Here is a 72,089-nt window from a genome sequence, read left to right as displayed (position 1 = left end):
GGTTCTCGACTGGACCAAATATTTTATGTGGGCTCAATAACCAAGGAAACACTCAAATACCCAAAATTAGTCAGATGCAAATGTAACAATTTTATTTTTGTACTATCATAGTATTAAAACAGCAGGTTGATGCAATCATGACCATGTATTTGAAATGAATGATAATCACCAATAAGTTAGATTAGACATGAATAATACATCTACGGACATTATAATATATTCAGCAAGTGGTTTCAAAGGTTGTTAAATACATACATTAAATCAGTTCATGTGATCACCTAACATGCATAATTTCATTGCACAGCAAACCTCAAAGCCATATAAATATTAATGTAGGTTTAGGAAGGATGGTTGGAAAACAAGCATATGTGGAGAAGTAGAAACTGTGAGCCATGCACTAATGGACTGTTTATGTCATCGTACAGAAAGAAATCTCATGTACTCAGAGCTGTCAGAAGATTAATTTCAAGTTATTTATTAAAAATCAGTTCTTTGTACTAAGGACGACGAGACAACAAAACTTGTTATTGACTTTTTGCACCGGACTAGACTATATATTAGGATATAATCTGCTAAATCTATTAATTCTTCAAATGAACTGAGGAAGGCAGCAATACGCCATTGTATACGCCAAATACCAAAAGAAGAAGAAGAAGGTGAGGAGAGCAGTTCACGTTATCTGACACACCCCTATGCAGTATTGTATAAATGTGAATATTAGATCATTGTCATATTTAATCACTTCAGAAACGGGATTTGTGCCTATAATGCCTTGAAAATAATAATTGAAATATCAATGTACCTAATTCATGCAATTAATTTATGAAAACACACCAGAATTATGATATTTTATACAATAATCGTGATATTCAAAGCATGAAATATTGACATCATGTTAATTTAGAGTGTGACAATATACTGGTATTGTTGATAACCACAATGTTTAAAATGAACAGGACTCTTATGATAACATGACGCGTAATTACTCCAGCGCCAGTACCTGGTTGACCTCTCCGGTGGCTGTATTGCACCTATACCTATCAAATAAGAAGACGACGCAGCGCACGCCCGCGCAGCTAATCTGAGAAGAATGTCGTCTGAGCGAGAGAGTGAAACACTCTGTCCACACCCAAAAAAATTAAGCTCACAACATCTCCTAAAGAAACCATCTCCTTAAAGGGGGTCGCGCACGAGAAGCGCACGTCTTTAAAATTCGAACGCAGTATTTTCTATGAGTGTACACACACTGGCAGAATGTTAATTACATTAATTCACAGAAATCAGCTGCTTGAATGAGAATTGCTGATGTTATCTGATTTTCAGGTGAGATTCTCAATTCATTCAGTTAACGGATGCTCTGAGGTAAAGTGTTCAGATCGCAGACTCAGCAACTATTGTATTTAATTGTACAATACAATCATGACATAGTACAGACAGGCATTATCTTCATTTCATAATGTTCTTAGACATAACAATATTGCTGGCCATAAACTGAGAAAGTGCGTGTCTGGTGTGCGATACCTCGAGTTGTCCTAGACGCGTCTACAACACGCGCTTTTGCACCTCCTGCTGGTGAGGTCGACTAACAGCAGATGAAAAGTATGCTCGGTAATCTACTGCTTTTCCTGCAGTTCCTGGACGTCAATGTTGAATTTACTGTCGAATTTGAACCACTGAATTTGTGGAAGCGAATTTGCAAAGCGAAATAAAATGGACCGAAAATTGCCTGTTGAATATTATAGGTTGTATTTTTAAACAGTTTAAATATTTTGGAAGTGAAATATGAAAGGTGAATATGGATTATTAAATTTTTAATAGTGAAAATGTGTTTGAAATATTTTTAATTGAAATATTCACTGCTTAAATATTCAACCATGTTGAATTTCAGCCCATAAAAATGCAAGCCCTAAAAATACAATGCATTAAAATGCAAGCATGGTTAATGCAATGCCTATTTTTTTCAAGTAGTGCAATTCAACAGGCTTTTTATTTCGAAAACATTTGACATTATTTTACTTCCATAATTTTTTCTGGCGTCTTCCTACTGAAATAAACATTTAGTGCAGCAGCAGCGAGCATGAGGAGAATATGTTGAGTTCATTCAGACCTGAGCGATTTTGTGTTTGTTTGTGTGATTGTCTCGATGTTTGTGTGAGAACTGTTAGAATGTCAAGTCGAGTTAAAGTGGTCATATAATGTAATTTTTGTACAAGCTAATATGATTATTTAGGGTCTAAATTAAAAGTTTGTAATATACTTTAATTAAAAATTCTCATTAGTATTGTAAGAAAACACTCATTTTACCTGGTCAAAAACAGCTCTGTTTTCAGCACGCCATTTCAGTGCATGTGTCTTTAAATGATAATGAGCTTTGCTCATGTGCAATAACACAATAACCATAATGCGTTGTTCATTATAAACGTGGGTTTATGAATTATATTGAGAACGTCGTACATAGAAAACATGCCGTAATGTACCCTGAGTGTAAACAGCCGCATTCATCGTGAAGCGTGCAGCAAGCGATTTGCAAAGATTAATATAAATATTAATATAAAGGTTAATAAAACGTTACACTCACTTCTTCTTCTGGAGGTTCAGCAGGAACACGAATCGTTGGTACGGATCCTATTTTCAGGAGCAGCTTCTTAGCAAAACCAGCTTTATATTGACCTCATTTGTAAAGCAGTCTGGTGTGAAATGATTCGCGCAAACATGAAAGCATTGATGTTGATCGTGGGGAATTTTTCCCTTCGAAAACAAACTCAGCCACTGCGTCTTCAGCGGTTCGGATTTAGGGACATCAAAATGACTGCTGTGTTCGTTATTACACCCAAGAACAGAACAACACAATCGCTTAGACGCCATTCTGCTCATAGACAGTTCTCCAGTATCAACAATAACCGCGCCAATGATTGCCAGCCCATTACGAAAGAAAAATATATTTACCAATATATTACATGAAATATATTATTTTTCCTTTCTATTTTCCAATATATTATATATTAGAATACATGGAATAATATATTTGTGATACATATATTATACAATATATGATATATTCATGTAATATATTGCAATATATTGCAAAATATACAAATGATTGCCGCTTTCAATATATTTCAATATATTGAACATGGATGTATAATATGTTTATATATCCCAAAATATATGCAATATTATATTTATAAATATACACCATAATGTATTTAGATTTATATGGGAAAATGTTTTGGTAATATATGTAAAGATATAGTGTCACATATATGTTTAATATATGGTAGAATATATTTAAAATATATGTAAAATTATATGGAAATATATACATGAAATATATGTACAGATGTGTGTTCAATATATTGTGGAATACATTTTAAATATATGTAATATTATATGAAAACATATGTACATATATATTGTAAAATATATACACAATATATGTGTACATATATGAGAACATGCCGAACAATGTATGTACATATATGGTGATATATACAGTATATGTACATGTAACATCTAAAATAGGAATACTTAATAAATATTCAACCTGCAATATATGTGCAAACCTTTATACAACATATTAACAGACTAATGGGTCATCTATCAAAAGCCACCTTTATTTTCTTTTAATCAGGCACAGATACTAAACCCAATTTGAGGTAGAGAGCTACACAGGCCTTGCATATGGTCAGACAAAGGAAATGTGATTGAACTCTACATTTCTTAACAGTAAAACAGTTTTAAAGAGTGCCACTGAACAGAAAATATACAAAACATAAATAATAATTTAAAGCAATTTCAATGACCAATGTCTATTTCAAACCTTCAGTTATAAAATATAAATAAAATATCTATAACAAAATGCAAAAATAATTATGAATAAATAAAATATACAAACATTCATGGAACTGTGGAAAAGCAAAGAAATAAATTGTCAAAAGAACAGTCCGTTATCCTGGTTAGGAGTCCATCTTGGTTCTTCGCTGATTTAAACGACTTATCGTTTTTTAAACGACCACGCTTTTGCACTTCACCTGGTGTCTTAGCTCGCAGATTCTACTGTTGATGGATTTTCTGAAATCAGCTTCCTTGGCCGTTGGAAACTGGTTTACAACAGCATCTGTGGAACAGAACAACGATTACTCTCCCGCTCCTCACTCCTCCTGCTGCCCCTCTGGTTCGCGAAAATCTCGACCCCCTCCCCCCGTCTGGCAGAGATGCAATCAAAACTGGAAAGCACCAGCTCTGAAAACTATTTACCTTGCAAAGTTTGAAGTTTCCTCGGGTCGAGAGCCTGCCGACGATCAGCAGAGGGATCCAGCTTGCTGACTCCTCCTTTCAGGTTGGGCTTGAGGAGGACATCCACACTGAAGAGCCCCATCAGTAGCACCCGTGCCATCCCATTGGGGGTGGTACAAGCTTTTGCAGTCTCCCAACAATGTGACGAGACAGTGACGGTTCCATCATTCCCTATTTTCACCTTTTGTAAACAAATAAACAAAATTAATAAAAAAATAAATAAGAGCATAAGCAAAGAAATAAACAAGGAAAATCACCACAAGCAATAGAATGCAACGAAGGGCAAAAACAAAGGTAATTGCCACAAGCAATAGAATGGCAAAAATGGTTTAAGTTTTGTTGTGTTGCTAGATTCTAATATGAAATCTTCTGATAAATCCCTTAAATTGGAACCTCTCCTAAATGATTTACATGTTTCAGGAACTGACAGTGTCTCAAAAGTAACTGATAAAATTGAAATATCTATGGACGATCTTTTAGTTGCACAACTACAGAAGGACCACGCCAGAAAACTTCATAAAGCTAAGAAAACAGAGAGGAGGAAGAAGAAGGACCCAACATCCACGGAACGAGCTGACATATCAAAGTCGACGAATAATGAGGATTCTCCGACAGATGGAGAAATTGCATAAAAGATTACTTAGTATTGTAAGGGGAGTTATGTTAGAGAATCAGTTTAAATGTCCAAATTGTGAAATATCCTGTTTACAGGAGAAGTTTGAATTGCTCGATGCAAACTTGCCCTGTGATAACGTTTTGTAGTTTAAGTGTCATTGCTTGCAAAAGAAGCTTGCAACGCTAGATGCATGTTGCAAGCTTGCTTTGCAACCACAGTGTTTGTGGTTTTCTTTGATCTCTCTGAGTGAGTTCAGTGGAACAACAGGTGTTAAGGCTATGCCCGCTTAGTTGACCTTTAACACAGTTCAAGAAGATGGAAAGATGCCTCCCCACAGTTAGAGATGAGGCGAGAAGCGAGCTGTGGTTTTAACACCTGCAGGCCAAGTAACGGTCAAAATGTATATTAAGCTTTTTAGCGTAGGTGGTGCGGATGAGATAACCTATACATAACCTATACACGCATGCTTATTGCATAACAGCTTTAAGGTCATGGAAAATTCCAGATCAATTGTTTTATTCTTCTAAGAATTGCTTCATTGTAAGGGACAGCCCTAAATGTTTAAGACGGCCCCCCATCAAACCATATAAAAGGTTTTGTTTCCAGTTGCTCGGGGCCGCAATTCGAGGTGAAGACCTATACGCATTTCTGTTATTTTTTCCTTTTTGAATTTATTGTCTTTGTATTGTTCTGAAACTTTTTCTTAAGTAAAACGAAACCAATTTTTTGGTGATTCGAAAAACTTTTAAATAAGTCTCAGAGTGATTTTTCCTGGAGATATCTTTACTTTGTTATAGTTTAGATATTAATACTAAGCAAAAGCCCAGTGAAACGGATCCCGGACTCAGCTGGATCGGACACCGCCGAGGACCCTGGAGCCAACTATAGCATCTTTAACCGGTAGGTAAGGGCAATCTCTGATTGTAGTAGGTTAATGGGAATGTTGTAGATGGACTCAGATGTTACAGCGGTATAGAAACACAACATGGCGCCCAATCGTGTGGGGCATTTTGCTAGTAGGGGAAATTAAAAGACAATTGTTCAGGAATAATAACAGGTATAGGTGCAAAGTCCACATACCACGGCCACTGTTGGTGTTCATAGTTCAGAGAAACTAAGATTGAACACAGTTCACTCGCAGAGTTCAAGGGAACTGAGTGAAAATCAGCGCGCGCAGGCTCATATGAAGACCTGTTATGACAGACAAAAAACTCGAAGCCCAAGAGAGAAGGGTGAGTTAGTCTAGAGAGATAAACCGGTTTTGAGTGAACCCAAACACTTGCAGAAAATAAGGGATTGAGTGAACCCAAACACTTGCAGAAAATAAGGGATTGAGTGAACCCAAACACTTGCAGAAAATAAGGGATTGAGTGAACCCAAACACTTGCAGAAAATAAGGGATTTGAGTGAACCCAAACACTTGCAGAAAATAAGGGACATATAGATTTGTGAAGAGTTGCATCACTTGTATGTAACACATGGGTGTCTAGGTTTTCAGTGCATGCTTTCAGCACGGCTCGAACGCTGCTCCCTTCGGGTTGTGTTGTTGGTGGGCATTGGTTTCTTAGCCACACATGTCACAAGGAAGTGCGGGCAGGCACTTCTGATAAATCTAAGAACAGCACCAGATTCGGTGTAAGTGAAGTAAAGCCAGTGAATCCAAACACTTGTAAAAAATAGGAAGTTTGAAGTGAATCCTAACACTTTAGAAAAAAAAATGGAGAACCGAATGGTGACTATAGATTTAGTTGCTAGTGACACTGTAGGGAAGTTGGAATGGTCTGACTCTACTAAGTGTAAATGTGGCTTTAGAAATATACCCTGGCAAGAGGTCAGAGAGGCTGCGCCAGTGGTAAATTTAAGGGTAAAGGAAGGAGCAGAGGCTCCAAACTTCATCTACTCCAATAAAGGAGGCAATGATGAAAACCCCAAAGTACGAGTCTTTAATTCAGTAGGGAAAGAGGTAAAAGGTATACCAACGAAAAGTTGGGCCACCCTAGCTGGAGATGGCTCTGAGGAAGAATCAGACAAAGGCTCGGTAGCTTTTAGTATAATCTCTCAAGAAGAGATGGGTACGAATTTTACCGAACCTGACGCACCACTCTATGAAGACCCTGAAAGCCCGTATGAAGAAGCCATAGCAGAGGTCGAAGGACCCCTCAGGTTATATTTTGCGAAGGGAGCAAATTTAGTTGTTCTAAAAGCAGGACCTTTACAGTTTGAAGAAGAGGCAGACGCTCTGGTTAATGCCTCTAACAAGCATCTCAGTCATGAGGATGGCGTTGCAGCAGCCTTTTTAAGACAGGCAGGACGAAAGTTTCAAGACGAGTCAGACAAGTTAATGCAACGTAGAAAAACCTCTCTCCATACTGGAGATATTCTCCTACAAAAAATAGGAGGACCGAATGGCAAACCAGTAATACATGCAATAGGGTATAAGAGAGGTAATGGCCATGACCTCGAAGAGGAATTACAAGCTTTAATAGCCCTAGACATTTTAATAGACAAAATCTGTGCCTGTGCTAGAGATTATAAGTATCGTGTGATAGCCATGCCGATAATATCCGGAGAAGAGTTCGGATTTAATGAAGTTAAATTAGGTGCATACCTTGTAACTGCACTGTTAAGAAAGGCGAGCCAGACTAGCTGGCCTAAAACATGGATGATCTGTCACCCTGACTCAGCAGTGCTAAAAAACGTAGCAAAACTGGTGAATCAAAATGAAGCAGCGGGCGAAGGGGGATCAGATCAAAGAACAGGACGGGGTCATATAGCGAACGAGCTTAGGGCGGAAGGCCCAGAATGCGGAAAAGACCCGGAATGGCCAGCATTAAGGCGAACAGTCACCTCCCGAGGTGCAAAAGACCCGGTTGAAAATCCCTTCCCCAAATTAAAGCTCGGTAAGAGCTATGAGACCTTCAGAATAGGTAAGGGATCGTACCGACCCACTCATGCGAAAAGTAGAAAGAAAGAAACTCTTTTAGAAAAAAGAGACATGTGGGATACTGAATATGCACCAGGCATTACCTGTGGCCAGGTTTGGTGTCTGCTCAATGGCGGTGACGCAGAGGAAATTCTTGCAGACACCCGATTAACTCAAAGGGCTAAAAGGGCCATATTAGCACAAAAAGATCTAACAAACAAGGCAGCCCTAGAGAGAATTATCAAAGGAAGTGTAGGTGATTCATGGTATGATCAGTATTACTCTGATGTGGGTACAGAGAGTGATAATGATAGTGAAGATGATTCACCTAGTGACTCAGATAGCGAGGAACCGACAGATAAAGAATCACAAGTACCAAATAGGGTTGAAAGTGCGAGGGCGGATACCCCCGCTCGAATGCCACAGGTTCCTCGACAGTTGCGGTTCAGAGATGAAACCATTGACACAGACGATCAGTATGATTTAGAAAGGGATTGTCCTGCTGAAGTGCATGAGTTAAATCAGCACTTGGAAGCTCTGCATCTGGGAACACCAGGACAGAGGCCTAAAATTACCAGTGGTTTAGGGCGGTCCTCCCAGTCACCAGAAGTTAATTCAGTAAGAACTAGAGCAACCTTGGAGGACCTTTTAAAGCGCGACCAGGAGATGCGCATGCTTAAAAAAGCAAAGCTAAAAAACACCACGGTAAAAGGAAAGGTTAGAGAGATAGTTCGTTATGGAGAACAGATGGGAATAACAGGTGAATCCATAGATTCACATATTTTGGCTGAATTTGGAATTCATGGGGGAAGAAAATTAGCTCAAAACGTTAGAAGGATTGATCCCGACAGATAAAGAGGAGATAGAGCAAAAGCAGTTCGAGGAAAAGTGGGCCGCTGTAGGAGCCCTGTCCGCATGCCAGTAAATGGCACAAAAGGGCGTTGAGGGGCTATTGCGACACATATTTAGGGGAGTGAAGAATAATGCTCTTACTGGAGCCAGAGAATTCCTCTTATATGGCCTTGAGACGGTACCAGAGGAGCTAGAAAAAGCCCTGATCAGATATGACCGTAGAACCGAACTAATTCAGGCAGAAAAAGGTAAACCAAGTAACAAGCAGCATCCATCAAAAACTCAGACCCGGAGGTCAGAGCGTGAAAGGAAGCCGTACAACCGGCACGAGCCAGAGAGAAGGCCCGCACTACCCCATGCTCCCAAAATCGATCAGAAAAGGAATCTAGGAGAAAATTATTATCGTAGAAGCATGAATCGGGAAGGTGACAGGTACAGAGATCGATCGAGACCCAACCTGAATAGGGGTGAGAACAGCAAAGAGAGGGGGACATATATCAGTCCCGAAACATGGGATAAACTTAGCCACGAAGAAAGGGCACGATTGAGAAAAGACAGAGAAAAGACCAAACCGGCTGCTAAGGTAGGCAGAGTTAAAGTTGAAAAAGCCTAAAGTAACACAGAAGTTAGAGATGAAAATTCTAGGAAACAAAAACCCAAGAAGAAGAAGAGAGCAGATCCTGAAGACTAGGAAGACTAGGAAGAAGCGGGCCCCCTACTAAAAACAGTAGAAAAAGATAAACGGCTATACAAAAGTTTACGATGATACCACATTCCGTGTAGATACAGGGGCCGATATTAGTGTAATTAAACCTTCAGAAAACCATGGAGAATTGATTTTGATGGTCGTGTAAGTGACAAACGCGTTTGGAAGAAAAAGAAAATAGACATAGTAATAGGAAGTGACAATTTGCTTTGCCCAGATGACCTAGTGAAAATAGGAAAGTTAGGGATTGTGGATCCAGATGAGGAAATCCAAAGAATTGTAAAAGATTCAGATTTGAAAGATAAAGGGGGGCTGGAAATACTTTTGAAAAAGTATTTGCCCTATTACTCAAAGAGCAAAAATGATTGTGGGAAAGTTCAATCGAATTATGAACATATAATTCACGGTGGAATCCCACCACCACAGAGGCAATATAAAATTAATAGCAAAGCTGAAAAAGAAATCGGCGAAACTATTAAAGAACTGACAGATAGACTAGCACGAGGAGTAAGTTAGAGGAGTTGTTAAATTCCAGTCCTCCAAAATCCAAAAAGCAACTACAATCACTGCTAGGGACGCTGAATTACATCAGAGAATTAATTCCCAAGTATTCTAGGGAGGCCAAAGTGCTATATCAGGGCACAAAGGAAGGAAAATGGCAGTGGACTGATGAGATGGAGTCAGCCAGATTAAAACTGATAAGAATGGCGTTAGACAGCGGAGAATTGGAACGACGTGATGAAACTGTTCCATTAATCGTTGAGGTGAAAGAGGCAGAAGACGAAGTCGCACTCAAATTATCGAATAGAGACGGAAAAGCACCTATAGCCTTCTTAACTCATACGCAAGAGCCTGCTATGATGAAGTATGAGGAGAATGGGCCAGAGAGAGTGCTAGCGGCAGTGACAAAGAGACTATCGCAGCTTAAAACAGTAGCAAAAGAACAACCTATTGAGATATAATCGCAAGCAGGAGAATTAACCAGGCTGAAAAAGAATCTAGTGATGAATCAGGCAAGAATTCATTCCCAAAGATGGGATCAATGGAACTTAATTCTAAGTGACAATCAGTTAGAATGGAAAATGATCAAACTAAAAAGGAAAGAAAAATGACCAAATACCATGACACCAGCACCTGCCAGAGTATTTCACAGATGGAAGCGAAAAGGCAGGAAGAGTAAAATGGGGATATTTGATTAAAAAAGGATGGTCAGTTAGTAACTTCCCAAAGCAGGGAAAATTCAAGGAACGGCCCAATTGGCTGAGGTCACTGCAGTGCAGGAAGCTCTTGAAAAGGCAGTAGAATTAGGACATAAGGAAGTTGTCCTAACATGTGACTCAGATGGTTTAAACAAAGAGATTGAAATTTGGAAAGCTAATAGTTTCCATAATGCGCGTAATAAGCCTATGCCACACGAAGAACAATGGGAAAATATTTATGAGCTTATGCAGAAAGTTACAGTACACTGCTATCATCAGGTCAGCTATATAAAAAAAAAAAAAAAAAAAAAAAAAAAAAAAACAGGAAAGTGAAGCCGCCCAAGGAAACAGAGAAATTGATAAATTCATAGGGACGGTTAAACTTCAGGAAGTCACAGAGCTATTTGAAAAAATGCACAATGAATTAAACCATCTTAGCTATAACATGATAACAAATGGAACTTAGATTGAGGAATCTAAACATCCCAAATTGGAGCATGAGGTATAGGGAAGTAAAAAAGGAATGAAAAAAATATGCAGGAAATTTATGACGGCTAAAGGAGCAAAGGACAGCGAACTTCCTAAAGAATACAGAGGTCAAGAGGTCTCTGTCGTCGTCGCTGGTCCTCTCCGACCAAAAACGAAGTTACGTAACTGTTACTTCCTCTTGGCAATCGACAATTTCTCTAAGAAAAAGATGATTTGGCCAATGCGTGCCGCGCTAGAGAAAAACGTAGTTGAATGTTTAAAAGAATGGATCAAATGGGAAGGAAAAATGGAATCCATTAGAGCAGATGGCGCGCACAACATTAGTGGGAAGCTAGTGGAAGATTTTTGCAAAGAAAACAAAATAATACTAACTAAGAGTATCCCTTATCGCCCAGAAACGAATTCGATTGCCGAGAGGGCTATTAGAGAAGTGAGAGAGTATTTTAGCGAGAATGAGGAACTCGGGGAATGGAATACAATAATTGATCAATGTCTTCTACATCTCAACAGATGTGATCACGTGACACCAAAAGAAAAGGAAGTAAAGTACAACCCGAGATTCAAACCTGGAGACCGTGTGATAATCTCTAGACGGAAAAAGGTAGGGAGATTCTACCAGGGTTTAGGAACGGTAGACACGGTGAAATCTGTAACTGGATCAAACACAGTAGAATTAGAAAATAACGGAATCCAATCAAATAAAGATCTAGTTAAGAAGTAGTAATGGAGGAAATAATTCGGGTCACCAGTAGGAGGGGTCTGATTAGAGTGGAGCATAGTCAACATGGTTCGAAAGCCATGTTATGGTTGGAACCGGAACTCCAACGGGTGTTGGGTTTCATGGGAAAAGAAGCCACGCCTGTGGAGATTCGAGTTCGCCCATACATGTGTGTGATCTGTGATAAAGCGGTGGCCATGCCCTCTCTTGCCCCAGATGAAAAGAAATCTATGGGTGCAGAGTGGCTGGTCAATGAGCATAGCCACATTGAGATAGGAGGCATCCTGATATGTAGGAATTGTTGGCCAAGGCATCCAAAACTCTGGATTGATTCGTACAGAGTGTCCGGGGGTACAGCGGAGAGATATAGCTGTACATGGATGGAGGGAACAGCTGGACTTGCGTGGTATGTGGCACTAGGGACAGGACACTAATGTCGTCCAGGTCCGTATGGGAAGTCATAAGAGTTATGAAACCCATAGGACTATTCCAAGAGGGAATAGTCACCAGGTTTTCCAGACACCCCTGGGTGGGGATGAGGAAGCATGAGAGAATAGCTTTTCTGGAATCCAGAATCCCTATTTTCCCCAGAGATGATAGGGAAATTAGAAACCAAGCGCTGCGAGAGAGGGAAGCGTTGGTTGGAGAAATACTGGATAAGGATCGTGAGAGCGATTTGTCTCTAGCCGATCTGGAATCCACGAGATGGAGCCTCATGCTGTGGCAGGTACCCATACTCGGCTGTTTTCCAGAAGTAGAGATGACAAGAGGCTCTTCGGGGAAACTAGCCTGGGTCTATGTCAAGCGAGGCCAGGAGTGGCGAGTAAGAACCTGGGGTTCCCTAGCCATGGAGTTAGCACAGGAAAGTGGATGGGAAGATAGCCCTACCTATAATAAGGATTATAGGGGAACCCTTTCTAGGTCTAGGACTTTAACTGGATCGGGGGAATTGAAGCTGAATTGCATGAGAAACAACCTGAAGTGAAAGTGATAAAGAAAGGTCTGTTTCGGCGGGCCAAAAGGCTCGTAGAGCCTAAGAACTAACCTCTAATTACAGGAAAATGAGGAAGGCGAAGTCGTTGGACGACCTGACTGAAGAGCTGGAGGGAGCAAGAGAAAATATCAGGAGGTTGAAACGGCAACGAAATCGCTGGAAATGGATAAGTACAATTTTATGGGTATTATTAGGATTGGGAATACTTATATTGGCCATAGTACGAGTAAGCTACATATTACAATGGGAAATATTAACCGGACAAGTAATATTAGCGCAAGTTCAAGTAGACAGAGAAAATGTCTCTGGATTTGATTTAACTGTATTCGCTACAAGGGAAAAGAATAAAAGTAAAATAGAGAATGATAAATATTTCTGGAAGTGGTTAAATGGTAACCTAAAGGACAAGGATCAGGACCATGAGGTGCTGTATTATTTGGTTAGAATACCAAAAGTTAAAATTAAGCGCACAGTAAAGATGAAACGCTGGCACAGTAAAGAAGTAGAGATCTATGAAACTAACAGTTACATTACAGATCATTACGGAAATGAGACGCTTAAATATTTCATTGGTTCAACGAGTAGAACTAGCTCTAATGAGGAGCTAGGGGGATGTTGGATATTTAAAATGAATAGAAAATTTAATCCGTGGAAAATAGGTCAATGTAAAAATAAAGGGACTGTTATAAGACGAGAGAGAAGAAGTATAGTGCTGAATAAGGGAAAATATGAACAAGCAGTGGAAAAGAATGTGATGGAATGGATTAAATCTAGTAGACTTTTAAATCCCATAGGGGAATTTGTCCTACTAAGTACAACTCACGGTCGCTATTTAAAATCGCAGTTGTCTCCCAGTATGGATAATCGACTCGGGATGGAGTTAGTAGAAGCTGAGAGACTTTCCGCAACAAAAATTTATCTAGAACTCAATGAGACCATTCCATGGATATGGCGAAAAAGACTGAAATTACCCAGGGTTAAATATAATTATAAGAAGGAACTATGGGAGGTAGATAACAAACGGAAAGATACCGAAGTATATTTGATCAAAATGGTAATTGATGAATCCTTAGAAACGGAAGAGGATATTAAGAATCATTACGAAGGAAAAATGAGGGCAATGGATAAATGTATCCGGCTAACGATTAGTAAGAGAGACCACAAAGCTAAGTATCGGTATAACAAAAATGGCTATAATGATTTTTCGTACTCTAGTTTCTGCGATAAAAGAGGGGAACTTATGGATTGTAATGACCTAATGAATGGTACCAATCCGATAACAGGAAATCGAACAAGTAATATTCTTAGCATAAAAAGGAAATTATTATTGAAAAGAGTGGGTATGACCAAGCGGAAAGAAGAGGATGGTAAGTATAGGATGAAATTAATCTTTCATGATGATGACATGATGGGCTTAATCGGAAAGGAGTGTGGTGAGTTGATCAAACAATGTTCGAGTGGACATGACTATATAACTATTAATCAGATGTTATCTGTATTATGTTACTGGCCTAATGGAATCATGCCATTACCATGGACTTTAGTTAGAGATAATCTGTCCGACATTTATGAGATGTCATATGGGCCAGGCGGAGTCATCAGAACCGTAGATAGAAAATTACAGTGGAAGGTATTCCATGTTCCTGCTAGAATAGACAAGAATATATTCATCCGATATGACTTGGAACGAGAAAGCCCACTAAAGTTAGCTAATTTAGAGGCAATTGCTCTGGATGACTTAGATCAATTAATATCCAGAAAAAGTTGGAAGAAGCTGTGGTGTAAGGGTATGGACAATAATTACTATCTAGGTATGGACTGGATGAAAAGAACTATTTGTAAACGTAGTATTGAAATTATTGGAGCAGATAGCTATCCCAGGTGGTACGACGAACCAAAGGTATTTTTTGAAACAGGAATACAAGGGGTAGTTAACGCAACGACAGCCGTAGTTAATTTCGTAACAAAAGACATATGGGAATGGATAATCAGCTTCTTAATTGATATGGGATGGTATGTTTTGTACTGTGCATTGGGGATTTTGGGGCTGATGTTAATTCTCATTATAGTGAAGTGTTCATGTAATGCTTTAGGAAGACGGATTTGTTCGAGAAGTGACAAGATGGATCAGTTAGCAGTCTTAGAAAAGTTGGTAAACTTGCAAGGCTCGCATTTGAAGAAAAAGAGGACCCTTTCTGAGAAATCGTTGCTGTAGCAACATGCAGAGGGGGTGGCCCGGAAACCTGTGACTGACAGGCGGAGTCACAAGAGTATATAGGTTAGACAGCTGTGTAGGTCAGACATAGAGGAAAGTTAAACTTCACTCTGCATTTCCTGAAGATAAGAAGTAGAAGGGGAACCAATTACTTATTTCATTAAGAAAAATTAAGAGCAAGAATTGTTCCAGTAAGACCAACAGAGATCTAAATTGATAAATCATTAACATGGCATCCAACGGGACAAAGAACGAGACTTCAATTGGGATCACCGACGAGGCTGAGAGTTTCCCAGGAACCTCTAGTAGCTCGTTTGCACAGGTCAGTGAATTTGCTATTTATTTTGTATGGATGCTTTTAAATGGTTACAACCAAAATCTCTGTTGGCAGCTGTTAATTTCTGCACTACAAATTGGAAGAATATTTATGATCGGCAAATTAAGCAAACTGATACTAGTTTGTGATATGTTGATTAATTCGGACGGATGGTCTAAATTATTGGAAATGCGAGGAGCCGTAGCTCTCAATCTATTGAGTGGGGGTAAACTGGCAATCGACATAACCATGAAAATAATTAAAAAACCTGAAATTGCCCTATGGTGCGAGATAGCAATGATCGCAGTAACAACAATGTATCTTACTGGATTATTGATATTTCGACATGGAAAAGAATCCCGGTTGTGGATCTTGGTAGGAGCATTAACCATGAGTATTTTTACTTTGGGAATTTTTATTCCCAGCGAAAATGTTTTGTTATTAGGAATTATAATTCTTTTTCATAGATGGAATAAAATGAAAAAGCCGATCAGACTTTGCAAAGACTGTTGGAACAATCTTAAATCTGTAGGTCCTAATTAAATGTATACCCAAATTTCAGGAGCTGACACGTCAGATTGAAATTTTGGAGAACAGACGACTTAGCGAAAACGAACATGACATTCAGAATACAACGGAGAGAAATCTCCGTGAAGATAATTGTGATGAGTGTGGGAGATCAATAAGACGAGTGTACTTTGAATTAATTAACGGTCAAAGATGGTGTGAATTTTGTATAAATGACCGAGACAAAATTGTACAGAATGGGTTCCATGGCGAAACAAGGAGTTGGGATTTTGTAACGAGTATGAGTGTTCGAGAAGGCCTTTGTTTAAGAGATGAGTTGAAATTACATGGCTTCTCAGAAATTATATTGGGAATGGATAGATTTAGACGATATGTGCTTCCCCCTTTGGTTGCAATTATGTATTCCTGGAAGACAGTGGGTATCGATCTCTGAAAACGATGGGAGATCTAAATGTACTTTCCAAATTGTAGAATTTCTGGATGGTAAAGAACTCACAATTTGGGATGGGGTTGCATTAAGACAAACAACAATGTCTGTGGGATCGGGTGCTTATGGATTGGCATTCATTGATAAATCGCGTGTATTCTATAGATGCCTCAGGTGCTGATCCAGGAGACCGGAGGCCAGTTGGCTGGAGAGACCTTCGAGCAGTTTCTAACCCGGGCGAAATCCCGACCGGAGACGGCAGAGAGGGTATGGTTCTCCAAGGCAGTAATGAGGCTATGTGTGAATCACGACGACACAAATGATAACTATATCCATGAGGCTCCCAGATACCAGGACCCTAAATTTAAATGGTCTAACAATCGTTTTTATGAAGTAACTTTGATTAGACGTAAGAGAAATTTATTTGATTTATATGTTGAACAGGAATACCAAAGTGTAAAAAGGGGTACTGTTGTGATGTTTAACTGTCCTCTTGACAGATTACCAAAAACAGCACAATTCACTAGAGGTCTTTACCATAAGATTTCAAGAGAGGGTGTTGTGTTGCTAGATTCTAATATGAAATCTTCTGATAAATCCCTTAAATTGGAACCTCTCCTAAATGATTTACATGTTTCAGGAACTGACAGTGTCTCAAAAGTAACTGATAAAATTGAAATATCTATGGACGATCTTTTAGTTGCACAACTACAGAAGGACCACGCCAGAAAACTTCATAAAGCTAAGAAAACAGAGAGGAGGAAGAAGAAGGACCCAACATCCACGGAACGAGCTGACATATCAAAGTCGACGAATAATGAGGATTCTCCGACAGATGGAGAAATTGCATAAAAGATTACTTAGTATTGTAAGGGGAGTTATGTTAGAGAATCAGTTTAAATGTCCAAATTGTGAAATATCCTGTTTACAGGAGAAGTTTGAATTGCTCGATGCAAACTTGCCCTGTGATAACGTTTTGTAGTTTAAGTGTCATTGCTTGCAAAAGAAGCTTGCAACGCTAGATGCATGTTGCAAGCTTGCTTTGCAACCACAGTGTTTGTGGTTTTCTTTGATCTCTCTGAGTGAGTTCAGTGGAACAACAGGTGTTAAGGCTATGCCCGCTTAGTTGACCTTTAACACAGTTCAAGAAGATGGAAAGATGCCTCCCCACAGTTAGAGATGAGGCGAGAAGCGAGCTGTGGTTTTAACACCTGCAGGCCAAGTAACGGTCAAAATGTATATTAAGCTTTTTAGCGTAGGTGGTGCGGATGAGATAACCTATACATAACCTATACACGCATGCTTATTGCATAACAGCTTTAAGGTCATGGAAAATTCCAGATCAATTGTTTTATTCTTCTAAGAATTGCTTCATTGTAAGGGACAGCCCTAAATGTTTAAGACGGCCCCCCATCAAACCATATAAAAGGTTTTGTTTCCAGTTGCTCGGGGCCGCAATTCGAGGTGAAGACCTATACGCATTTCTGTTATTTTTTCCTTTTTGAATTTATTGTCTTTGTATTGTTCTGAAACTTTTTCTTAAGTAAAACGAAACCAATTTTTTGGTGATTCGAAAAACTTTTAAATAAGTCTCAGAGTGATTTTTCCTGGAGATATCTTTACTTTGTTATAGTTTAGATATTAATACTAAGCAAAAGCCCAGTGAAACGGATCCCGGACTCAGCTGGATCGGACACCGCCGAGGACCCTGGAGCCAACTATAGCATCTTTAACCGGTAGGTAAGGGCAATCTCTGATTGTAGTAGGTTAATGGGAATGTTGTAGATGGACTCAGATGTTACAGCGGTATAGAAACACAACAGTTTTAATGTTTGTTCGAAATTTACTAATTAATAAATACTTACTTGTGAAGGTCTGCAAGGTGTGCAAAGTGACGTTTCACCTGGGCCGTCACTCTCAGCATCAGGGTCATCAACATCTTTGTTGGTGGTGTTGTTAATGGAAACAACCTTTCTCACATCCACCAACAACGCTGGAATTTCTAAGAAAAAGTGCTACAAGATTATACAGACAGCAACCATAGAAGCCAATATGTGCCTGAAAACCACATCTCCAGTTTTCTAATATTAACCCATTTAGAGCTGAACTTGTCCAAGAAGCTACAAATCAATTGACTTATTAACATAAACGCATAGAAACAGGAACAAGTGAAAGGACTGACACTGACCTCCATGAATGTACAGTATATCATTCTTGTTTGCACACATGGCTCATTAGACAGTAGCAATCAGTATAATGATACAGACTGTTGACTAGGGCTGTAATCTCCCAGTCGATTAGTCAATTCTGATTGGTCGATTTTTTGCCGCGTTCATTCATTTCATCAGCACTAATTGCTAATGGGGGTGTTTTCAGAGCACCCCTGTTTCACAGGTAAGAGTCTGTCTTCAGAACACCCCCCTTGTTTTCACTTCTTTTGGATTAGCCCAACCCACTGGAGAAGAGCGACAGATTGAAGAAAGTAGGCTACTAGAAGGTTTGCTGTACACCTTTATTACTTGATCTGGTTTGTTTAATAAACATTCTTTTTTTATTATAGTGGACGTGCCTTTTGTGTTTAAGCAGGGGCGTGTCTAGAGCATTTTCAGTGGGGGGGGCCATGCTGGGGCACTGCCTCCAAACGGGGTGGCCGCCAGTGACCAAAAAAAAAAAGAAGCTAAATTCTACAGTAGCCTATATTACGTAAATCCTACTGATTTTATTTTTTTAACTTGAATAAAGTTACTTGTAAACAAATGTAGTAATAAAGCACATTTTTTATTAATTTAGTTTTTTGTCATCCCTGCATCCATTAAGTTAAATTTAAGAGCCAGTGTTTATTATTTTTTGTGTTTTCATAAAACTAACAAGTTTATAAAATAAAAGCAATTTTAATAATGAGCCATTTTAAAAACCCAGAAGCAGAAACGATGTCAACTATTTTCTTTTAATTAGTTTGGCCATTACAATATACAGTAGTTTTATTCACAATCTCTTTCAAATAATAATAATAAAAAAATAAAATAAAAAAAATCCCCCCCACTGTAATAATTCAAATGGTTTGGCCAAAACATCAGTGTTTCATTCAGCATTTCTTTCAGACTCATTTACAAAAAAGCTGAGTAACTCAGAGTTAAAGGGATGGTTCACTTTGAAATTAAATTTTGGTATGTTTTAGCTTACGTATGTTTAAGGGCATTCAAGATGTAGGTGTCTTTTTTTTTTCCGCAGTAGTTTAAATTTTGATATTTTTAGGTCAAACCGTTCTTGTCTGTCAGTCATAATGCAGGTCTATGATCACTATCTCAAAGAGCATGCACAATGAAGTCCAAATTAAACAATTCCCCATCGTAAGTACACATTGATGGCCTAAGACATGAAACGAGCGGTTTGTGTGAGAAAAAGAGCAGTATTTATATCGTTTTTACCTCTACACAACCACGTCCAAGTGATCTGAGGGCGCGCGCGCTTCCTGGTGTGTGACGTGTGCGCGCGTTCTGGCTTAGTCTGCGCAAGCTCCGGAAAGAGCCGGATGTGTACAAGAGGTAAAAAACGATATAAATACTGTTCGTTTTCTCACACAAACCGCTCGTTTCGTGTCTTAGGCCATCATTGTGTACTTAAGATGGGTTACTTACTCACAACTTGCGACCGTTGTTTCTCTGGCGCTGCACTTCTTTGAATCGCGAACTTCAGTAGAGTCTATAAACTGATTGGCCGTAAAATGAACCAATCACAAGACATCTTATAGGGGGGGCACCTGGGGTGGCCAGTCGAATTTCAGGGGGGGCCGGTGCCCCCATAGATATCATATATAAACGCTAGATGTCTTATGGCGCAGTCACTTCCGGCATCATCGTTCGGCCATCTTGTGACAGTGCTCTGTGCATTAAGGTGAATGATCAGCACGCACACAAATCCTCTTATCTCGCTGAAATCTTGACGGATTTACAAACGGTTTGGTTTCTTACAAACGTTATTAACGTGGCTATAATTCCGAATGCTTGAAAATGTATGTTATAATTTTTCATATGTATGCAGTGTCATAACTACATCTCTGACGTTTATAACAAACCAAACCGTTTGAAAATCGGTAGAAAAATGAGCAAGTTATGGTTATTTAAAAGTACATGCACCATTGAAGTAGTGAGCGAGTACACTGTCGCAAGATGGCCGCCACGTGCGGACGTCGACCTCCATTGGCCAGCAGTGCGCACGAGACATCTAGCCTTTATATATGATATCTATGGGTGCCCCCCCTGGCCACCACGTAGACCCGCCCCTGTGTTTAAGAGTAAAAGCTTTAAGTTAATAGTCTATTCGTCTCTCAGCCACAAAGCTGAGCTCCTATGTTCAGCCTCTGGCTGAAATTATAGTGTCTGTCAGTTATTATAATACATATATGACAAAAACAATTGTCTAAATTATGTTGCATATTCCTCAAAAGTTCTTGTGATATCACTAGTTGACAACATAGTACTATTTTCGGAAATCATAGGCTCTGATATTGCGCAGGTGCACGTGATGCAGACGTCAGAGCCGACTCGTGTGTCAGACTCATTTCAGTGCAAAATAATGAAGGTCAAAAACGATTTAATATACTGCAAATAGCCTACTAGTTTTTTATGTTTATTTATAATTCATTTAAGCGGACAACAAGGCTACCAATTACTGCGCACAGTGCGCATCTAATTAATTTAACGTTTTTTTTTTTTCTTAACGTAATTTTTAGTCGATTTTTAGTTGCAAATTTCAGGCCTTCAGTCGACCAAGATTTTCTTTGGTTGATTACAGCCCTACTGTTGACCGATGGTTGTTACTTGTTACTTGAACAATCACATGGAACAAATTGCAACCTCATTTCCTGCTTATACCTGTGTAAGTGAGTGACAAATATGTTTCTTCAAGGGTCAATTCCTCAGATTTCCCACATTCTCAAAACCCACCTTTTTAGACTTGCTTTCCCCTCCTAATTTTAATTCTTCGTCATTTTAATTCCAGTGATATTTGTTCATTAAGTTCTTAGTATTTTAAATAGTTATTTCTTAATAAAGTTTGTTTCTTTCTTTCTTTTGTGAAGCGTCTTTGAGTATTTTGAAAAGCGCTATGTAAATCTGAGGAATTTTTTTTTTTTTTTTGATTCTTCAAACATGCTCTGAAAATGTATGCAGCCAACCTATCTGACCACATAGGTGGGCAGCGAATGCCTTCTAGATTTAGAAAGCGTATTTAGAATCACTTTCAGGTCTAAATGGATTAATACCATTTGATATAGAGTAATATTTGATGATTTAATACTCAATACTTGCCTTTAACTGCCATGTTCCGCAGTTTGGTGTTTTCTTTCTGTAAGGCCTTGATCTGGCTCTGTGGGTCTCTGGTAAGGTCATTGTTTTCCTGGCTTGACGATTCTGCTCTGAACTGACTGTCCTCTGAGAGTAGTTCCGCCTGTCTTTGTGCAGCAACCTTGGCTTTTTTCTATAGGGCAAAGATGTTCATTTGTAATATTTAATCATGGATAATCCAATACACAAATGATCCCTAATGTGATATCAATCTTTGCTGTTTAATTACCTGTTTTGGATTTCCATAGCCAGAGTTTTTGTTGCCAATACTGGTATCTTCATCACCAAAGTCTAGGCATTTTGCTTTTCTCACCCTCTTGCCCGGCATGTTATCTGGATAGAGTTCCCGCTCAGCAGCTCTGAGTGTAAAGAGTGCAGCCTCTTTTTCTACATTCATATAGAAGGATAGATTTTCTTAATGCCAATAATCAACACCATACAATGAATAATTATAAATACTACAGAATAAATAAAAAATAATTATGTGTCCCATTTTCAGACTTCTTTAAAGAAGTAGTGCCATGAATTGATTTGTTTTTTTAATTATGTATGTGTCTATGGATAGAATTGATTTTAGTCCTGTAAACCACTTGGCCAATGGACCTTGCAGTGATATACTATAGTGATCAACAAACTTAACACTTACTGTATTTAAAAAAAAAAAAAAATGTTCCTTTGTACATAATCTTGAAGGTAGGGTAAGTGATTTTCTTTTGTTAAAATAATTGTTAAATAGCTTTATAGAGTTCATTAGTGTCAGGATAATAACCAGGAGATCAGAGGTAAGTGATACAAATGAAGCTTTATTCATAGATGATCAGAGTGCAAGGTGAGTATTAATTCAAATCAAGTGCAGATTTCGTGATGAGTCGAAGTGAGGCAGATAGCAGGTAAGCAAGTTCACTTTAGATAAGCTGATGTCAAGTAATCACTTGTTCAATAACTTTGTCTCTTCTCTTTCAGATGCAGATAGCAGTAAGCAGATTCGGAGGACATACACTGGATTCTCAAAGGAGCATAGGATCTCTGACAGCATGGAGTCGGGCAAGGATTCTGAAGACGGAACAACAGGATACAGAGGTTAGTATGTCAGGTAAGTACACATTACATCTTGGAGTCTGGAAGTATCAGCGGCAGCAGAGACAACGGCATGTGAACTGTTCCTGTTGGAGACTTGACAAAGACTGATACCATTGTGAGGGTTTTATGGGTTGGTTGATGAGGTTTTCAAGCCCTGACGAAAGCCTTGTTGGCTGAAACGCGTAGGCATGTTTTTATTTTTATGAGACTAGCCATGGATTAATAAAGGCTTTTTAATCTTCATCCTCCTGAGTGCCTCAGATCTTTTTCTCAAGAAATATCTGGATCCCTTTACTGAAGAGCACCGGAGGTATTTACATATTTTTACACCCAAGAAGCACTCCCAGCATTTTCCTGCTGTTTGGTTGATGAGGTAATTGATGATGAACAGGTGTGTGGGATTCATATTCTGGAGAGAGTGATCTTTGCGTGGTGGACTGAAATGAGCTTGATTGATTTCTGACAATTAGAGTTCAGTAACAGGAGTTGTTTGTTTAGTAACAGGAGTCTCCATGTCTCTCTAGATCTTTATTAAACAGAAAATGCATTTTCAGTTTAGTTTCAGTTCCAATTTTGTCCAACCAGGAGAGAGAATTCACACAGGTTACAGATTAAACAATTTAAATTGGAAGTGATGACATAAAGAATTGAGCTGACAAAATTAGAACTGAAACATCATAAAATTAAAGCTAATATTGGGCTGACATTTGTCACCTACCTGAAAAAATATTTTCTGTTTATTAAAGAGCTGGAGAGACATGGAGACTCCTGTTACTGAACAAACACTCTTTAGCAATGATTACTATCAGAATATAGCCTTTTAACTTTTTTTTGTTTTAAATGGCTCATGCTGTAATTACTTTTTAGCAAGTTCGACCTCTAGAATTTAATTGTATGCCATTTTATCTGCAGGGTGCAGTTAGTGTGGAACTTTAACAACCTCAAGCTTTAATGAATATGCATCTCTCAGTGCAATAGTCAGATGTGACTCTGTTGTAATAGTTTAAGTGTAAAACAGCATGCACTTACTTTTCGTGTTAATACTTTGTGTGTTTCCACATCATAGATGGAGGGAAAGTTGCACTAAAACGAAGTATCAATTTAGTAAAACATTCTCAAACAGAAAGACTATTACTTAAATTCTTAATTTCATTTATTTCTATAAACACTGAATGTTGACAGCTCTCAAATAAATGTCTTCACCTAAAACACGTACAGTCCAACATACAAAATGTGAAACAGTGTCGTCTGCTGTCTGAACAAGATGACTAAATCTAGTGGAGTAATAAAACCATCATTTGCGATGGTGCTGTCATGGTTCAGAAGAAAACAGTCAAGGATTCAATTACGAGTTACAATGATGTTTATTAACACAAAGTAGTAGAAGGTAGAGCAGGTCAGAATGGAAGCAGGTGGGATCTCTCAGGCTCGGCAACGCAGGGACGCAATGGGCAGACAACGAAGCTGGAAACAGGCAGATAATCCTTCGGAAACACTCAAGTCCACAGCATGGGACGCAGGAGAATACGGTGAGTAGTAGGGCTGTGCGATATGGACAAAAAAAAAACCTATCACGATTTCTTGATTTTTTTTTCGATTTCGATTCTAATCACGATTTTGACACAAACAGACATGCTTTACAGTTTTAAAGCATTCTGTGTGAATTTGAAACATATTTCCAAAGGAAACCAATTAGAACTAGCACGTCTCTAGAACAGACATATGGCCAAAATAAATAAAGATATAGCTGGAATGCACAGATACTTTTGAGCAAGCTTGCTCAATCTTGGGAAGTTAATTTGATATAGTTTCCACCATTGAAGAGGATCTTCCTCACTGTCGATAGAGGGAGTAAGCAGGTAGCTGTTCATCTCAGAGGCAATGGCATCTTCAAGCTGCAGAGATGCTGGCATGGCTGAGACAGTCTTAAAAAAGCTTCCCAGAGACTTCTTTGTTTTTTTTGCTGATGAAGGTAGATCTGTGTCTACATTCTGTCTCTCTGTGGTGCTCTCAGAATTCACTGCATCCTATGAGAACAAACACAACAGACAACAGAAAAATATTAAACCATAATTATACATATTGACCCGTGACACTACCAGTCAATTTACCCATACACCAACTCACCTTGGCCTTGATGTTTGGAAGTTTGTCTACAGCAATGTAATTTGTCTTGAATCTTGGATCTAGGAATGACGCCATAGCCAGCAGTTCTTGGGTATCTTCATCATCATAATTTTTATTAATGTACTCAAGAACATTGGATTTTATTGCGTTGGTCAGGTCAGAATCCTCATCATTCACAGCCAGTATCTTTGTGTTGAACAGATGAAGAACTGGCTTCAGATATAAAACGCTGACATAGTCCTCGCCAGACAGGGCATCTGTAAACTCCTGCAGGGGTTTCAGTGCCTTGCTCACAGATTCAAGAACATCTGTGTCCTGCCATTGTGGAACCAGGTGTCTTGTTTTGCGATCAGCTAAAAGGACCTGAGACAGAGCCTTCTGTTGTTCCAAAACTCGTTCTATCATCCGTTGCCTTGAGCCCCACCTTGTTGGACACTCTGTTATGAGTGCATGCTTTGGAAGATGAAGTTCTTCTTGGACTTCAGTTAATGCCACCTTCTTCTTCCAACTATGAGAAAAATGCCCAACCAACTTTTTGAACAAACCTGTGGCTCTGGAAATGTGAGAGTCATCCTTAACTGCATTTTCTAAAATAAATAAATAAGACAAAGTGCATTTAAATAAAAAGCATTATCATTTAAATGAAAAACATCTTATACTGTACCAAACCTTTAAATAAGAGAAAACTAATAATGATTACAATACTGATTACATTACTAATGATGATTGCAATTCAGTGTTTTCCACAGACCTGCACTATATTTGTTGCGGCATATATTAGCAAATTATAATTTAATTTAATTTAATTAAAAACACTGCAATTATATAGGGCTGTGTAGAATATAATAGCAACTGAACACGCCGGAACATGTTCCGTCACCTCCGAATTTTGTTTTGTAGAAAACCTTTCTTTAAAGTGAATTTCGTTTTGTATAAATTGTATCTTAATTTTAACAAATTTTTCATCAACCAATTGCCTGGATTTAATAAGAAATTTAACAGACAACAATGGAAGCGCCCACGGGGTCACTTGCACTACACGTTAACTGGAGTGCATCTCATCCTAACTTAACCAAACTCAGTGTATGCCTCACACAGACATGAGAAATACATCAAATACACAAAGCTTGAAATGTCTTTAAACAAAAAAATTAAAAAAGAAAAAAGAAAAAGGCTACTCTCTGATTATGTAATCCACTGAATAGCACCACATACTCTAGTAGTCTGAACATGGATCCTATTTTAATAACTTAATTACAATTTTAAAAGCTGTTACAATGACTAAAGATTTCTAAAAATATATACATTTTATATATGAAAAACGAAAACAAGCAGGACAAATTATCAGATGATTTTCCATTAATACACTACATTTTCATATTTTAAACGAAACAGTATATCTAATGAAACTTACCGATTGCAAGAGGCAGTCTATGTCCAAAGCATTGTAATCTTCTCCATTTGTTTAGAGCGACAGCCTTCACAATGTTCCTCACAAAGTCCCCAGGAAGCCAGAGCATCTCTCAAACCCTGAGACAGATTCTCTCCAGTGTGGTCATCAAGGAAATATGACGTTTGCAAGCATCGGCTTTTCATTTAGAAATCGTCATTAATAAAGTGCACCGTTAAACTTAAATAAGGCTCCGATGTTCTGCTTGACCACATATCTGAAGTAGTTGTGTAGTATTTCACTTGTTTTAACTCCGATTCAACACTGGCCTTGAATTTGGAATACATCTCAGGGATGGCAACTCTTGAAAAATAACTTCGCGATGGCAGTTGATATCTCTTATCAAGGGTCTGAATCATTTTATGGAAGCCGGCTTTACTGACGATATTTGCGGGCATAATATCTTTGCATAAATGGTACGTGATACTGGGATGTTGGAGCCGGGAGCGCAAAAAAAATAGTGCTATGAAGCGATTTAGAAATCGTGCATGCTCAAATCGCGATTTTATTACTATTTCAATTAATCGCACAGCCCTAGTGAGTATTCCCAGGGAGAACCTCCACAACCATCTGACAAAGACAAGACGAAGTGACAAACAATATATAGGACATCCTCATTCAGAACAGCTGGCGCTGATCGGCTCATCAGCGGAGATAACGAGCCGTGCTGATGAGCCGTGTCCATTCACACAACACGCACACACATAGCGAGGGCGAGTCAATGAATCCATGAACCGAATTCGTTAACCGAATAAGTAGGCTCCCCATCTACAAGTCGCGACGGGGGAGGGAACCGGGGCAGGCGGGTTAAGACGAGAATGAAACACGGTTTTATTTTAGATACATGAAAGGCGGGGTGAATTCTCCTGTACGCTGGAAGAAGGTTGAGGCGGACTGTCACCGGACTAATGATCTTGGTGATAGTGAACGGGCCAATGAATTTGGGAGCAAGCTTATTAGAAACGGAGCGGAGAGGAATATTCTTGGTAGAAAGCCACACCTTTTGACCACCTTTTGATCAGCCTTAGCCTTGGTGCGCGCCCCCACCTGGAGCAAAGTCTCACGGGCTCTAGTCCATGTGCGGCGACACCTCTGGACGAAGGCCTGAACGGAGGGGACCGTGACTTCGGATTCCAGACTGGGAAAAATATGTGGCTGGTAACCTAAACTACACTCGAACAGAGATAGGTCTGTGGATGACACTGGTAACGCATTGTGAGCTGAACAGTGTGTGACCGGGGTGTGATGAGTCCTGTATGATGGTTTTGGCCTTTCTGAAATATAACTTATGACTACCAGAACACAACAGGTATGAAGATATGTTTGGTTTTTAACTTTTTATTCTAACTTTAAAGAAAAGTGTAATACAGTATTTGATTTTAGGGGAAAATCTGGAAATCTGGTTCTCCCATCAGGTCTAAAAGAAACTTTAAATCATGTGACATATCAAATGAGAGAAAAAATGTGAAATAAAAAGTGAAGCCATAAGGCAAGATCACTGATGAGTTCAATAGTCATTTTAAACCCATTAAATTCTGTTTGAGGATGGTTCCAAACATGACAGGGTTTCAGGAACTTCATGCTAACCTTTAAATAACATTATATTAACATTCAGGAAACTGGACATTTTTATGTTCTTGGAATGTTAGAAATCAACTGATGATTTCAGACTACGGTGATGTGGTTTCTCCACTGCATGGATCTTCATGTGTCGCTTCAGGTGACTTTTAAAAGAGAAATTTGTCCCGCACTGATCACACGTGTGCAGCTTCTCTCTGCTGTGGATCCTCTCATGTGTTTTCAGATGTCCTGACAGACTGAATCTCTTGTCACAGTGTGAACACTTGTAAGGTTTTTCTCCAGTGTGGATCCTCTCATGTGTTTTCAGAGTTGCTGACCGACTGAATCTCTTGTCACATTGTGAACACTTGTAAGGTTTTTCTCCAGTGTGGATAATCTCATGTGTTTTCAGATGTGCTGACTGACTGAATCTCTTGTCACAGTGTGAACACTTGTAAGGTTTTTCTCCAGTGTGAATTCTCTGGTGCAGTTTTAAACTGTCCACTGTAATAAAAGTCTTCTCACACTCAATGCACATGTACTCTCTCACACCAGTGTGTATTTTCTCATGTTTATGTAAATGTTGCCGCAGTGAAAAACTCTTTCCACACACAGAACATGAATGTGGCTTCTCCTTCATATGAACTGTCAGATGTCTCTTCAGGTTTGCTGCCACAATAAATGTTTTGCCACACTGATCACACGTGAATGTCTTCTCTCCAGTGTGGATCCTCATGTGAACATTAAGGCTTGATGATAGTGCGAAGCTTTTCCCACACTGATCACATGCATACGGCTTTTTTCCAGTGTGGATATGCATGTGCTTATTAAGGTGAGTTTTTTGTGTGAAACAATACCCGCACTGATCACACGTGAACGGCTTCTCTCCAGTGTGAACTCTCATGTGAAGGTTAAGATGTTGTTTGTCTGAGAATCTCTTTTCACACTGATCACATGCATACGGCTTCTCTCCAGTGTGGCTTCTCATGTGACTCTTAAGGGTTGCTGAGTGCATGAAATCTTTACCACATTGATCACATGTGAACGGTCTCTGTCCAGTATGAACTCTCTTGTGAATCTCAAGATTATGTTTGTGTGTAAAACTCTTTCCACACTGATCACATGAGTACGGCTTTTCTCCAGTGTGGATCCTCATGTGGCCTTGAAGATGTTGTTTTTGTGCGAAGCTTGACCCGCACTGATCACACGTGTGCGGCTTCTCTCCGGTGTGAACTCTCATGTGAATCTCAAGATGTTGTTTTTGTGTGAAGCTCGTCCCGCACTGATCACATGTGAACGGCTTCTCTCCAGTATGAAGTCTCATGTGAAGCTTAAGACTTGGTTTGGTTGTGAAACTCTTTCCACACTGAGTGCAGGTTGCAGATTTCTTGGCTCTTGTTTTCTTAAAAAATATAGTTTTAGTCTTTGAGCGACTCAAAGGTTTTCCTCCAGGTTTGACATGATGTACCTCCTTCACTTCACTCAGTTCTCCACTCTCCTCCTTCACTTCCATCAGGCCTGAAATCAAAAAGAAAAGGTAATTACATTTTCAGTACAACAAAAATAATTCAAAGAGAGGAATATGAAGTGAAAGGACATAAAAAGAGCTCTGGGGCCGTATTCACAAAGCATTTTATCTTACCACTAGGAGTACTCCTAAATCGCACTAAAAGATTTTAGCTAGGAGTTTTCTCTTAAAAGTTATTCACAACACCTTTCAGACCTACTCTTAGTAAAGAAAAATGACAACTCCTAAACTAAGAGTGAGTCTTCGTTGCTATGGATGACGTCATTACTCATGCACGAGCTTGACTGAAGTGACCACCTTGATTGGCTGATGATTGTAACGCGGGAATGATTCCAAACCCCTCCCCTACGATGATGAGTGACAGGTGACAGGTCTGAGAATGCGTGCGCTACACAAGTAGTGCGAAGGACGGAAGATGATGAATAACTGAATAAATAGCCTAAATGAATAAAGAGTAAGGGAAAACAAATAGCCTAGTAGCCTAATGAAACATATGGATTGATGCAATATCTTTGCAACATTATTGAATTAATCTGTCACTGCCTACGTTTGCAAAGAGAAGAACATTTTAATTTGATTCACAATGAAACGTTACAATTAGTTTACATGCAATGAGTAGCCTAGTTTTGGTTGTTGTTGGTGGCGTTATTGCATCCCTAGTTATGCCTACAATGCAAAATTGTTCCCTCGCGATTGGAAGCTCCTGTAGCCGCCGCGTACGCATTTCAAAACATCGCAACGTGAAATGCCACAAAAAGCGGTTTGTGAATAGGTCTTAGTGAGTTAGGAGTCCTCTCAACTTCTTTTAAGCTGTCCCAGGCTTAGGTGCTACTTTTAGGGCTAAAATGCTTCGTGAATTACTCTTAGTAAAAAAAATTAGGAGTCCTAAAGTTACAAGAGACACGCCCATTATTTTTAGGAGTTGCTCCTAAATTCGCCAGTTAGGAGCTACTTTTAGCCTTAAAATTCTTTGTGAATACGGCCCCTGATGTAATAACAAAAACTACTTTCCATAAATGAGGTACACTGATCTTCTAATAATTATTTAAAAAACATTATAGACACAAATCCCATGTTCTGTAGCAAGAACTGTTAAATATATTTGATCAATGGCACAATTATCTAATGTATTATTAGCATTAAAAATTATACAATAGTGTCATAATGTTGATACCAATGTTTAGATTGATATTTAATTTATTTTACTTAAAACTTATTTTATTTAAAACTTTTATTACAGTCCAGTCACACTGTAATTGTGACTGGACTTTTAGACTTTTAATTCCAATGACTCCAATTCATCATTCCAGAAAATAATCCCAGTCCATTTTTACACAAACTGTAGCATTGACTGTATTCATCAACCCTTTTACCAAAGTTATTGTAAGAAGAATGATCTCTATAACGGTATAACTTATATCATTTATGATTAATTAATTTATACAAATAATCGCTTAAGTTACGCTAACAACCCTGTCAGCCATCCTGGAAATGTAATTTCCTTAATACAGTTGATTGTTTATTGCTTAAAATATATATTAATAATTATAAAAATATTGAGAAATGTCCAACAAAAATTGCGAACCAAGTATAAACCAGAGCTAAAATTTTACTTTGTTTGACCTGATATTGACAATAAATATGAAAGTTTCCCCTTTACTGAACATTTGTTGAAGTGTTCCCTGTCCCATTTCACAGTTTAACTGTTTATCTAAAAGTGATGAAGTGCTTGAATGTTTCTAACATGAATGTTCTTCAGCATCATGAATGAATGAAGAATAAACACCAACCTCTTTGTTCTTCAGGATCTTCAGTGTGTTTCATTCTGCAGGGTTCTGGATCACTCATGTTCTCACTGTCCTCTTTAATAAACTCAGTCTTTGCAGATTTCAGCTCTTCCTGATGCTTTGATGCTCGCCTTCCCTTTGTAGGATGATGGGAATATTCCAGTATTTATGGGTGAATTGCTGTGGGAGGGGCTTCAATGACCATGTGACTGATGTGGGAGGAGATTCATTGGTGATGTAAATTACATGGGAGGGGCCTCAGTAATGGTAAATTTTAGTGGGAGGAGCTGATCTGCCCAAAATAAAAATAATATATTTACGTTACTCCCTTAAAAATAGCTAATAGCGTTACTTAGTTACTTTTTTAGAAAAATAATGCGTTACGTTACTTTTGCGTTACTTTTTTTTAACTGGGCTGGGCTTGTTTTTTTATAACAAAAAAAAAAAAAACAGACACTTTCACACCAAAAGTGAAATAATACCAATATAAAATAAAAAATCTATAGCTTTTCCTTGTTTACTTCTGGTTTAACTGAATCATCAAGAAGCAAGTACATTGGTCAATAAGATTAAATGCATAAAATTGTATGTTTTATTTGACATATTTAGTAATTGGAGGTTTGCATAGGTCACGGCCGAGGGGAAGCATATAGAGAATGAACAGGGTGGGGCCGAGCACCGAGCCTTGAGGGACACCACAGGTAACGTTGTGTGTCAAGGATTTAGCGTCTCCCAAGGCAACATGCTCAGCTCTCCCAGTGAGGTAGGATGAAAACCCGTTATGAACAAAGTCAGATAGACCAACAGTGGAGTGTAGACGATGGAGGACAATGTTATGATCCACATTTTATTTTACTTTAAGTGTCAATTTACAGGAGATCTGAAGACATCAGCATGAATGAGGTGAAAACAGGATCTATTGTGTCTTCTATATGTGTTTCTAACAGCAAACACTCAGAATAAAGTGAGATGATCTGCTGATGATCCTGAATGGCTTGTTGAATGAGTGTTGATAATCTGAGGCTCATCAATATTAACAGATCTGCTGAAAACACTCTTTATTTCATGACAATAGTTCCTGTTTTCACCTCATTTATTATGCTGATGTCTTCAGATCTCCTGTAAATTGACATTTAAAGCTCATTTCACTGGTGTCAACAGACTGAGGGGATTTGTTGGCTACTATATGTGTTTATTTCTGTGTTTTTACGTTTTCATATGTTTTTTGTTTTTTTTGCAGTTCTTTAACACTTTTCTAGATATCTGCAGTTATTTTAACGAAGAAAATTAATAATGTTAGAATTGAAAATAAAGAATTGTGAATTAGCATCAGTTGTTTTACAATAGACAGACAGACTGATATAAATGCTTAAATGTGTCAAATAGTATTATAGGTCAAAGACAAATATTGCAAAAAAATCTTTTCAGGCATATTAAGAAGAATAATTATTTGATGACATATTCAAAGACTGTATTTAAGGATCATAGTTAAACCACAAAATACTCATTCATTGTAAATTGAAGTATTTATACTTTCCTTCAAACCACTAGGTTTGAAATATAATTTAAAATATAATACAATTTAGTATGATCACGTATTTTATATATTTCAATAAGTACAGGTAAGAATAACTATGTAATTTTATTTTTACATAAATATATTTTATTTCACCCATATTTTGACATTTTGTTTTCACCAAGGTTATTTGAAACATTATAGTTTTTCACAATTGCTACGACACATTTCACAAATGCCTCACATTGTCAAATGTGTTTTAGTGAGTGAGAATGTGTTTAGAGTTTTGCAAACAGTGTTTTAACTGCCTGAACTTGTTTAAGGTTTTGCAGAAAGAGTGATTTATTCAACAAATTGATTTAGACTATTGAGAATTTAGTTCAGGGAATGGAGTTGTGTCTAAGCAATTGTGAAAAACTGTAAAATAGACACTTTACATTGAATGGGTTTTCTGTTTATAAAAAAAAATAGTAAATTTAATTCAAAAATTAAATCAGATACAGACACAATAACTTGAAATCCGGTATTTGACCCTATTAAAACAAACAAAGTAAAGCCCCTCCCATGTCAATCACATCATCAGTGAAGCTCCTCCCACATCAATTCTCCAATAAATGCTGTAAATTCCCATCAGCTACAAGTGAAGACGAGCATCAGAGCATCAGGAAGAGCTGAAATCTGCAAAGACTGAGTTTATTAAAGAGGACAGTGAGAACATGAGTGATCCAGAACCCTGCAGAATGAAACACACTGAAGATCCTGAAGAACAAAGAGGTTGGGGTTTATTCCCAATTTTAAAAAATGCTCTGTTTTTAAAAGGAGGAAAATCAAACACAGTTGAGTGAAACGTTTAACACAGATAATTCTAATAAAAATCATTTATTAAAAACTTGTTCAAGGGGTGCTATTATGCTTTTTCCCTTTTCCAACTTTAGTAAGTGTGTAAATTTGTTTGTTCAAGCATTGCAAAAAAAAAAAAAAAAAAAAAAATATCCCTTTGGATTGGACTTTGAGCTTTGTACCAAGAACTACAATGAACTGCTCGTTTGGACTACAACACGTTTTTTCTGGATCTTGTGAAGTCATAATTTTACTCATTTAAATAATCTACGCCAACAGAGGACAAGGCCTGTTTGAGCTGCGCTAGCGAAGATTAAGAGTGTTGTCGTATGGACTTCATACGGTGTTCTGTGAAGTGGAGGCCATTTTGAATGATCGGCCTATTACTAAGCTCTCGGATGATCCCAGAGACCTGGAACCTCTTACTCCTAACCATCTTCTTCTTCTGAAGGGTAAACCAGCTTTGCCACCTGGAGTGTTCAATCCTCACAACCAATACGGAAGACGACGTTGGAGACAGGTACAATACCTCTCGGATCTTTTTTGGAAGAGATGGATGCGAGAGTATTTGCCCTTGCTTCAAGAGAGGCAAAAGTGGAATCAAAGGAAGAGAAGTTTGATTGCTGGGGACATTGTGGTAATAATGGATTCTTCAGCTCCCCGTGGCTCTTGGCCACTTGGCAAGGTTCTGGAGGTTTTTCCCGACAAACATGGGCTTGTGCGTTCTGTAAGATTACAGACTAAAACAAACATCTTGGAAAGGCCAGTGACTAAGCTTTGTTTGCTGCATGGATTATAAATATGTTTGTTCATGCTGGGCTTGACTGTATTTTGATGGATTGTAACATTTGGTTTTTTTTTTTTTTTTAAATTGTAATGACTGCTGGTCAATAACAATTAGGGGCCGGTGTATAGAAGCCAAATGTGGTGTTTGTGTATCTAGATATTGGGTGTTGTTTCTTGTTTTGTACAGTGGGTGTCGCTCTAATGTTAACTGAGGTCCAAGTTATAAAGGAAGTATCAAACTGCCAAAGGGGAGGGGGGTTTGACCCGGTAGGGCAAATGGTTTTTGACCGCTGTGGCGCATAGGCGCTAGAAACTGATTGTTGACAAGTCTGTGTGTGTATATGTATACGGATGGTTTGCCGTTGAAACTGGATAAATGGACATTTACCTCTGCACGGTAAAACAAATAAACGGAATAATCAGCAACACAACGAAGCCTGCATATTCTTAAGATCAGTATGGTAAGAGAACAACAAGGACACAGCGCGTCAGCCAGGCATACCGGGGATAAACCACCCCAGCGGTCAGTATTAGACTGAACGGCTACAGTACCGCATTACTGCCTGATGAACGTTACTGTGAACTCGTTCATTCTGGTGTCTGTGAACACCACGCTCTCTCAGTTTAAATTCGTTCAGTAGGATGCCAGATTTCTAAAAAGCCTTCCAGGCGAAAACCCACCTAAAACACACCGTAAACCGGCCTTAATATGTAGCGGAAAAACACCCAATCTGGCAACACCAGCCACCAGACTCTCTCTCGTTCATCAAAATCAACAAATCTTTTTTCGAGTCATTTCGTTCATTTAAGGGGCTTTAAATGTTACTATTAACTGACAAATTCCCCGAACACATCCACCTACGCAATCTTGATCATATTCTGAATTAAGAAATCATTATAATGCAGTCAAAAATCGTTTACAGGGAACATAAATAATTACTTCACCTCGAGTCTTTCGTTTATTTGTCTAACTTAGTGACAGACGCAATAGCATAACTTACAATAGCCGCATCAGCAGTTAGCTGCTGTTTGTTACACACAGTAGAGCAATAAACTGTCTTACCGTTTCAATTGTAGGCAATTCTCTGATTGTTGGAATGGCGCTTTTCCCGAGCTTCGATGCCAACTTCGCCTGATATTGCCCCAAATTTGTGAAGGATTCCGGCGTACAATGTTTAGCACAGCACAGACACCTAACGATAAGCCAGTGGGAAGGGTTGAAGGAACCGCGTCATTAAAAATGAATTTAATCCACTGGTCCCTGATAGCTAGGTCCGTTCTTGGTAGAGAAAACACATTTAGCTGCTACATGTTGATTCTGGCAGTCAACAACAGAGCAACTCACGTGTGCACTACGTTTCTGCATCTTTCTCGACTGAACTGAATATGAGGGGGAGAGGGGCAGGGCTTCCTGCAGCGGTGTCCATATATGGTATATCCTGCCCCGTCTTGACGTCAAGACGGGGCAGAAATCAAAATCTCGTTTTTTAGTGCGCGTGCACGTGGGCTATTTTACAAACCCTGAGGTAAACAAACGCTTCACTTTTAAATATCGGCTTCCCGGCCAGTGTATAATCATTATGCAATCATAACATACATTGATTCTCGTGGAAAAGTGAAAATTGTAGGTTATGACTCCTTTAAGGAAAGTCTTGTGTTCAATTTCTTTAAAAAGCATCAACATTTCACGCCGAGCATAGTTTCAATCGAGTTACGTCGACCTACATATTTCGAACTGTTACTGATTAAATGTTGATTATTATCGAACCGTTTAAACCTTGTTCATGTTCATTTGACAGTGCTTCCCTAGATGAAACGAAAAGAAAGAATTCAGAACTCGAATTCTATTAATTCTATTAATATGAAAGCTACTGGCGCGAACGAAGCTAACGTTGACTAACGTTAGCTGCGCTGTTTTTGCGCTAGCAGCTCATTTTCGTTCTGCTAGTTGGCAAAGAATTAGTTGCTAGGCTAGACACCATTTTTATTGAATGCAATTTACGTGAATAATATTTACGAGCAGTCTTTGATCTGTGGAAGAAAATAAAGTGGAACAAATGTTAGCTGGCTTAAGGCCAATTCATACCGGACAAACGCCAACAAACATGTTTTGTCCTAAAGTATGTGCACATTTTGATCCTGTAAGAAAATATTTATTTTTCTTATGTAAATAGAGGAATGATGTGGGACTTTGGTCTGCTGAAAGCTGGGTCATGTCTGTTGCTGAGTGAGATCGGGACTCTTATTATGAAAATGAACTGAGGACTCTTATAAGCAGCTGCGCCGGCCACCTCACAGTTGCTGGGGATTATGATTTACGCTAAAACGTTTGCTCCTGGTTTTACAGGTATGATACAACATATGTTCATGCTGCAACTATTTTGTGTATTAATGTTCTCGGTTGTTAAGATCTATGTGCAGACCGTCCGCCATTTTGTGAACGCTGTGTATGACGTCGTGAAGTGCATTTAATGGCCTTTTGCACAGGGGCCTGTAACAGATGCACTCTCGACATTTAACAAAATATAAAATGAGAAGAAAGTTGTGTCTGAAAGCTGCAATCTTTTACTTGTATTGGTTAAAATGAATGAATATCTCGTGTTTTTCCGTGGGTGCTTGAGTTTGTCGGTGTCTGATTGGGCAGTGTGAACATGACACTTATTTTTCATAACATTCTGAATACAACGACCAACTTTTGTTGGTGACTTTTTTTTGTTGGTGTTTGCTGGCGTTTGTCTGCGGTGTGAATTGGCCTCTAGTTGTACTTATGGCGCAAACTGAAATCGCACTTTATAGCTAACATCAACATTACCTTTGGCTAAATGCGGTACAGACAGGTTTGAAAAGTTTATTAGCTACCCTAGGGCTGGGCGATATGACTGAAAACTGTATCATGATGATGTAAGCCTTTCATATCGGTCGATAATATTGATATTTTTTATGACCTAGCCTATTTAAAATAAGGACCAGGAGAAAAATATATTACATTCAACATTTTTATTTTAAACTTAACCTTCCTCTGATTATAATCCCCTCAGTTATAAAGGCAGAAATGTCAACACAACCATGGAAAACAACACCATGGAAGACACAAAAGACAGGTCTTCTCGGGAGGCTGTGCCCACAGGTAGGAATTCTACAAAGTGATCTCTCTCGGTTTACTCTGACATATCTACGTACAATGTTTTGCTACTAATCTGTTATGCCTGCTTTTTCTTGTGTCTCACAGCAATTGCTAAGGAGATCCTCATCCAGCTTGATTCTATCAGAGAGCAGCAGTTGCTCATCCTGATGCAGCTCCAACAAATCTCCAGCAGTTCCAGACTTCATTCCAGACCCAACACATTTTGGGCTCCCACTTTCAACTATTGAGGAGCTACAATGCTTGGAGGAGACATTAAAGAATCCAGAGGAGAAGAAGAATTTGGTGAGTTAAATTATGCATTAATCAGATCATTCCTAAAAGTCAGTCCCCACTCTCACTCATGCTATATTCCTTAAATAACTAACGAGTTACATGTCTTTGTTTCAGACTGTTCTCCTTGGAATGGTCGGAGGCATGACTCTTAAAGACACTGTGGGGTGGGTCCTGAAAAGAGCAATGAACACTTCGCTGGCGAGACTCATTAAAAGTGTGGTTCTGGGTGAGTGTCAGTGCTGGATAACTGCACTGTGGTGACATCCCAGGGCTCTACAGTGCAACCTATTTATTTATTTATTTATTTATTTATTTATTTATTTAACTGGCTGTGAAAGTGACAAAGTATTTAAGAGCACCAGTGCGACTGACCTGAGCAGGTTCTATGGGTGCACCCTCCATTGAAACTAGGGCTGTAACGATTCCTCGATTAAAGTCGAGCACTCGATTTAAAAAAATCCTCAATTGCAATTTAGCTGTGTTGAGTAACCGGCAAAATACTGGAAGTGGCGCATTCCACAGACGAGAATCCATGAATAACATTATTACACCGTTTTCTAAGGCTACGCGATCTATTTAAAACCATTTACAATCATAATATAGCATAGTGCTATCATGAAATCACAAAGGCTGTGATTTAGTTAAGAAAAAAAAATGCCCCGGCAAGTAATTTTATCAAATATCGCCTTTTAATGGGTAGGTTAATTTCTCATTGATCAGAAGGTGCTCCTAAATTTTTCACTGTGCTCCTAAACTTTTTAAATTAAAAAGAAATGTAAGTGTTGAGCCCTGCATCCAAATTAAGTTTTGGTGGTTGCTGAGTAACATCACGTGGTCATGCTGCCCTCTTCTATCTTGTGTTTTTCTCAGATGCAGTCCACCGGGATGCCCTGACCAAAGATTCTACAGAAGAGGAGACCGAGCTGCTCATCACCAGGTGTCTGCAGTTAGCCTCTGATAGGGATGCTGGCCGAAGCCAGAGGGCGAACAGGCAGACAACGTAGACAACTCAAACGCGGTGGGCCAGAATTAAATGTTTCAAAGTTAAAAATGTTGATATTGGAAAATGGTATTTGAACTCCTTGATTCTACATTAATGCTGTGATATTATTTCTATTATATTCTTTTCAATTCAAATCTGTTATTAAAAAGTGTGTGTGCATAGACGACTCAAAAACGCAGTGGGCCAGAATTAAATGTTTCAAAGTTAAAAATGTTGATATTGGAAAGTTGTATTTGAACTCCTTGATTTTACATTATTGCTGTGATATTATTTCTATTCTATTCAAATCTGTTATTAAAAAGTGTGTTTATCCTATTTTTGTAGTGTGGTCCAATAAAAAATGCATTAAACATGAAACCTGTCTTCCTTGTGTGCTGTTTTACTTTGTTTATCTTGCATAAATAACGGCTGCAAAGCAATTTTAGTATTAACCTGATATGAATGGAAATCATAGTTCAAAGTTCAAATAAGCCCAAATAAGGAACGGGATTGAAGGCGAGCTTACGTCCTCTCACTCGGGTTTCCGCAATCGGGCCGCGTCAAAACCGAGCGCTCGGCCGAGTGTCTTTAGCCTTAATCGGGCCGCGTTAAAACCGAGCGCTCGCAGAGCAATCGGACCTAGATTCATGCCGAGGATTGGCCGAGTGTTATAGCCTTAATCGGGCCGCTTTCGGCCCGCACATTTTTTGCTAGCTGGGGGAGTCCCGAATGTCTAGCGTTAGACACTATTTCTTGACCGCAACCTGAGAGAATCAATCTACTAGCACTTTAATCTTAGTTCGTTTTCTTAATAAGATTTGCACCAGTTCAGCCAGAATTAGGAGATTGTGTACTTGCGTTTTGGATGTTCCTGGGCGCGTGCGTTCCCATCTGTGACGAAGTTGCTGGAGGGAATCTCTTCAGAGCTGATTGGCTGGCAGTCGGTCGATGATGCGTTCTGAGGGACAGCACTCGATGGTGAGTGGTTGGTTGGCCTTACCGGGTGGCGCTTCGTACGCGGGATTTCCTGGATTGCGGGTTGCTATGCAACGGAGTTTCTTCTGAGTCTGGAGCAACTCTGAGAGGGTTTCCTTTGACGAAGTTCAACGAAGGATCTTACGGAAGAGTTAATGAGTTTTGAGTGAGCTCTTGTTGGTTTGAAAAGTATGTAAGCATACACACTGGACGATGGAAAGGTCAGCACAAACATAAGCAAGAGCAAAAGTCACTGCAAAAGCAAGGCAAAAAGCAACGCCTAGCTGCTTGTCATTGGGTTATAAGCGTGTCCATCTGACCCGTCCTTCTTAGTGTGACAGCCAATCAGATATTGTCTTGGGCGGGACCTACGCGCCGTTCTCCGGTTCTTGCATATGTCCACGTGATCGCGTGTGCTCTCGTGTGAGTTTAGTTAAACGCTTTAATAAGCATAATAGTTTAAATATGGTGTGCATCCTACACACATCTACTTTATATCAAAATTCTAGAAATCATTTACCCATCAAGTAGTATGAATGTAAATCAGTAGCAAAACTCGAGAGCACGTAGATGTGAACTTGAGAACTTGTACAATAAATATTCGTACTTGTACATGAACATTTACACTCACAGCTCCAATGTGAAAACCTGTAAAATAAAAATCTGAAGTTGAATGTTGAAATTTGCACTCGCAGACAATAGTCACAAACCTGTATTCTGAATCTGAAGCAGCAGACAAGTAGACACAAATGTGTAAAATGCCATTCACAGAAATACAACGACAGACACAAACTTGTAATATATATTTTGCGTTTAATCTTACATTCACATTCGCGGTACAACCTCAATTAGGCACTTGCAACTTCTCAAATCTGTCACTGCAATTTCAAATTTCGCGCCTTGACTTTTGCTACTCTTTTCGCGATATATCAGGTGCAAAACTAACTTGTGCACTTGAAACTCAGAGGCGGTGAGAGAGAAAGGGGGGCGGGAGGAGGAGGAGGGGGGGGGTCAAAGGAGCCGTTTTATTGGTTGGCACCTAGCCAATGAAATGGGACTTCGATGATGTCACGAAACCCACATGCACTGAAACGCTATTAGACTGATATTAAAAGAAATAAACAATATTATCAAACTCAGTAAACACCATGCTAATAATGCATACTACAGAAAAGCAGATGAGCACAGAATATGACGAAAGAAAGCAAATGTGTGTTCAGTGCAAATAAACTTGCTGCCTGTGTTTTATTAATAATGCAACGAATTATGTTTTTTGTTATTGTTTTTTTATATATATATATATATATATATATAACTGTTGATCCATTAAGCCTCATTAAGCGTTTTCTTGGTTTTCTATGGGAAAAAAACGTACAATTGTTGCGTTCATATTCTGTGCTCAATTGCTTTTCTGTGTGCTTTGTTTGTATGGTGTTTCCTGAGTTTGGTCTTTTAATACCACTGTCTCAATTAAACGCGTTGTGTTCATATTCTGTGCTCATCTGCTTTTCTGTAGAATGCATTATTAGCATGGTGTTTACTGAGTTTGATAATATTGTTTATTTCTTTAAATATCAGTCTAATAGCGTTTCAGTGCACGTGGGTTTCGTGACATCATCGAAGTCCCATTTCATTGGCTAGGTGCCAACCAATAAAACGGCTCCTTTGACCCCCCCTCCTCCCGCCCCCCTTTCTCTCTCACCGCCTCTGAGTTTCAAGTGCACAAGTTAGTTTTGCACCTGATATATCGCGAAAAGAGTAGCAAAAGTCAAGGCGCGAAATTTGAAATTGCAGTGACAGATTTGAGAAGTTGCAAGTGCCTAATTGAGGTAGTACTGCGAATGTGAACGTAAGATTAAACGCAAAATATATATTACAAGTTTGTGTCTGTCGTTGTATTTCTGTGAATGGCATTTTACACATTTGTGTCTACTTGTCTGCAGCTTCAGATTCAGAATACAGGTTTGTGACTATTGTCTGCGAGTGCAAATTTCAACATTCAACTTCAGATTTTTATTTTACAGGTTTTCACATTGGAGCTGTGAGTGTAAATGTTCATGTACAAGTACGAATATTTATTGTACAAGTTCTCAAATTCACATCTACGTGCTCTCGAGTTTTGCTACTGATTTACCTTCATAAAGTAGGTACCAAAATACGGATTTATCTGTTAATGTGAAAAGTGTTTAACACACAAAATTAACTTGAGTAATATAAAGCATACATAGAGGATACACATGTATGAGGCAACTTCTAGTGATTAGTTCCTATAACTGAGGTAGACAACCCTATACGAATAGGCTGTAATGAGAGTTAAACACACAGAAAGAACTCCACAGGTTATATAAAACATACATGATACTGAAGATATATGTGAGGTAAATACTGGTGATCAATTCAGTTTATTGGAAGCAATTTTGAGACTGTTGTTTGTATTAAACCACAATTAAGTGGGTTAATTTCAGTCTATTGGTTTTGGAGACAAAAGTCTCTGGAATTTACAGCTGCAGGAAGGAGGTTCCCTGGTTTAAGATTTGTGGCCATGGGAATGCCTTAGCGTCCTTCGTTTCCTGATAAGGCTGTGGATTTATGCATTGGGGTCACCACAGGGTTTCTTGGCCATTTGGTCTTAAGTTTGGGGAACAAAGAGAAATCTGTTCCTGCTGTACTGGCATCGCTGATATGAGATTAGACACGCACAAAAAGGTAAAGGGGGGTGACATCTCCTTTAGCCATCTCGGCACCATGACTGTGTTTTATGACTTACTAATGGTTCAATGGGGAATCGTTCCGAACTGTGGAATGCGGTGTTGGGTTCATATGAAATGGACTGTTCAAGGATAATCCATGCCTTTGCACTGCATTATGCTCAAAACTGAGCCACTAATATATTTATAAAAGTAAATATAAAAACATAGAGGTTATGCCCTTAAATGAGCCACCTAAAAACAATTAAAGGCATAGTTCACCCAAAAATGGTTCAAGTTGTTCCAAACCTGTTTGTAATATTCATTTGTTCATTCATGTCTAGTATGAATGTGTATGTATGTTCGAATCTGTAGTTGATTGGTTCACTTTAAATTGGTGAAAGGGTAATCACCTATAACTCTAAGCTGATATTAACATTTTCAATGATCTGTTTGATGTTGTTGTTTTTATTAACCATTATTATTTTTTATTAAAACATGGCTCAGTTTAGGGCATTACCTGTCAGCTGTTCTAAAGAACTTCTGATAATACACTTATATTTCATTTTAAGAATATATTAAAAGGATAGTTCACCCAAAAATGGTTCAAGTTGTTCCAAACCTGTATGAGTTTCTTTCTTCTGCTGAACACAAAAGATGATGTGTTTAAGAATGTTGGTAACCGGACAGTTGACGGTGCCATTTGACTTACATTTACATTTACTCATTTAGCAGACGCTTTCATCCAAAGCGACTTACAACTGAGGACTAAAACAAGCGAGTCATCGTGAAGTGGCAAAAAACTATGTACTGGATCCCTTATTTCCACGCTTTGTTTCTTCATTGTGCAGACCGCCCAGGCAAAACCGTCACACTAGCCTAGTCAAAGTTTAAAGGTAATATTAAATAGTCATTAAAATACAATAAAATAATCAGTGTTGGGTGTAATGCAATACTAACTTATTAATTAACGAATTACTGTAATTTAATTACTTTTTATTCTAATAGTAAAATAAGGATTTACAAAAAAAAATTGGTACAGTAATCTTATTACACTGCTGAAGATGTAATTAGAAGCTTTTAGTAGAATAAAGTAAAAATTACGAGACAGTCTAATGTATAAGGTTTTTTTTTTTTTTTTTTTTTAGTAAGGAAATGCGCTAGTCGAACTGCCTCGGACATGGATCTAAACATAATAGTAGCTTTTTACTTTTATCTGGGGTTTCAACAAAAGGAAATTCTACAGGTGCTAATCTACCAAAATGGCATTATTATTTGTCTTAGGACGTTACAGTATATACCGAGCCGGACTTTACAGGCGAAAAAGGACTTTACATTGGAAGTGTTTTAACCTTTCATCTCTCTGCTTGGTTTGACCATTTAAACTGCAAACTTAAGAACAAGCTTAACAGGATAGTGTTGATGGCTATAGTAAAATAGTAGAAAACCCCCCAAAACACCTGACCCAAATATACACTGACAGAATGAGAAAGAAAGCTAGGAAAATCGCTGTAGATTGTATACTCACCCTATCTGGCCAGTTTGAGCTTCTGAAGTCTGAGAGGCGCTAGTACTTTAATATATTTATATCCCAAATGGCATTAGTATCCATAACCAAACCAAGTGACAACAACAAATGAGTTGTTATCCTAATGTATTTAAGTATATTTGTTTTCATTATGATATTTTATATTGTACATTTTTTCTGTAGGCTATGTTTATCTGTCTTGTATGTTTGGTGAGCCAAAGAAAAAAAATCCACCCTGGTGAACAAAGATGTATTCTATTCTATTCTATTCTATTCTATTCTATTCTATTCTATTCTATTCTATTCGGCAGAATAAGCTGTATAGACCATTCTAAACACTTTTCAGACTGGATGGAGGCGATCCTCCTATTTTGTGCTTCACTTGAAAAAGTTCCTTTCACCTTTAGTAACTGGAGTCACTTCAGTTCTACAATAATAATAATGGATGGAAGGTTACTAGGAAGCTGAATCTGCGTGGCCCTGATTGGCTGTGAGTGCGTCCCGTACGCGCGTGCGTTGGAGACCGATGACGTCACCGCTCGCTCTTTTGAGTTTCAGCGTCGAGTCTTCTGAGGTGAGGAGAGCTGTTTAAGGTATTTCTCATATTTGCACGACCATCAAACACACTTTACACAGTTTAATTAAGCGACAGACTCATTTCTGTATTGTTTTCATCGATCACAGCGATACTTGTGCGTCTTTTCTGGCGTCTTCCTACTGAAATAAACATTTAGTGCAGCAGCAGCGAGCATGAGGAGAATATGTTGAGTTCATTCAGACCAGGGGTGCGTTTCCCGAAAGCATCGTTGGCCAACTATGGTCGCAAGTTCCGTCGTTACCAATAGAGTTCAATGGACATTGCGATGAACTTGCGACCATAGTTGGCTAACGATGCTTTCGGGAAACGCACCCCTGAGCGATTTTGTGTTCGTTTGTGTGATTGTCTCGATGTTTGGAGTGAGAACTGTTACTGAATGTAAAAGTTAAAGTTTGAGATCTGTGAGGGGAATTTATGGGAATCGATCGATCCCAAGTGTTGCTGTTGCCATTTTCATGTTTACCTTGTTTATTTATTTGTCGACATTTATCTTTGGCAGATTACATATTAAAATTGATGTAGACACTTGTCCCTGTATGAGTAATGAGCGTGGGAAATTTTAAATTTATACATGCATGGGAATATTGATAAAGTTGAATGAAGTTTGACATTTTCTTTATTTTTAAGAATTTTATGATCATTGTCAGTTTCTGTACAAATATCCCAGACAGCAAATGAGGTCTTGCCGACGTTGGGGCGCGTGTGCCTGCCCGACATAAAGTGCCTCGGTGAGATGTCTTATGGAGATCGGTAGCTAATCGGCAAGACATCGGGAAGATGGTGGCATTAGAATGATCGCCGACCGTGAGCCAACGTAAACCCGACATGATCGCCGACCGTGAGCCAACGTAAACCCGAAATAATTATGACCTATGCGGCGCGATCCCACTAGAGCTGCGAAAAGCATTCTGTCGCCTCGCTCCCTTTGACTTAACACTGGAACACCTGATTTTCGGCTGCATCGCTGAAAACGTTCCAGTGTTAAGTCAAAGGGAGCGAGAGAACGACAGAATGCTTTTCACCACTCTAGTAGGACCCCACCGTTATATTAGGTCTTATTGATTTGTTTAGGCTAACTGCTGTCAGATTGTGTTCCAAGGACACAAGTTTCCTATTGTGTATCAACAACACTCAATAACAGTTTATGTGATGTGTTAATCATAAAATTTCTTCCCTAACAATTTGACAAGAGCTAGTTGAGAAGTAGGCAGTTTAAATTTAAGTTTAAATTGAAAGTAAGTGATTGTTTATGTGTAGGGTGTATTTCATACACAATCTGACAACCTGGGAAATGTCAGTCTAACAGAAAAAAAGAATGGATCAGTGATTTTAAAATTAAGCTACAGGAGTTTTCCGGGAGAAATAACAAAACAGAAGGGCACCGGGAGATGGACCTTGAAAATTTATTTTTCACTTTGTTTTTGCAAAAGAAGTATCATTTATTTTAGCACTCCACAAATCACACATAGAAAACTACAACAAAAATAAGAAATTCCCTCCAAAATAGTAAATAAAATAAGAAAAAGAAAAATCAGTCCAATCAATTATTTCACTTTAGATGCTTGCACGCCCCGCCTTTGCCGCCACCCATTCCTGTCCCTGCTCAGCCGCAGCCAGTTTCTCACGGTCATCTCTACGTCAGCCTCAGTGGACTTTTGTTGGGCAGGATTTCTTAACACAGCACCTAAACAAAAAAAGAAATAAAGCAACAGGGGGAAAAAATAAGACAGTAGCACAAAAGTCTATATCTTCGTTTGATTGTTTCTATAAAGACAATTCAGAAACAGTGGCGTTTTCTTGCGGAGGCCAAGGGAAGCCAGGCTTCCTCACTTTTTCAGAATATAATCGTCATTTAATAAACACTTTTGTTTTCACAGTTTACGTAATCCTTCTGTCATCTCCTCATCGTCTCTCTTCATTCATTACTGAGCGTTTTATGATGTGTAAAACAGCGCCCCTATAAAAGTGACATGGTGAATGAGCGTTGAAAACATGGTACTGCACCCTGTGTCTGTGAGGAGGCCAGGCTGAGTTGGCAATTGGCATCCCTTGATAGAAAAAAAAAAGAATGATTAACCAATCAGGTGACGCTAATGTCACGACACTGCTCCCCTGTGATTGGTCAGGACAGTGTCAAGGGAAGCCATGAACTTGTTGGCATCAGGCCAATCACATCACGTTATCATCGTCAATGAATGAATGAATGAAATAGCGGAAGATTTGTGGTTTTGTGCCCATCTTTTTAATTCCTTTATTTATTGACCATACACTCAAAACAAAACAAAGACACATTTAAATGTAAGCCTTACAAACAACCTTTTCAGACGTAAGTTTTTCAAGGCGACCGTTATTGATCGTAGTATCACTTTATGGTTCCCATGGAGACACGTCTTTCATTGCTTGTCACACCGCAGGCACAATAGCGCTGAACGATCAGCTTTTATTTCCTTTTTTTATTCAAAATTTCACAAATTTATTAGCTATAGCAGGATAGATCTGATATTCCGATTGTCAAATATGTGCAAGAGGGTGTGTTTTGTTGTTCAAACACCTTTATAACAATCGCGTTAGTTGAGCTGTATGCGCAACATATTTTAGGTATCTAACTTCACGTGCTCAAAGTGTTGGATTGTAACAAGCGTAAGTCCCGGTAAGATGATGCTGGGCGCTCTAATAGTTCATCCAAATAGCAACATATAAATGGTAGCGTATGATTTTCTGCCCCTACCACTTAAAACACACAGCTTAGAGGTTGTGTCTTAATTGGCTTCCTCAGAAATTTTCCCCACGCCACGCCACTGTTCAGAAAAGTCAGAGCATTTTACAAAAAAAAAACTTAAAAGACATTTGGTTGAGAATAGTGTGAGGACAGTATATAAATATCGAGAACAACTGATATAAATACAGACACCATATATGGTTTGAATAGTGACAGAATGTTGCTTCAACACATTGTAGGACTTACTCAGGAGTACCTGATGAATAGGCCGTGATTTAAGGCCTGTCTTCTGACAGACAGACACACAGACAGAGAGAGAGAGAGAGAGAGAGACAGTCAGACAGAGAGAGAGAGAGAGAGAGCCTCTAGCCTACCATAACATAACATAGAGTAAGAAGTACAGACACATAAACCACATCATACACTAAAATATGTCTTACTTTGAGGGGTCCTGTGTGGAAGGCCTGGACGGGATAGAGGGGTTTCACGACACTGCGGCATGTTTGTGTTCACAGACACTTGAAACACAAAGATTAAAAAGGTTAAAACAAAGATTAATGATTCTTTCAGGTAATCAGTGTCAGATCATATCGGATTCAGTCAGAATGATCGTATGAATGAGGGCAGCCTTTTTCCACTCTGCACAGCCTAGCCTACACCAAAGAACCGGCATCAACTGTGTGTGTGAGAGAGAGAGAGAGAGAGAGAGAGAGACTTTTCTTCCTACCCTTAAAACCGAAACAGGCAGCCAGCTACTCTAGTGACTACCAAGTGCAATCTCTGTCTCAGCCTAGTAGTTGAAACATTGTCTTTAATCTAAAGATACCTGCTAGCTAGCCACCATGCTCTTGGGTCAAACTAACTTGACTGTATGTAGTTTTAGACTAAGACAGCTAGTCTGATTGCAGGAGAACAAACTAGATGACTAGACTAGTCATGTAACCGCACTGAGTGTCTGTGTGTGACACAGCTTTAATTGCTTACAAAGTTGTTTTACAGACTCTGTTTTGTGTCTGCGTGTTAATTAACTTACATTCAGGAGAGCACATCCCTTCATCACTGGGTGTGTCTTGCTGTCAATCATCTTGTGGCACTAGGAAATACAGAAAAAGGCCCGTTACACAAAGAACAGCATCACCCAGGTCCAACTAACAGAGCTAAACGAGTGGTTCTCAAGCAGTGGTTCTCAAACAGTCAGGAAAGCCTTCAGTCCTCCAGTCCAGTCCCTCTTCTTGAACATTAACTGCGGTCTCTTGGAAAGACAGAAAACCTTGGCTTACTGATCACACTAGTAATATAAACTCAAAAATCATATCTGGAACATCAAACTATGGTATGCGCTGTGGACCTGTGCAGTACACTGTGTCTGCTTGAGTTTAGGGACCTGATGCATTTTACTATTGAGGGTATACCTCCACTGTTACCTTCACTATATGATGATGTGGGATGGGCTGGAGGAGTTAAACGAGGGGTGGGAGGGTGGGCCAGCTTTCTTCTTACTGACACTTAAAATAAGATTAAAAAAGGTTACAACAAAAAGATGTCCGATATAGTGCTCAAAAGTCAACAATTGGGAATTTACATCATTAAAAGAAGTCTTTAGTTGTCTTTGAGGTTAATTAAAACACATACTTACTGTACAAAGGCAAAGAGCCTGAAAAGAGTACTCTGAAAAGAGCCTTTGGGGTGTATGTAGCTCCTGTTGAGAAAAAGAAGAAACATGAAAAGGAGTCAAATATATTGCAAATTCCTTTGTGAATTAATATGCACTCAGTTTTAATTTATCTTTATTGACTAAAACAGTATGTTAAGAAAATCAGAACTGAAGGATGACTTTTAGATTGATCACTTACAAAAATCTGATGTAAATTGATCACTGAAAAAACAGATAAGACAATTATTTTATTTTGTTTAAGTTACAAAGGTTAATAAAGGCTCTATTTCATGAATAGGTGTGTGTCAAAAAAAAACACTTACTTCACTTACTATCACTTTACTACTTCATAACCACTTCTTTGTCTGACTGTCTGCGCGCTTGTACTGCTACTAAACTGAGCTCTTGACAGGTCTACTTTTCACGTTACCATAGAAACGCACAAAAAAAAGAGCTGGGCTTTAATTTTAAGCATGTCACTTAGACAAAATCATTAAAAATGCCTTCAGAGTGTAAGGGGTTAATATTATAAAAGGACAGATGTCATTTTTGTGTGGAAAAAAGACAGTCCGTCAATTTTATGACCGTTTATTAGTTTAACCTGGCTGTTTACCGAACGATTCTCCTCTGAAAGAGAAAAACAAGTTCCCCTCATGTCTAAAATAACTCACTGAAAAATATTTAATACGAGAACATATAACAGTCAGTTAATAACAACTAACCAAGTCTAAAAACACACGTTAACGTTAATCCTCCGGCAATTTCTGTCATCCGTTTATCGAAAACATTTCTCAGAAAACTCAACGTTTTTCTAACAAAATAATATTTTTCAATAAAAAAATAAGTACACAAAACAAAATAAACACATACTGGCCTGAAAATTGTTTGTTTGAAATGGATAAACATACCTGATCACAGGAGAGTCCGTTGAGTACTACCGAGACGATCTGTGTAGACTTGATCACGCGCATAAAAACGTGCACGCGCCACCTAACGGTAGATGTAGTAGGCAGCAGCATTTTTGAAAAAAAAAGAAGCGGGATCGGCAAAATGGTTCCTCACGGTTCCTCCGCCGATCTCCGGAGTGTGCAGTGAATTGGAGTGGCTGTAGACTCATCCCGCCGATGGTTTACCCACCTAAGTTTTTTGGTGTGCAGGGGAAAAACCCCTTACGATACTTTGCCGCTGGTGCCCTCCAATTGCCAACGTTGGTAAGACCGAGCGTGCTGTCTGGGATGTAACATGTTAATTATGGACATACTTAATTGCAATTAATAGTTATTATAAAGTCAAACTATATTTAGAGATCTCCTGTAAATTGTCACTTAAAGCTCATTTCATTGGTGTCAGCAGTTAGTCAATAGTTAAGAGAGTGAGTTAGTTACTTTGTTTCACGACTGTGTGGTCCTTTACAGGTTTCTGAATGATATCACATCCTGTGACATGATATTGAATGCATGACTTTATCAAAAATGGGGCCTTTATATTGGTTACTCCGAATGACATCAATTAAATTCATTTTTACGGACATTCTTTCACTTAAAGCTGCCGTCGGCAACATTTTTTTGATCAAATTCAGTGAAATCGACACTATAATCCGACAGAACAACATAAAATAGGTGGTTTTAGAAAAAAACCCGAGCTTCTAACTCCACCTGGAGCGTGTTATTTGTTTTGCAAAAATCCACCGCTCCCGTCTCATCGGGTCCAATCAGCGCAGGGGGGTGTGAGATCTGACTGTCAATCACTGTTCGTGCACACGCCACAGATCCCCCCTCCCTCGCGCAGACGCGCACATTACAATATCACATGCACACGACACGCCTGAAGTTCGCCTGAAGATTGTACGAAGCGTGATGGCGGAGAGAAAATCTACTAACAAGCTTCCAATTCCTCGGTTATTGCTATCTATGGATAGATTAGCCAGGGCAGCCTACCTCCGAGTCCATGGTGTTGATCGATGCTGAAGAGACGCGCGCGTTCACAGAAAATCTGGCGCACACGCACTGACGATGGGCGGGTGCTCGTTGGTAGTGGGGGAGGGGCATGAGAGTTGTAAACATTCAAAATTTTGGCTAAGTCCACTCAATCTGCCAGACTTGCCGACTGCAGCTTTAACAAAGAAATTACTTTTACACATAATTTTAATACCATTTTGCACTATGTTGATATATAGTGTTATAAAATCATGCCAGAATAAATTAATATGTAGTAAAATATAGGCTACTTAAAACCTTTTGGATTCAATAAAAGAGATCAAGTTGTACTATCTTACATACTTTTGATGTAATATCTTTGTTTTTTATTATTATTAAGGCCTTTGGCATTTAGATATCTCCTGCAAATTGTCACTTAAAGCTAATTTCATTGGTGTCAGCGGACTAGTACCAGACAGGGTATTTGTTGGCTAGAATGGCTACTATATGTACGTTTATTTCTGTTGTTTATGCATTAACTGTTTTTCTTACCATTATTTATGTTTGGAATAATTACATTATTTATTATTTTCTATTTTTTCTAGATACCTGTATTTTAATGAAGAAGCAGAATAATATTAGGATTAAGTGAAACTCCTCCCACTGCAATCACATCATCAGTGAAGCTCCTCCCACAGCAATTCTCCAATAAATGCTGTAAATTCCCATCAGCTACAAGTGAAGACGAGCATCAGAGCATCAGGAAGAGCTGAAATCTGCAAAGACTGAGTTTATTAAAGAGGACAGTGAGAACATGAGTGATCCAGAACCCTGCAGAATGAAACACACTGAAGATCCTGAAGAACAAAGAGGTTGGTGTTTATTATTCATTCATTCATGGTGCTGAAGAACATTCATGCTATAAACATTCAAGCACTTCATCACTATTAGATAAACAGTTAAACTATGAAATGGTACAGATTTTCAACAAATGTTCAGTAAGGGAGGTTTGAGACATTTCTATATTGATTGTTAAAGGGTTAGCCTAGTTCACTCAAAAATGAAAATTCTGTCAGTAATTACTAGAGTTGAGCCGGATACTCGGCTGAAACGAGTATCCGGTACGGATAAAGCACTTTTGTCGAGTACGAGTATTATACGAGTAATACGAGTCAATATCTGTGCTCGGATAAAAAAAAAAAAAGAAAGTTATGTTGAGATTAGGGCTGGGCGATATATCGATATAAAGAATATATATATATATATATATATATATATTTTTTTTTTTTTTAAATGCGATATGGAATTAGACCATATCGCATATATCAATATAGTTCAAATTTGCGCTGTGATCCTTGCTCCAAGCAAGCTGACCCGGAGCTCTCTGCATTGCTCCCCGCGCCCCCGCCCATCCTTTTCCACTTTGCGTGCGTGTTTAGAGCATGTTATGTTATAACATGAAATAAAGTCTTTCACCTCAGAAAAACGGACTTTCTTGTCCTGTCAGCCGTTATACTGTAGTCGTAGTAGCGCACACTCAATTGCACGCGCAAATGCGGCGGCGCGCGCTATGTATCGCCTCACTTAGGGCAAAATAAACTACGAGCATGCAACGCCGTTACGTTGTAAATTACACGAAATAAAAGTAATGCAGGTATAATTCTCATTCTATTCACCAGGAGCAGTTTCCATGTTTCATTAACAGTTCTTGTTAGTATTGTGTATTCACCATGGTAACTGTCGTTTCAATATTAACCCCAAAATGCCACTATTTTTCTTTGTGTTATTTTTTTATATTTTTAAATGACTGTGGTGGCTCATACCAACATTGTATTAACAAAAACTAGTTTGGGACTGCTATTTAATACCTTTAGCATTAGGGCTGGGCGATTTAAATCGCGATATTGTTATGCGCATCTCGTCAGTAAAGCCGGTTCCTTGATTAGTAGTAAATCACCATCACCTGCTTTCAGATGAAGCGGCATTTAGGGCTGAGGAGATAATGAAGTGATTAATTTAGTGATGATTGAGCATTATTGAAGACACCTGATGTTAACAAGCAGAATCACTGAAGAAGAAAATCACAAATTGTAAGTTACCATTAAGGTGATGGGAGTTTGCTTTAGTTGGGCTCTAGACCATTATATGTTTACTTTAATATTTACTGTTGTTTGTCTGCTGTTATTGATTTATAACAGTTAAATGAACAAAGTAAAATGTGATCTGAGAGTGTTGGTTATGTTTTGACATAATCATGCAGTGATCTGAAAAAGGAAACTTATTGAGATAGTTTGGTTTAACTAGCTGCAGTTTAGTGATTCTACAGCCTATGATTATCAGTACTTTACTTCAAAATATTTAATAAACATTGTTCTGATCAAAAGACGTTCAGAAAAATTCATTTAAAACACAGACATCAATAATCAGCCTGTGAATCTCAACAATGGTGACAATAATAAAGCATGTTGCAGTGGCTGCCACCAATCACAACTCATTAATGGCTCCCATCATGCATTGCGGTATGAATAAATTATGATCTGAATTGTCTATGTAATTTACTTTTCCTAATTGAATATTCTGCTCCTCACCATTGTTGAGATGCATAGACTGAATCTTGACATCTGTGTGTGCCTAAAAGAATGATTTTTTTTTTTTAAACAACTTTTAAGAAATCCTTTATACTATATCAAAAATTCTGGGCATTTATGCAGATTCACTAACCAACAACATAAATCGAAGTCAGAAAGAAGGATTTTAATGAGTTCAGTGATCAAGTTCAAATGATGATTGTCATAATATAACCAACACCATCAGATCACTTTTTTCTTTGTTCAACTGGTGATTATAATTCAGAAAAAAACAGACAAAAAAAATCTAAAGTTGATAATATAAGGGTCAAGAGCCCAACTAAAGCAACCATTGATCGTCATAACGGTAACTTACAATTTGTGATTTTCTCCTTCAGTGATTCTGCTTGTTAACATCAGGTGTCTTCAATAATGTTCAATCATCACTAAATTAATCACATAATTATCTCATTAACTTCAACACTCTTGAGTGTGGACTCATACACTCCCAGGAGTGTTAAATTAACACTGGAGTTTTTGCTGTGTACAAAGAGCCGTAGTTAACTGACAAGCTGAGCCATATCGCATTAATTATCGCTGGCGATACGTACGCGATATTAATGCGATATGGCTCAGCTTGTCAGTTAACTACGGCTCTTTGTAGTAAATGCCGCTCCATCTGAAAGCACTGTGATGGCGATTTACTACTAATCAAGGAACCGGCTTTACTGACGAGATGCGCATGACAATATCGCGATTTAAATCGCCCAGCCCTATTTAGCATAGACCAATGTTTATTAGTACTAGTCTTTACTATTAGTCATATTCTTACAATTTATGTTAAGTAAAGGGGGACAGTACTTCAGTGTGTGTGTCAACAAATTTTGAAAAAAATAAAACATGAAAAATAAAAAAATATCGGGATAGCCTATATATATCATATATCGAAATTCAGCCTAAATATATCGGGATATGACTTTTGGTCCATATCACCCTGCCCTAGTTGAGATGAAAACTCTTGTTCATTACATTTTACTTCATAATTGCAACCGCATGTGTTGTATTCATTGTTGCAAAACTTGTTCTGTAGTTCGTTTGTTATCGTGATCAAAACCATTGATCTGAAGCTCAATGCTGATGCTGTCATGTAAATAGTTTTCTAATCAGCAATAAATATAACAATTTCTGATCAACCCATATCAATTGCATGCTTAAAATAACATACCGGTTAAAGCCCCGCCCATTTCAAGACAACCCAACCCACTTCCGGGTTAAATCCCGCCCACTTCCGGGTTAGGCCCCACCCAGTCCGAGTACAGATACAGATACAGATAATTCATATGGTTAACAGATACAGATACAGATACAGATAATGCTGTGCTCGCTCATCCCTAGTAATTACTCACCCTCATGTTGTTCCAACTGCGTAAGACCTTCGTTCATCTTCGGAACACAAATTAAGATATTTTTGATGAAATCTGAGCTCTGTCTGACTCCTCCGTAGGCTGCTAGGTGGCCCAAACTTGCTGGCCCAGAAAAGTTATTAAAGAGATTGTTAATATAGTCCAAGTGACTACAGTGGCTCAATCTTAAGTTTATCAAGCGACGAGAATACTTTTTGTATACTGGAGTTAACAATATTTTAGTGTACAGTTAATCACAAATTCAGTCAGCATTGTCATGACTCATTATCCCATGATGAAAGGTAAGACGGTGAAACAACATCACGATACACGATACAACATTTTGTTGATTCAATTTGCAAAACCGAAGCATAATTCAACATTGGTTCAACAACGTCGAAATACAATCTTTTGAAAGAAGAGACTGTGAAACAACGTCACGACATCAACGGTGAAACAACGTCACGATTTCAACGTTGATTCGTTTTGCACAATCGAAACATAATCCAACATTGATTCGACCTTGGTCCCTTTCGCTCACCGGTGAATCAACGTTGAAATGCCGGCTGTTTTTTGTAAATGTAAATGTTCCAATCAATGATCCAGGCAGCGCCAGCGCGTTCTCGTCTCCCTCCTTCATTTTACAGTCGAATGGTGGCTAGAACGGCTCCAGGTTCAAAGGTCAATATGGAATGGATTAATCTGCGTTATTTTTTTAAACGCGTTATTTTTTTTCTCAGATTAATTAATCGAAATTAACGCGTTATTGTCACAGCCCTAGTTTATATATTAGACTTTTTATATTTACTGTTGCACTAAAGTCCAAAAGTGAAGAATTGATGTTATTTATTACTTGATTGTTCAAGCTACCTCACATAAGTGCTCTGTTTATTAACGGAGTTGTTGAATGTTAAAATAAGGTGAATTAAATAAAAAATAAGGAACATCCTGGATCTGTTTTTTCGCTCTTCTTTATTCTTTTTTTATATATTATAGAAGTATCGGATCGGGACTCTGTATCGGTAGATACTCAAAATCAAATGACTCGGACTCGAGGGCAAAAAAAACCTGATTGGGACATCCCTAACTTTAAGTCACTTGAGCAGCTTGCAGCTCTTCATTTAGATCTCGCTACTGATTTACACCGGCATTGCTGACAATGACCTCATTCTGATAATGTTGCACAATTAAAATCAAAGATGATGACGCATACGAAAGATAACGCAGCCTCTATTGTTATTGATTCTTTGCGGAAGTCTACCGGAAGTTAAGTTTGGGCAACAAAGGTGCGCATGCGCAGTAACGGTTGTTTTTGTTGCCGCCTTTGAAACCATCCATTTAAATGCATGATATTTTTTTATATATTTTATGTCATTTCACTTCATATTGCTCTCTTCAAATTATTTTGATGTACTGAAAATGCAATTAACTTTCTTTTTTTTCCATGTCAGACCTGATGGAAGAGAGTGAGGAGAGTGAAGAACTGAGTGAAGTGGAGGAGGAACATCATGTCAAACCTGGAGAAAAACCGTTGAGTCGCTCAAAGACTAAACAGACATTTTTAAAGAAAACAAAAGCCAAGAAATCTGCAACCTGCACTCAGTGTGGAAAGAGTTTCACAACCAAACAAAGTCTTGATATTCACATGAGAGTTCATACTGGAGAGAAGCCATTCACATGTGATCAGTGCGGAACGAGTTTCTCAGTCAAACAACATCTTAAGATCCACTTGAGAGTTCATACTGGAGAAAAGCCGTTCACATGTGATCAGTGTGGAAAGAGTTTCTCAATCAAACAACATCTTAAGATCCACTTGAGAGTTCATACTGGAGAAAAGCCGTTCACATGTGATCAGTGCGGGAAGAGTTTCACACGAAAATACTATCTTGAGTGTCACATGAGAATGCACACTGGAGAGAAGCCATTCACATGTGACCAGTGTGGGAAGGGCTTCAGTCAATCAACACACCATAAGATTCACATGAGGATCCACACCGGCGAGAAACCGTATGCATGTGATCAATGCAGCGAAACATTTCTTGATTCATCAAACCTGAAGAAACACCTGATGCTTCATAAGAAGGAGAAGCCACATTCATGTTCTGAATGTGGAAAGAGTTTTTCACTGCTGCCATATTTACATAAACATCAGAAAATTCATACTGGTGTGAGAGAGTACATGTGCTTTGAGTGTGAGAAGACTTTTACTTCAGCGATCTGTTTAAAACTGCACCAGAGAATTCACACTGGAGAAAAACCTTACATGTGTTCACACTGCGACAAGAGATTCAGTCAGTCATCATCTCTGAAATCACATGAGATGATCCACAGGAAAGAGAAACCGCACACGTGTGATCAGTGTGGAATGGGTTTCAGACACAAATCAAGTCTTAAGTATCACATGAGTATTCACATCGGGAAGAAACTGTTCAAATGTGATCAGTGTGGGAAGAGCTTCAGTCAAACAACCAACCTGAAGCAACACATGAGGATCCACACTAGAGAAAAATCATACATGTGTTCACACTGCGACAAGAGATTCAGTCGCTCAGCACATCTGAAAACACATGAGAGGATCCATACTGGAGAAAAACCGTACAAGTGTTCACACTGTGACAAGAGATTCAGTCTGACAGCAAATCTGAAAAGACATGAGAGGATCCACACTGGAGAAAAACCGTACAAGTGTTCACACTGCGACAAGAGATTCAGTCTGACAGCACATCTGAAAAGACATGAGAGGATCCACAAGAGAGAAGCCGCACAAGCTGTGTGATCAGTGTGGAAAGAGTTTTTCTTTTAAAAGTCACCTGAAGCTACACATGAAGATCCATACAGTGGAGAAACCACATCAACACAGTCTGAAATCACAGTAAGTAGTTAATCAAAATTAATGAAGGTCTAATGAGGTCTAAGTCAAGTCTCAAGTCCCTGAGGTCCAAATCAAGTCTCATGTCCATGATGTCCAAGTGAAGTCTCAAGACCCTGAGGTCCAAGTGAAGTCTCAAGACCCTGAGGTCCAAGTGAAGTCTCAAGACCCTGAGGTCCAAGTGAAGTCTCAAGTCTTTGAGGTCCAAATCAAATCTCAAGTCCCTGAGGTCCAAATCAAGTCTCAAGTTCCTGAGGTCCACGTCAAGTCTCAAGTTCCTGAGGTCCACGTCAAGTCTCAAGTTCCTGAGGTCCACGTCAAGTCTCAAGTTCCTGAGGTCCACGTCAAGTCTCAAGTTCCTGAGGTCCACGTCAAGTCTCAAGTTCCTGAGGTCCACGTCAAGTCTCAAGTTCCTGAGGTCCAAGTTAAGTCTCAAGTCTTTGAGGTCCAAGTAAATTCTCAAGACCCTGAGGTCCAAATCAAATCTCAAGTTCCTGAGGTCCAAGTAAATTCTCAAGACCCTGAGGTCCAAATCAAATCTCAAGTTCCTGAGGTCCAAATCAAGTCTCGAGTCTTTGAGGTCCAAGTAAATTCTCAAGACCCTGAGGTCCAAATCAAATCTCAAGTTCCTGAGGTCCAAGTAAATTCTCAAGACCCTGAGGTCCAAATCAAATCTCAAGTTCCTGAGGTCCAAATCAAGTCTCGAGTCTTTGAGGTCCAAGTGAAGTCTCAAGACCCTGAGGTCCAAGTGAAGTCTCAAGTCTTTGAGGTCCAAATCAAATCTCAAGTCCCTGAGGTCCAAATCAAGTCTCAAGTTCCTGAGGTCCACGTCAAGTCTCAAGTTCCTGAGGTCCACGTCAAGTCTCAAGTTCCTGAGGTCCACGTCAAGTCTCAAGTTCCTGAGGTCCACGTCAAGTCTCAAGTTCCTGAGGTCCACGTCAAGTCTCAAGTTCCTGAGGTCCACGTCAAGTCTCAAGTTCCTGAGGTCCAAGTTAAGTCTCAAGTCTTTGAGGTCCAAGTAAATTCTCAAGACCCTGAGGTCCAAATCAAATCTCAAGTTCCTGAGGTCCAAGTAAATTCTCAAGACCCTGAGGTCCAAATCAAATCTCAAGTTCCTGAGGTCCAAATCAAGTCTCGAGTCTTTGAGGTCCAAGTCAAGTCTTGGTTCTATTTTATCAATAGGTTTTTGTTTTCAGCTAGATTTTTATTGTAATTAGGCTAAAAGTGTATTAAATGATCAATTCAGATTACCTTTACTTTAAAATTGCCTAATAAAGCAAACAAAATACGACATTAATATTTACCATTACTTTTCAACTTTTTATACATAATTATCTATTTGAGTTGTGTAGTTTGCTGTGGTTTAAGCAATGATGGATAATGTAGTCTTCCAGTAAGTGTTGACTGAAACAAAACCTGTGTACAGACAAGCACTAACAGGAAACAACGCAAATGACAACATTTACGTCTAAACTGGACAAGCTCAAAACATTTTACTCCCCATTTACACCTGTATTTAGTATCGTCCACGTTTGATCCAGTCAACCAAAACGCATCTTAATACCAGGTGTAAACAGGGCTATAAAGCTTGCATGCCTTATACTCTAAGCTGGTTGCTATTTGATTGCGTCATCTAAAATGTTGATACAATTTATTCCGTCTTTTCACTTATTCGGCCTGAACACTTTTTTGCTATTTTCAGTAGAATAATTTTTTTCTGCCGAACACTTGGTGCATCCCTACTTACATGGTTTAGACCAGGGATGGGTAAACTCGGTCCTGGAGGGCCACTGTCCTGCAGAGTTTAGCTCCAACCCTGGTAAACTCTCTTGCCTGTATCTTTATAGTAATCCTGAAGACATTGATTAGTTACTTCAGGTGTGTTTGATGAGGGTCGCAGATGGCAAGCAACCATCAAAACAATGTTAAATCAATTCTAATTTGTCAATTTTTAACTGCGTTGACTCAATCAATTTTGCTCCCACAATTAATGTTGAAAAAATGTTGAAATACAGACTTGACCTTGCTGGGCAACTCTGTGCCTAAACCAGGGTCTTGGTGATCTGGATAATTGATGATAGACGATATGCTTCTGCCTATCTTGTTATGGAAATGTGAATGTACGCAGAGCGGCCTACGAACTCCTTGTGAGTCTTGAGGCTGACTTCTGCCTGATGAAACTATCTCCAATAAAATTTTCTACCATGTTTTCATCAATCATATCTGGTCCATGAGTCTTTAAGTGTAAATTCCTCTACAACGGCAAAAAGCGGGTACACTGTAAAAAGTGAACAGTTGGATCAACTTAAATTACTTCAATTGGTAACACCAAAAAAAAAAAATTCTCAACTTAAATTATCACGTTTTATCAACTTCATTTCACTAGGTCAATCACACTTATATTATTTCAGTTCATTCAATCCTATTATTTACATTAGTCTAACTTAATTTCACTGCATTCCAACTTAAATATATTAATTTTTCCTACAGTTGGATTAACTTTAAAAAATTACTTCAATTGGTAACACCTAAAAAATAAGTTAAATTAATATATTTTATTAACTTAATTTCACTAGGTCAATAACACAAGACTCAAATTGCTTTAGAAATATTTATTAACATTAATTCATTTTATATGCTAACAGTAATTTCCATATTACAAACTTTGAGAAATCATTACAAACTGTTCATATTTGTTGTGTCAATGAAATTTCATTTACTGACAGACTTAACATCCATTCCATTAACAGTCTTTTTGCAAAGCTGCATTTGCACTGCATTATGCTCAAAACTGAGCCACTAATATATTTATAAAAGTAAATATAAAAACATAGAGGTTATGCCCTTAAATGAGCCACCTAAAAACAATTAAAGGGGTTCACCCAAAAATGGTTCAAGTTGTTCCAAACCTGTTTGTAATATTAATTTGTTCATTCATGTCTAGTATGAATGTGTATGTATGTTCGAATCTGTAGTTGATTTGTTCACTTTAAATTGGTGAAAGGGTAATCACCTATAACTCTAAGCTGATATTAACATTTTCAATTATCTGTTTGATGTTTTTTTTTAACCATTATTATTTTTTATAAAAACATGGTTCAGTTTAGGGCATTACCTGTCAGCTGTTCTAAAGAACTTCTGATAATACACTTATATGGTTATATTTTAAAGGGCACCTATTATGACTCTTTTCACAAGATGTAAAATAAGTCTCTGATGTCCCCAGAGTGTGTATGTGAAGTTTTAGCTCAAAATACCCAACAGATCATTTTTTACAGAATGTTTAAATTGTCATTTTTTGGGGCTCAGAAAAACGCACTGTTTTAGTGTGTCTCCTTTAAATGATAATGAGGTGTGGTTCCACGCACAGGGGGCGGAGCCTCACGAGCTCACGCTCAGAGTCAGGATATTCCCATTAGCTACAAGTGAAGATGAGCATCAGAGCATCAGGAAGAGCTGAAATCTGCAAAGACTGAGTTTATTAAAGAGGACAGTAAGAACATGAGTGATCCAGAACCCTGCAGAATGAAACACACTAAAGAGCCTGAAGAACAAAGAGGTTGGTGTTTATTCTTCATTCATTCATGTTGCTGAAGAACATTCATGTTAGAAACATTCAAGCACTTCATTACTTTTCCATTTCTTGTGCTGTAATGCTACTCCCCACCTCAAGGGGGATCTAGAGAGGTTTCTACGGGAAGGGCCATCCTTTTAAGAGAGACAAGTAAGAGTGTTTAGAGAGGGGGTGTTTCTCAAAATGCTTTCTTCAGCGATCTTGCGTCCTTGTGTTCTCGTTTTACGTCATCATTAACCGTCGAAGTTCAGACCCAATTCTCAAGGACGCATGAAAGAACCCGGATGTGTTCTTGATACCGAGGATGCATCGAATGCAGACTTGAGCTAGTACTCGCCTGGTGTCCCAGAAGTAATTGCGGCCGGTTCCGAGTTCATTCTTCCAAGGAAGCTTGGCAAGACCGGTCTCCACGAGAAGACAAGTCCGTTCTCTGCGTTCTTGGAATTGAGAAACAGCCAAGTTCTCACACGACAGCATCAAACTTCTGTCACGCTGACACGTTAACCCCAGGGGATCTTTTAAAACGTTGATCTTTCCAGGAGATCAACGTTAGTGGCTGGTGGGAAACTCTAAGTGACAATGACATTCACTTGAATAAGTGAAATAAAAACATTTAAACAGAATAATCAAATGTGTATCTAAATTATTGGTGTTTCATCCTAAATTTGAGGATGTGGAAAATTGGTCAGATAAATTGGAATTAAATTACTTTGTGCACCGAAAAGACAGCATGCAGGAAACCTTCTACCACACCATTGGATTCAGACGTTGGGACAACTGGTTTGACCTTGCATTTAAGAAATTTCTGCTATTACATCAGGCTCACTTTTACGTCCTTTATCTTCATATTTCTATCTTATAAGACATGGACTTATAAGGAGGAGAGTGAAGAACTGAGTGAAGTGGAGGAGGGACATCATGTCAAACCTGGAGAAAAACCTTTGAGTCACTCAAAGACTAAAAATATATTTTTAAATAAAAGAAGAGTCAAGAAGTCATTCACCTGCACTCAGTGTGGAAAGAGTTTCATAACCAAATATAATCTTGAGGTTCACACGAGGATCCACACTGGAGAGAAGCCGTTCACATGTGATCAGTGCGGGAAGAGTTTCACAGAAGCATCATCCCTTAAGAAACACTTGAGAATCCACACTGGAGAAAAGCCACATGTGTGTGTTCAGTGTGGAAACAGTTTCACATTAAAACAAAATCTTGATGTTCACATGAGGATCCACACCGGAGAGAAGCCGTTCACATGTGATCACTGTGGAAAAACATTTTTTACTGCATCAGACCTGAAGAGACACCTGGCAGTTCATACAAAGGAGAAGCCACATTCATGTTGTGTGTGTGGAAAGAGTTTTTCACTGCGGCAACATTTACATAAACATGAGAAAATTCACACTGGTGTGAAAGAGTACATGTGCTTTGAGTGTGAGAAGACTTTTATTACAGCTGAACAATTAAAACGGCACCAGAGAATTCACACTGGAGAAAAACCTTAGAAGTGTTCACACTGTGACGAGATTCAGTCAGTCAGAAAATCTGAAAAAACATGAGAGGATCCACACTGGAGAAAAACAGTGGAGAGAAGCCGTTCACATGTGATCAGTGTGGGAAGAGATTCGCAGAATCATCAAACCTTAAGAGTCACATGATAATCCACACTTGAGAAAAGCCACATATGTGTGTTTAGTGTGGAACTAGTTTCAGACACAAATCAACTCTTAAGCGTCACATGAGATTTCACACTGGGAAGAAGCGGTTCAGGCTTTCGCTCTGAAATCACTTCAGCTTCTCATTCTGAAGAAAGACCATTTAACTGTGATCAGTGCGGTAAACAGTTTCATTGGGCATCAGTTCTAAAGAAACACCTGAAGATTCACACAAAGGAGAAGATTCATTAGTAATATTACAGCAGAAAAGACACAGTGGTGTGTATTTCAGTGCTGGAAGTCCTTTATTACAGAAGATGAACTGAAAGACCACCAGAAAATTCACACTGGAGAAGAAGGCCATAACACTTTTAAAGGAACACTCCACCGTTTTTTGAAATAGGGCTTATTCACCATCTTTCCTACATTTAGATAGGTGGGCAAACGCATTTTTGTCGCATTTTTGTCTCAGTGTATGCATTGTTTTAGTTTGACAGCGCCGCCACTAGCTCATGTTGTCTTGTTTTCTGTCTTTCAGATGAAGACATAGATGAGGAGGCATTTCTTCTCTTTGATGAGGACACTATCAAAAATCTTGTCCCCAAAGTTGTCCCCAGGCTTAAATTCCCGAGGCTCTTCTGAGAATTGTTGTTTATTTTTCTATTTTTTATTTCTAATATTGTTATTACAGTGTGACCTAAAATAAATAGGAAAATAAACATGTCCAAGTGTGTGTTTTTTCATATAGATTTTAATTTAATGCAATAAAAATGTAAAAGTGCTTGAAGTGAGTAATATAATGTAAAACAAAGTTTTATTTTCTGAAATAAGGCATACTGGGATAGTGAGGTTAGGTTAGGTTATTTTTGACCCAACTCCTGGGTTAAAAAAGGATCAACTAATTTTTGGGTTATTTCTACCCAGATGTTGGGGTTTTTTAAACCCAACATTTGGGTCAGGTATTTAACCCAGAATTTGGGTCAAAAAGCATAACCCAATTTTCTGAGTTGAAATAACCCATAAATTAGTTGGTCCCTTTTTAACCCAGGAGTTTTTAGAGTGTACAGTGTCTACACATCAAACAATCTACACATTCAGATATTTTCACATTTTTATGTGGAGTAGCCTATAGAATCAAAGTTTAAATCTAAGTATAAATGGGTATTCTTATCTCTCCCCCCGCCCCAAGAGTGTGGAAGAACAGCAGGAGGACGGTCCATCAACTTCTGCTGCACAGATGAACAGTTCAGTGATTTCCAGTAAATGCCACAGTTTAATTCTGTAGAATTTGTTTAGAACTGCATTATGTAACTCTAATCTACTACTGTATTTTCAGTTGCCAGTTAATGAGTTATATAGACTTCATATTATAAAAAAAAATAGAAAAAAAACTGCAGTAAAAATAGCAATATTTTATTTATTAATAAAATATTAATTTTATTAATAAAAATGTACTGAAAGAATGAATGAGGTGTTTAAACACCACTTCCACTTTAAAAAAGGGGAGGAGACCGAAATAAACTCTGGGTTTACAGAAGAAAACCTGCTCCCGACCAGGTTAGGTTCACAGAGTAAGTTACCATGGTAACTGACTCTGAGTATAAGTTACCTCTCTTTCTGAAACAGGCTTGACTTACTCTGCTTTCTCAGGTTTGACATACCTCCCATTCTGAAACAGAAAACTCAGAGTTTCCCTCATTTCAGGGTTAACATACTCAGAGTTTTCACTTAACCTCCTTTCTGAAACAGGCCCCTGGAAAGCTTCCAGAACCACATTTTAATGTATGCCGCAAAGCGCATGTCATACACGCCTTTTGTTTACAAGACCCGGACTTTGCTTGCAGCTATCGACTACAACAAGCATAACCGACGGCAGCACGCAATCGGGAGGGACACAAGATGTAAGTTGTAACATATATATAAAACCTGTCTTTTGTTAACAATCTTTTTATGTATAATTCATATTAAAGGCTTCTTTTATCTACAGGTACCGGCGGTCGTACAATAAAAAAAATATATCAAAGACTTGGGGGGTGTACACAGTGAAGGAAAAAAAACAATACTCCTACATCCCAGACATACAGAGAACCATTCTGTCCAGGAGGTTGAGAAGTGGTACCGGCCTTCCCAGAAATGTTTCAATTAGGCCTGACGACCCAAGACGGCTGGGTCTTCTTGCTTCAGTACAGCCACCACCCACCCACTCACGAACTTGTAAGAGGACACATAGCGAGAGGAAACATAGTGTCCGAAAACCCACAAGACTAACGGAACTGCAATCTTCTATACAGAAATTTATAGATGAAAATATGTCATGCAGCACTGGCAATTATATGTTTGATTCTTGTAATTTATTATAATAAATATATTTTATATGAAAAAGTGTGTAAATGAATAGCTGAAACACAACAAAGTTGAGGCAAACATATTTATTTAAAATGGTTGGAAAGATAACTATTTACAATAATAGCAATATAATCAATCTAAATTATTATATTTACTCTAAGCAGCGCACCCTGTAGCCAGTGTAGTGGGCCCTGGGATCAGGAAATGTGTCCCTGATCTTCCACACACAGCAACTTGGTATAACCACCCTATTGCCCACACCCAGGCGACCATGCTGCCACAAGACAAACTGTCTATAGGCTGCATGTCGGAATTGTCTCTGCTCGAGTCCGGGCTCCGGGTTGTCCGAAAGTGCAAAAATGTCATTCCATGCAGCTCGGGCCAGCCGCAACACACCTTCATCCAAAATGTAATATTGCATGTATGCCATCTGACTAATGCAATGTTGCAGGGATTGGCGACAGCACACTCTTTCAATATCTGTGTCCATCTCCCTGCAATTTTGGCAAGTGCACCAGTGGAGAGCCGCTGGGTCTGGGACTCGACATAGACTGTAAAAAATATGGACAAAGCGTCTGTGACGTCACCCATAGACTTTCTGAAAAACGGGTTTGAAGCCGTTTATGGGGGGTATGGGCGGCACCATCTTGGAAAATCTTGGGAAATCCTAACCCCGCCCACCTTCTAACGCAGCGCGCGTCACTCAGCTCGCTCTGCTACTCCGGTTATCTCTGTGTATGTTTTAGGCAACGAAATATGTTATAAAAAACCATACTAACTCTTTTCGTTTTCATTTAAAGAAATCTTAAACATTATAGCCACACAAATGTGGTTCAGGCAACGCGTATTGATTTTATTCACTGCACATAACGTTTGCCTATTTATAAAAACAAAACAAAATATAAAACACAAACCTGCTTCTTTTCGTTTTAAATATAATATAAAAATATTAAACATTTTAATATGGTCCAGGCAATATGTGCATTTGTACTAAACAACAGATGTTGCAGTAAACAACATTACAGATCATATTCGTTGTATTACATTTTAAAATGACAAAACTCAACCCAGTCTCTTTTTGTCAAATTTCACTTTTATCAATATTAGCCATTATAAAAGTAAAAGGTAAAGTTACAAGAAGCTATACAAATAAAGCAAACAATTCAGTCAAACATACAAAGTCAGCGCTCTAGTCTAACCATACAACGGTAAAGTTAAATAGCTTATAAAGTTATGAAACTTCCCCTCAGCCAAAACGATTGGCCAGGGAACAAATTATAGATTCACGAAACCAAAAATTGCCCGTTAGATATACACAAGACGAATTATATCTCATGTTTAACCACTACAGAGACGCCAGAGTCCGCGGCAAACCTCGACTAGCAGAGGAAAGGCTGTTCCAGGCGGGGTACGTGAGCGCCGAGCGCCCGGTCATCGCTGGATCTCACAACTGGATACAATTTTCATAAATCTTTATAAATAAACCACAGATTTGAGCTTTAAACAACTACATTCTCGCCTGAAAAACTCTTAAAACTACATTTCATGATACAGAAACAGTAGTATTATATGTCAACTGTATTAAAAAATGGCGCTTCTTATGTTGTCATTCTCCGTGGCGCTGCCTTGTCAGCTGTCAATCAAGCTGTCAATCAAAGTTAACCACGCCCTTTTTGTCATACATTTTATATCTAAATACGATCTAAACTAACGACTTAAAAAAAAATTCACCCCCCTCACAGTTGTCAGGCACTCGGAAGCTATCGAAAAATCCATTAAAAGTCCATGGGACCAACCTGTAAAAACATGAATTTATGCTGTGAAAACGGACATTTTAACATGGTGGTCTATGGACATTTGCTCCCTTTTGGGACCTCGCCCTGGCGGATTTTCGATGTATTGCAGTTTTTCGCACTTCCGGGTAGGCTTCATTTTTCAGATCAGAATGTTGCCGCTTGGGACTGGATCAGGATGTGGGGGTACCTCCATTAATGACATTACATCAAATAAAATTCCTGGGGTCCTGTTCAAAATCTTCTCAAGCAATTTTTCTTTTTGTCCAATCTCTAGATAATGAAGTTTTTCCTAAAAAAAAAAATAATAGTTTTTTTATTGGAAAATGTTTATTGCAAAATGTAGTGTATCTGAATTATTACTTTCTTGTCTGGTAATAAACCAACCTTCATTTCAGCCATGCGCTCCTGCAGCTCCTGCAGCTCCTTCATCCTGCTCTGGTTATCTTGTTCAAGATCCTTAGATCTTGCGCCTTTCCCCCCCCGTCTGATATCTCCTCCTGGGAGTTTTGGGTTTTACAATAGTACCTATTGCCTTTGCAGCAAACTCGGACGAGGCAGTTGAAGTTGAACCCTGCAATATCAAATAATGAACCACTGTTATTATGAAATTTCAAACCAAACGTTATGAACGAATAAAATATAGCCTTACCATAGTACACGTATTCTTGCAAAATAAATAAACAAACTAGGCTACGTGTTTGACTTTGTTTGGTCAATCGTTATGATGGACAACTCGGATCACCGTCAAAATTATAAAAGAATGTAACGTAACATTTATTTTGATAATGCATAATCTAAGTAGCTATAGCTATAGGCTAAACTAAAAATAAATAAATAGCGGAAATATTTCTTATAGTATTGTTTTTCGCCATAATGTTACTGATTACGTTTGGCAACACTATAAAAATATACACTATCTCCACTATACAAATATACACTATCTCAACATTTATATGATATTGTTCTGAGAGTCATACATACCTCAGTGGACATGGCTCCGTTTGTTCGCCGGCTTCTCTGAAAACAAATGCACATGGCCTGAGCGAGATGGGAGGGGGGAGAGTTGACAACGAGTTTACAACAGTTTTCTCATATATATATATACTCCGAAACTATATGGGGAGCTCGAGAGAGAAACCTGCGAGAAAACAGCACAGAAATTGCCAGTCTCACTGAGCGCTGCTTTAATAGAACTGTCTTTGTAAGCTGAAGTAAAAATTTAACAGTGCTTGTCTTTATGAAATAAAAATGTATTTAAACAAAAGATAAAATAGTGGTTACACAATGATTAATATTTGTAGCAAATCATCAAGTTACAGGTTATAAAACTTCAGCTTATCCAATCTCAACAGGGCAGTCCTGTATGAGTGGATATTACAAAGGCTAATTACCTTGTAAGCAATTCAAGCAATAGAAATAAAAAATAACTTGTTCTCATCCGAGGTTTTTCAAGTTATAACTAGATCTACCGCATGGCGGTACAAAATATGACCACCGCTCAGGCCTGCACTGGCTTTCCACAAAAATAAATGACGTGGAGCAATTTGGCTGTATTGCGTGTTTATGTATATAAGTTGTATATTTTAAAAGACTGTCTGGAGTATTCCTGTGGATCATGGATAATTTAGAGTTTTGTAATTATTTGCCATTACTATTTAAGTTTTATATCAAAAGTCATTAGTTTAGACACTTAACATCCATAATGTGAAAACGTCACATCCATAACAGTGGTTTTCCCTACATACCCTACATTTCCATACAGCTAGCAGCCATATCACCCTGTAGCCCAAGACTGGTTGCCCACTGAAGCTAAGCAGGGCTGAGCCTGGTTAGTACCTGGATGGGAGACCTCCTGAGAAAAACCAGGTTGCTGCTGGAAGAGGTGTTAGTGAGGCCAGCAGGGGGTGCTCACCCTGTGGTCTGTGTGGGTCCTAATGCCCCAGTGTAGTGATGGGGACACTATACTGCCAAAAGAGCACCGTCCTTCGGATGAGACGTTAAACCGAGGTCCTGTGGTCATTAAAAATCCCAGGATGTCCTTCGAAAAAGAGTAGGGGTGTAACCCCGGCATCCTGGCCAAATTTGCCCCTTGGCCTCTGTCCATCATGGCCTCCTAATCATCCCCATATACTGATTGGCTTCATCACTCTCCTCTCCACCAGTAAGCTGGTGTGTGGTGGGCGTTCTGGCGCAATATGGCTGCCATCGCATCATCCAAGTGGATGCTGCACATTGGTGGTGGTTGAGGAGATTCCCCCATCTATGTAAAGCGCTTTGAGGTCTCAGAAAAAGCGCTATATAAATGTAACAAATTATTATTATTATTATTACATAATGTATTCAAAAACACACTTATTGTGTTCAAGGCAAGCAAGTCTTTTTCATGCTACATCGGCAGTTTGTTTAATAATTCACAGAGTTTGTAGGACACTGTAAAGTGTGTGTATTTCATGTTATGTCCATAACGCTGATAAAATGTATTCATAGTGTGTGTCTGTGTGTGTGTGTGTGCGTGTATGTATGCGTGCGTACATGTGTGTGCGCGTGTGTGTTTGTGTCTGTGCATGTGGATTTGTATGTGTGTGTGTGTATGGGTGTGTGTCTGTGCATGTGGATGTCAGTGTGTGTGCATGCTTGCGTTTGTTTGTATTCCTGCATGTGTGTGTGTGACAGTATCATCCTAAACCAGCAACCCTTCGCTCAACACCACCATCTACAGGCCGATGAGTGTACAGTCACTAAATGTGCACATAAATTAATTTATTTTATACCCCCCCATGGATGAAATTCTATGAAACTTAGCATACCCCCAGAGGATGTCAAGTTAATCATACACATGAAATATGGTGCAGTTCTGAACATCTCAACTGAAGATAGGGGCGATTAAAGCAGAATAATATTGCATTTTCATTTTTTATGGGAGGGGCGCAAATCACAAATGAGTGATTATGGGCTAGGTTGATGTGGGCCCTTAAGACCAACATACCATAAAAATTTCTTCATCCTCGGTGCCACGGTTCAGGTAGTTATTTAGGGGGGGGAGTGGCCCCCGGGGACCAAACGAATTTTTTCCGTAAAAGTCTAGTGGGGCTACATGCCCAGATTGCCCACCAAATTTCATGTTCCCCGGTGTTTCGGTGTCCCTGGTATCGTTGACGAAAAATTCAGTAGATGACGAAAAAAAAAATATATATATAACTTTGACAATCCCTATATGACCGCTTTCGCTAGTCGGTGGTCATAATAATAAAGCAGAGCAATTTAAGCAAAAAAAACTGAGCTAGAAGAGAACTAATTTCTCCCCAGGGATGCACACGACATCAAAAATAAAAAAATGCAACAACAAAAAATCAAAGAAGTAGTCATATTTATACGGAACTGGGTTACATTGTTCCTATGCAGTTTCTTAGGTTTTTTCCAGAGGAAATAAATCTTGTGACATCAACCTTCTATTGCCTCAGTCAAGGGGGTTTTTGGTGACAACATTGTCTCCCTAAATAAGCATTCTTCCGTCCTTTTCATCCTCTGCGCTTTGGGCCTTTGTGTAAGTGTGTGCGTGCGAAAGTATTTGGAAGTGTATTTGTAGGTCCAAAATATCTATCAAAATTCAAATATTGGCATACAATGTAAAAGGAAAAAATAAAAACACAACATTTAAAATTTCTACACAATCTTCATAGTTTATTTTAAAATAGGCCTACATGTTGACTAAAGCCGTGATCTTTCTTAATTTGCCTGACTGAACTTGGGGCATTGGCAGTGGGAGTTCCTACGTTACCTATACAGCGAACATCCCGTTAAGTGAGAAGAAATTAAGAAAGGACATTTTGGTACAACCATGTTGTTTGCATTTTCTTCTTTGAAAACAAAATAGCAGTGGAATTTCCATGAACTGAAAGCGTTTTTACCTTCTACTAGCAGCAGTGATTCGATCTGCGTCTGAGGAGATTGTAGACAGCTGTATTTGCGCATGTACCAGCGGGTGGCACACGCGAGTCATTACTGGCAACAGAACCAGGAACTACTGTATAATCAAGCAGCGCTTAACCCTTTAGGCGCCAGAGGTTTTTTCCTAAAACGTTCGATTTTGACATCTTAATTTCAAAAGGATGACCCAAAGTTTATGTAGGGATTACATTTCCCCATCTAATTTGCATATTATGACGTCATATGGTGGCGGCCATATTGGATTATAGAATTTTCATGAAAAGTCACATTTAAATGATAAAATGCAGCACTTCTTTCCCCCCAAAATGTCCCTCACCTTCTGTATGCTATATTGCACAATACTGAATGCTCAGGTAAATAGTAAATAGTATACAAACTGTAAATCATTACTAATAAACGGTAGAAACAAACCGAATGCATGTAGCGGTTGGCCTTTAGCTGTAGAGATTTTCCATTTACTACATACAGTAGGCACTCTGATTCCATGTATGGGGCACATATATATTATTCATATGACACACAAAAACATAATAGCCCCTCGGCCCCGTGTCACACTGCCTCTGCTCCTGCTACGAGCAGCGCGGCCAGATCTGCCTTGCGCGCGCGTCGAGTGTGCACAGCTCGGACTACTGTCATTGTCATTGCGACTCCCCACCCTGCCTTCACGTTGCCCCCTATCTGTCCTATGAATACTTCGACCTTGTCTAACATACCCAGTGGCATTAGACAAAGTCTCCACCACAATACTGTCGCCGCGATTGCAGAGAGGCACACGGTCAGAAGACAAGCGCGGTAAAAATCTCCCGCCCATTCCCCACAGGACAATCTACATTGGGCAAAAGATTCACCGTTTGTGCTTGGTGTAGGGCTATACTTTCACTTTCAGAATCACCGTCATCTTCTGAAGGCAGATATTCCCCTTCAGAATCAGGGTCCGCGAATAGAAGACCCAACACTTCATTGCGGGTAAGCTTTATTGATGCCATTAGATAATAATAATAATAATAATAATAATAATAATTTAATGCAAATACTTGCTGACATTGACAATATTGCTCAGATAAAATGGTTCACTCGCACACTAGCTCCGCTTTTGTTGGCACTGATTCAATGCGCTCTAGCTCGAAGATTTTGTATAGAAGCATGACTTTTTTGA

At 38.8% G+C, this 72,089-nt stretch overlaps 2 protein-coding genes across 3 annotated transcripts; one reads left to right on the top strand and one right to left on the bottom strand.

Moving 5' to 3' along the window:
• Window positions 1-23,506: 23,506 nt before the first annotated feature.
• On the bottom strand, window positions 23,507-29,379 carry LOC311291172 (uncharacterized protein). The gene is made up of 3 exons (XM_084410056.1): window positions 26,246-29,379; window positions 24,832-25,418; window positions 23,507-24,731 (listed from the first exon to the last, which is right to left on the bottom strand). The coding sequence occupies exon 1, from the start codon at window positions 29,352-29,354 to the stop codon at window positions 27,927-27,929; it is 1,428 nt and encodes a 475-aa protein (XP_084266182.1). The 5' UTR covers window positions 29,355-29,379; the 3' UTR covers window positions 23,507-24,731; window positions 24,832-25,418; window positions 26,246-27,926.
• Window positions 29,380-44,437: 15,058 nt separating this feature from the next.
• LOC311291232 (uncharacterized protein) lies at window positions 44,438-57,697 on the top strand. 2 transcript variants are annotated; one of them, XM_084410156.1, is made up of 3 exons: window positions 44,438-44,462; window positions 51,425-51,647; window positions 56,197-57,697. In XM_084410156.1, the coding sequence occupies exons 2-3, from the start codon at window positions 51,590-51,592 to the stop codon at window positions 57,519-57,521; spliced, it is 1,383 nt and encodes a 460-aa protein (XP_084266282.1). In that variant the 5' UTR covers window positions 44,438-44,462; window positions 51,425-51,589; the 3' UTR covers window positions 57,522-57,697. The 2 variants fall into 2 exon arrangements, with proteins under 2 accessions (XP_084266282.1, XP_084266281.1); XM_084410155.1 differs by having other exon boundaries at window positions 44,445-44,481; window positions 51,381-51,647.
• Window positions 57,698-72,089: the final 14,392 nt, after the last annotated feature.

Source organism: Rutilus rutilus, assembly GCF_951802725.1.
Source record: "Rutilus rutilus genome assembly, chromosome: 1".
Lineage (NCBI taxonomy): Eukaryota > Metazoa > Chordata > Actinopteri > Cypriniformes > Leuciscidae > Rutilus > Rutilus rutilus.
This window is presented reverse-complemented; position numbering and strand designations above follow the sequence as displayed.

Excerpts from the sequence above, each read along its gene's own strand:
- LOC311291232 (XM_084410156.1), top strand. The coding sequence starts at position 51,590 with ATGAGTGATCCAGAACCCTGCAGAATGAAACACACTGAAGATCCTGAA. Across the intron at positions 51,648-56,196 it reads AGATCCTGAAGAACAAAGAG|ACCTGATGGAAGAGAGTGAG; the intron begins GTTGGTGTTTAT and ends TTTCCATGTCAG.
- LOC311291172 (XM_084410056.1), bottom strand. The coding sequence starts at position 29,354 with ATGGAAGTGAAGGAGGAGAGTGGAGAACTGAGTGAAGTGAAGGAGGTA.